At 37.4% G+C, this 72,089-nt stretch overlaps 1 protein-coding gene across 1 annotated transcript; it reads left to right on the top strand.

The window, feature by feature from the left end:
* Positions 1–51,802: 51,802 nt before the first annotated feature.
* On the top strand, positions 51,803–60,213 carry LOC135083982 (facilitated trehalose transporter Tret1-like). Its single transcript, XM_063978745.1, has 7 exons — positions 51,803–51,909; positions 52,453–52,608; positions 53,549–53,747; positions 56,094–56,284; positions 57,866–58,245; positions 58,833–58,941; positions 59,933–60,213. Exons 1-7 carry the CDS (start codon positions 51,867–51,869, stop codon positions 60,199–60,201), a joined length of 1,347 nt encoding a protein of 448 aa, XP_063834815.1. The 5' UTR covers positions 51,803–51,866; the 3' UTR covers positions 60,202–60,213.
* The last annotated feature ends 11,876 nt before the right edge of the window (positions 60,214–72,089 follow it).

The following is a 72,089-nucleotide window of genomic DNA, read 5'->3' as shown; positions in this document are numbered from 1 at the left end:
TCTCATAGATTTAGTAAAAGGCCTTAAAAGGATTGTTTAGGCCAAATCCTCTATTCTGGTAAATTATTATTATAGATGGCCATGGTAGCACGTTACAGTGGTGATGAATGATTTATGGGCCTGCCATTTGAATAAAAATACAAACAGCAATAATATTGCGGTGTCTATTACCTTACACTTGTCTATGCATGTAAAGCAATATAATCCGATGCAAGCTGTCCGGATGTCCGGTTTAACGACCGGTCCGGGAACGGCCGGACTTAAATCGGACACGTCCCTTAATGTATCGGACGCTGATTAACTCTACGTAACTAATTTTGTAATGCGAAAGTTGGATTACTGAATTAGACTGGATTAAAATTGGAAATGTAATTTTGTTGAGGTAATAATGTAGCTATGTAGGTACCTACTACGCTTGCTTTAAACCTAGTTTGCTAGACTAAAGTTCGGTCGCCGAGCACGTAGAATTTCCCTATCGCTCGCGTGTAATTATGTTGCTGTCGTGCTCGTGCTCGCACACTCACTGCGGCCGCCCGTCGCAAAGTCGCGACAGCAATATAATTACGCGCGAGAGATAAGGATGGGTAGTTTGGGGTCATTGGACGAAATTATACGTGCTCGGCGACCGGGCTTTAGTAGGTATATTGTATAATTACAGGGTGATTACGGAAAAGATAGAAGTAGTACATTTAAAGTAATGAAAATTTGTAAATAGTCGTATGAGGTCGTAGATAAAGAAAAATATACAAAATGCTAATTCGTTAACTGCACTCGACTCTTCTCAAAAGTTATTTATACAAACAAGAAAACAACTGTATGTACTGAAATGAGACATATCATAAAATATAAAGATACAGAAGACTCTGTTTGTGTTTTGTGTGTATTAAAAGTGCTAATAAATATTTATGCGACTATGAAAAGCCAAATAAAATCATAGTTACAATAACAGTACTCAATGACACTAATAATACCTACTCGTATATTTTATACACACACATACTCTTTATTTACCTAATTAATAAAAAAAGAAAACAGAGTAATCCTGCAAGGATTTTTAGGGTTCCTTACCCACAAAAACGTGATTCTAATAATAATGCTTACGCTATCTGTGCTCTGTATAGTGTATAGTCAACGAAATTATTTTGTTCACCATAAATGCAATACTAAAGGTTCAGTCAAACCAACGCGATCACACCGCGATCCGCCGTGCAGCAATGGCGATCAGACTTAAATGCATTGATCGCCATCGCTGCACGCCAGCTGATCGCGTGTGATCGCGTTGGTTTGGCTGAACCTTAAATAGTAGAGATTTTTCGCAGTAACCCTGCTCTATACAACTGCACTGTGGCTTAATACCGCACTTGCAAAAATGAATTTTACATGACATTGTACTCTGTTGGTTGATATGAACTACGAATGAGGCGTTATTTACTGAGGCAGCCTACTTTGTTCCGTCACCTTTGCTCAAGTAACCTGAGATGGGAGCAAATTGGTGCAGAATATAAATTACTGACGATGGGTACAAATTGGTGCAAAATACGTGGGTTTTTTTAAGGGTGTCATCATTTCAGCCATAGGACGTCCACTGCTAAATATAGGCCTCCCCCAATGATTTCCATGTTGTCAAGGGTGTCAATGAGACACTATGTATGTCTCCGCTACCTAGGTGTCTCTATGTATTGTATATCTTTCAGAAGGCTGAACAGCGCATATTCAGAACCGTAATAATGATAATATAATATATGTCTGATAGTGATAATGATAATAATAGGTCGACAGTGGATGTGTCTGATTGTGATAATGATAATAATTGTGATTATGATAATAATAGTGTGTGATTGTGATAATGATAATAATTATAATAATAGTCGACAGTCGATAATGATAATAGGTCGACAGTGGATCCATAGATTGTGTTTTTTGCTGTTTTAACAAAAAGTGGTAACTATAAATTACAATTCTAGATCAAAGCTTTTATAGTTTGGCAATAGGCTAGTAACATTGAGATACATTATGGCATTCTTATAATGTCTACCTACTTATATGAATAAATGTTTACTAAACATCTTTACTGGACACAATCTCGTCTAAAAATTGAACTTTATGCACTCTTATCCAAAGTTACATGCACTAATAGTAGGTAATGTATTCGTAGTTGTCTGTCAAATACACAACTACTATAGTACCTACATCTTCAATATTTTGTGTTGTCTGGATCCACGAATTTGATCTTACATAAGCTAGCCTGTATCAACATTAGTGACAGCTATCTCATGGAAAAAACCAACGGCATTCATTTTTAGGATTCCGTAAGTACCCCGAAATGCCCGATACGAAAAATCCGATGTTTTGAATATGGAGACAACTAGTTTTGTAATGTCAATGTAATGTGTATCATTTAGTACCAAATAAATATTTTTTCTTTCTTTCTTTCTTTAGTCTCTCAGACTGGTCGAACAATAAAAAATCTGTAACTGTAGGATGGTTAGAGTTTGTTAAAATTAAAAGTGAATAGGTATTTAATTTTTAGCGTTAAGAGTCGCATCTCAAACTAATTTGAAAATTATAAATAACTTGAAAAAATCGAACTGCCTAAGGCGGGAATTGAACCTTCCGCTTGCCGGGCGATTTCTCTCGTGGGTTCAATACCCGCCTTAGGCAGTTCGATTTTTTCAAGTTATTTATAATTTTCGAAAGAAGTAAATAGGTTTTTGAAATTCCTTTGGAGGAGTCAAAATTGATATGGACACAAAAATCATAGAAGTAAAAGAGTGAGGGTACGGAACCATTAGCGAGCAAATCCGACTCGCACTTTGCCGATTTTTGAGAGGTCTCACCAGCCATTGGGAAATGGCACAAAATCGAAGATTGAAATATTGCAGTCTTTCTGCCGAATGGCACTTTTTATGTGACGCGATATTGAACTCTGCGGACTAGACTGATAAAACAAGAACTTTAGTTCGATTCTAGACTTTCAGTCAATTGTACTCGACTATATTGAAAACTGGATGCTTTGTGACTCCACTCATGTAGAAAGTCTATCCAATAGAAAATATTTTATTTCTGTATGTAACGGGAATATTACATGCAAAAATCTATGGCTGTAAATACATACTTTGTGCTATTCTAACGTCTACAGCCAAAAAGAAAGATAAAGCCTGTCAACGTCTGTCATCAACAATCATGACGTTACCAAAACGGAAAATGCCTACATAAAATCCAATTTATAAGTCCGCCAGACAATCCAATCATGCTCTACGCTGTTCCCTAGCAGAAGTAGCCACCACCATGTCAAAATGCAATAAAGTGAAAAACCCTTGCAAAATTTGCCTAGGCGCAGTCACACAGAAAACTGGGTTGCAGTGTCACGGTGCTTGCGACAGCTGGGTCCACTACGGCTGCTTGAACTACACTCCTGGACGGATAAAGGACATCAAGGCTGGTATCATTAAGGTCACCTGCCCATGCCCCGACTGCAAGACTTCTATGCCCAAGGAATACCGTACGGACGAGCCCTTCAGTTGCACTAACATTGAATGCCCAGCGAATAAGCCACCTCAGTGCGGAAACCCTATCTGCCCGACGAACAAAGGTGAAAAGATGAATCAGACTTCAGGATACAAGGTCCCTAATCCTTGTCCATTAGGGAAATGCGGGACGAAGGATTGTAAACAGCATAGCACCCCAAATGTCCATAACAAACCAGCGCCGCAAACACCGTGTGCCCCTCAAAAGCAGGGTTGCCCTATGCCTGCTACGTCATCATCTGACGCATGTATCGACTTCAACAGATGCCCGTCAGGGTGTTCCTCTGCTAACGTATCTGGTGATATGCGGCAAAACAACAACAGTAACATGGAGGCCATGCCATCTATGTACACCATGGAACAGATGTGTAACACCGTTGGACTTCTCTCTAAGCAAATCAATGAGCTGATGTCGAAGATGCAGCAGGCATCTCGAGCAGCAAGTGGGAAGGGCGGATGCTGCCCCCCGCCTAACTCTAAGGGCGGTTGCACCCAAACAGGCCCTAAGGCGTTATGCCCCAAACCTTGCTTCTGCCCTGATAACCCTGGATACAGAAAATAGTACAGTTAAGAGCAATTTGGTGCAACAATAGTGTATTGTTTTGGACCATTCTCTGTAGTAATAAACTTGTAATTCAAATTGCTTGCTATTTTATTTTAGCTTGATTTATTGGTAAGAAATAAGACGTAGAGTTAACTTCTCGCATTAAATATGTAGTGCGGCCTCTCAAAATAAAGAAATATTCAAAAACAGCGATTTTGTTAAATTTAAAGTAGAGCTCGAAAACGAATGTTAAAATTCCCCTACAGCTTGTTTTTCCCAACAGACTATGTTATTTTGGGTCCATAAATTGCAGTCAGTATTCTGGTCATGACCAGAACGGTCGTCGGTCATCCATCTTTATTAACCCCTTTAAAATTGATAGATGTATGTCTGATATCGGCTGCCCATCTGGTCCATTGATCCCTCGGTGACGCGAGAGGTTTGGGAGAGGCACGTACACGTTTTATTGCTTAGAAACGTATACCCTCTGTCAGTCAAGTTAGACCGGGAGGTCATGACAGGATAGACGATATATTTTAATAATAAATTGTTGGATGTTTTACATTATCATCTAGGCACAATACTTAGCTATACTAAAGTTTTTATAGTTCTAAACCAAGTCAGGTGGCCGTTAAAAATCAATAAAAATAAAAAATAGAGAAAAAAGCAGGAATAGCTGCAAAACAAATGCCTCTTGAAGTACCTATTTGTTTAATTTAGATTAAGTGTTCCGAATGTACTTCTAAATGGAGGTCTTAGAAGATTACTGTACAGGAACGTGTTCAATAATAACCTCTCAGATCCAAGATATATTGACCCTTTATTGCTCGTAACAAAACTTCAAAGGCTTTGCCTTAATACCAAAATATATTGTAATTGACTGTAAGACATACAAACTGAGTAGAGTCCAATCATCATCATCATCATTTCAGTCACGGGACGTCCACTGCTGAACATAGGCCTCTCCCAATGATTTCCTTAATGACCGGTTGGTAGTGGCCTGCATTCAAGCGCCTTCCTGCTACCTTTATGAGGTCTTATCTGTACCTGAGTAATTAAAAAACTCAATAAAAAACTCAATAAAACTCATTTATTTCTGTAAATAGGCTTAAAAAAAGCACTTTTACACTTTTACATTAGTACCTAAGTATTTATGCTAGATAGATGTTTTTTTGTCGCCATCGCCTGGACTACAACACAATTGCTACCGGTCTTAACTTTAGGGTCTGAAGTAGGTGATTGGAAGGTGTATCAAGCATTTTATTGGGGCTAAAACGGTGCTTAAGTACCTACAAGCGACATCACGTCAGACTCTACATTAAGGTTGTAAATTCAACTCTATTACAATTAGATAAGGTACCGCTGTGTTCACCTTGATGTGGTCTGGAGGGCGATATAACCGTAGTTTTGGGGCTATGTTCCCGAATAGATAATGCCTTTTCGGGGCTATTTCTTCGGTTTTATAGCTTAAACCAACGTGCTCGAAATATAAGTATGTACCTACCTAGTATGGATAGTCACGGTGAGTTATATGTATAATATGTAGATAGAAAAGCTAAGAATTAGTTAATTCCAAAGCAAAGATTGGGGCTTTTTATTGATTGAAATTTTTAAGGATAGATATCAACCTATGGCTAAGATGGCATTGAGTTTTGAAATTAACAAGTGAAAAAGCTATAAAGTTTTTGAGGATTTTTAGGTAGGTACCTATACTAATTTTTTCGCAAAAACTACTACACGGATTTTGATGAAATTTTGCAATTTAGAAATAGTGTAGGATTCTAATGCTGAAATGAAAAAAAAAAACAAATCGGTCCAGTAATTTCGGAGCCTATTAAATACAAACAAACAACCAAACAAATCATTCTTCTTTACTACCTAGTCTAGATAACTTTCATGTGGGCAATGCCCTTTTACACACACTGTGGTTGGTACACTTACCAATAAGGTAGCCCCATCAATAACGTGCGTAATTGTGTAGTCGCCATATTTTATTCTTGCCCATCGATATGGCCAAGCATGAGGAAGATCGCCCAATTTGAGAGGCCCATGTTCTTTTAATTAGGTTCGATAGAGGAGATGGATGGAAATAGCGTTGTAACAGTATCGATATCGATGTACCAGTACAGGCGATAACACCATACATTTAGCACGTATTAGAATTACATAAAAACCAAGCGTTTTAGCTTGAGATGCTGTCGCCTGCACCTGTCCATCAAAATCACTTGTCCATTAAAATCAATAAAAAGTATTTTTCTTCTCCATCTCCTATTACACTCAAGCATGTCAAGGTTTGTTTATTTATTTATTTATACTTTTGCACAAAAAAACTGTACAGTGGCGGACTTAATGCCAGGTGGCATTCTCTGCCAGTCAACCACAGGTCGAGTTGAGAGACTAAGGCGGTGAAATAAAATAAATATTACGTTTAGTTAATATACTTACATAGGATTAGATAAAGTAAATAACATAAGAATACATAAGAATACTTTTGTGGTTCTATTCCAACAGTTTCGTAAGTTGCATTAGTATCGATGAAATAGCGATAAAATATCGATAATTCCTCGTACAACACTAGATGAAACAGGGCGACCCAAACTGGGGATAAATTTTATTTAATGGTCAATCTGGTGACCCACCCGGATGGTAAGCTATCCAGCTGACTTTAAGGATACGGGAAGTATTTATTGATGTATCTTTTAATCGATAAGTAGAGGGTTTCCCTAATTTTAATGTGCAGCACTATTCTAGTATCTCTAGCCAAAGTGACATTCATGATATAATGAAATCTATATCTATAAAAGCGAAAGATCACCGGCTCACTCACTCACCACGAAATCTCGAAAAAATTGCTTTGCTAGGAGTCTTAAATTTTGCATGGGGGTTTCTTTTAGAACGTAGGTGCTCAGTAAGACGGGATTTTACGAAACTCAACCCCTAAGGGGGTAAAACCCGTTTTACCCCTTTTACATTTTTATCCACGCGTACGAGGTCTCGGGCGGCCGCTAGTACCTACCTACTTTACATTAGTTGAGTTTGTGCCAGGAGGGTAGGTGATCTAGGTATGCCGTAAATTATAAGTACGTTTTGGCAAAACTAAGCGAATCTTTTATGGCACCTAACAAACAATAAACGTTCAAATTAATGTTATAAATAGGGTATAAATGCAAATCAGCAGACAAACCAGATTTCTTCATAAACACACTATTGTTTTTGTTTTCCGGAAATCGAACCGCCGACCTCTGAAGGATTCATGAATCTCCAGGTCAAGCAGTCGACTGTATTTGAATTTAAATCGAATTCCTACCGGAAAATACCGAAAAGCCACAATTACTTGATAAAACAATTCAAAAGGTATCGTTTATCACTTTTAAACGTGAACTTTCTACCGATTCGCAGACAAGTTTGCATTCAGATGCCGCATCATTATTACACCGATTTTTGTTAACACGGCTAATATCCATGGGAAGGAAATAAATCATTCGTTCGTTCGGTTATAGCCAAATGACGTCCAATGCTGGACGAAGGCTGTGAGGCCACAACGACCGGTCCTGCGCTGCCCATATCCGGGTGCTCCATATACATATTACCAGGTCGAAGATCCACCTAGTGATAGGCCTGCCCACGCTATGATTCCGACAGTTACGGCCCGGGGTCGGCACTCGATAACTTTACTCCCTAAACTGCTATCGTTCTACAAGCTACTCGTATGTGCCTTCACTGCCACTTTAGTTTTGCAATTCTGCGTGCTATGTCGGTAAATAGGTGGACCGACGAAAGTAGCAGAAAAGCGCTAGATGAAGGCCGCTACCAACCGGGCGATTTGAAAGTTATTGGAAAATACCAATAATGTTCAGCAGTGGACGTCCTGTGGCTAAAATAATAATGATGTCGCTAAATAAATTATTATAGTACGACCGCTTAAATGAGACCTCGCATGCGGAACGTTTAACGTTAACCACTTCACTGTGACGTCATATATCTTGAGAATTATCCAGTGAACTTTTTTGATTTTATCTCATGTCTAACGACTCCGCCCGCTTCTTAAGATATGTGACGTCACAGTGAAGTGTGAAGTGGTTAACGTTAAACGTTCCGCATGAAGGTCTCATTTAAGCGGTCGTACTATAATAATTTATTTAGCGACATCATTATTATTTTAGCTACAGGACGTCCACTGCTGAACATTATTGGTCGTACTATAGTGCCTTCTATGGCTCATCATCCTTTCTTCTGATTAATTTGGTTGCGGGTCCAATGACAGTCAATCTTTCCCCGAAACAAACTTGACCTTCACTGGTTGGGTTTTTGGCGGTCAAGCTGTAGATCCTGGCTACACAGGAGTTGTAGTGGGAACGAGAGGTGGGAATATTCCCGTTAGCATCTATGGTCAAAGTTGTCTGTGCCCAGGTAAACGCAACAATGGCTGTCAGACAGTCTTTTATCGACACGACAAATGGTAGCTTCTGACCTAAGGGCCGCTCCTGACAACAGTTGGGCCCTTTTCCCAACGCTTGTTTAAGAGTCACCTGTATACGGATAACCCTGACCGTTCAGCGTTTGTCCCTTTCACTCGCCTTCAACTTTATGTAAGAGAGAAGAGGTGAGATGTATGGTGGATGGCATGGTTTAAATTACTCCAATTGACGGATTATTTTTGTGACAATGGGATGGTTGAATCAGTATTTGGTCTGGTGATTAATGATGGTTAGGGTTATGGTGTTTTTCGACAATCTTCTCAACGAAAAAGGCCGATTAAAGTTCGGAATTGACTGTTTTTAAAGTCCTTAAGAACTAGAATATAGGTACGTAGATAATATAGTCTCGATTGCAAAGTCAAAATATTATAAATGGTAATCAGTTCGATAGATTTATGATTCAGGGGATTTCTAACATACTCGTACCTACACATAAGTATACATAAATTACGGGTTTCTAAGAAAACCTATATTAGAAAAGAGAAAGAAGGCTTTGACATTATAGTGTCATTCTCGACAATTTTTTGATTGAAACTTGAACAGGTGACCTGACGTCACGGCACCGCTTATGTTTGTTCCACGCGAAAATATGGAGGTAATTTAAATAATTAATTTTTCAGCCATTTCTTGATGGATTTCAAAAATAACTTCACCTGCTTTTTAGTTTTGGTCTATATTGTAATCCCATTTAGTGAAATCTAATGTTTTCAACATCACGAAACTTCTCCTGGCGCTTGAAATTGGCACACAAAATAAACAAAATTAGATGTCATTCATTTGTATGGAGACAGCCTGTCCAGTGTGTATTACAGGTCAGTGTGACCGACCAAGGTTTCGAGTTAACAACCTTAATATCTAGACTAGTATCAACATTATTTAGTTATCTTCTAATAACGTTGTTTTTATATTTTCACTTGATATTGGTCTCACATCACATGACGGGATTAATAATTGACCTTTCAATATCGTATACCCAAAGGCTTTGTAGGTCGTATACCTGTGGTATACTGTTGCTAATTGAACCAAAATACAGGGTTACGTTGATATTGCCATGCTGATATTATGTACTTATTAAAAAACTGAAATCTAAATCCGTAAAACTAAACAAATAGGATTTAATTTAAGGACACGTAACGTAAAAGAAGAGTTAGTTAAATAAAGTACTCATAATAACTCAAGAACGGCTGGACAGATTTTGATGATCAAAATTCAGAAAGCAAATCAATAGATAGAATAGAAAGTAAATAACTTTCAAATTATTGGAATTTTAGAGAAAAAATATGAAGAAAATTCGTTTTTGAGTAAATTAGATTTTTAACTGCAATATTTTTATATGTTCCTATTGGAACACGAATAAATTACGGATTACTAATGTTTGGACAAAAAATTACGAAATAACGTGAGCGTTTCAATTTTTGTATGTCTTTTACTATGTCCCTCTGTTTTCTCCATCATAGTATCATTAGTTAAGTAATACTAATCATAAATAATGGGGTCACTGATTCAATTCTGCAAATATTGAATAGTTGCCAAGAGTTATATTGTTTATGTGTATCGTTACAGGCGTTCACTGCTTACATTAAGTTTTATTGATCCCTAGAAGGGATGATGACAGAATGATTGATGACTTGTGCAATCATTATCGTAGTTATGTGTTTTTATCTTGTAATCGTGATTTAGCTAGAAAGAAAGAATTTCAAATAAATGATGTTTGAAACAAAATGTTAGTCGTCTCTTAGGATTGCACACGGAAAATTCTACGACAAGTGCGTTGCAATAAAAAATAACATTAAACACAATAATAATTGTGTGCGGTTTAAACGTCTTATTTAAAAAGCCCTCATTAGAAGCTTTTTGTGTTAGGTATTTCAGAGAATATTAATTATATTTCAGAGAAAAAGTTATACTAGATAACCTAATAACTCGTTTATTTATGAGCAAGTCAACGACGTAACCTATTATATTTTTTTAGATGAATACACAATTTGATCATAACAAAAAGGCAGAAGCGATATTAGATATACAGACAAATTGATACTGTGTAGGTACCTGTATGTATACAGGGTGGAAACGATAAGTGATCTCACTCGATTATTTCTAAAACAAGTTATCGTAAAACTGGTTACTTATCCTGAAAGTGCTTCACGAGCTCTCACACCCTGTATACGTGTCACTGGAGTTATTGTATAAGCTCAGTGAAAGAATCAAGTCTCAATTATGTATAGCGAGAACACATCACAAACTGTAATATTTTATTTTTGTTTTGTGTAAATTCTAATAAGTACGACTCAATTATCCTTTACACAAATAACTCGTCTCATTTATAAATAGCTACAGATAAACGGTATTATTTTACCTTTCTTTAGATATCAAGCTAAAGTATAAAAAGCAGCCTCCTAATGACAATTTCGAACTCTAATGACACTCAAAAAGCTCGTTTGGCAAGGAGATAAATAAAGAGAGAATTATCACCGGCGAGGTGAACGAGATTGTTCATAGAAGCAGAAGGTAGTTACGAGTTTGATAGGTATTATTCGTTCGCTTTAAGTTTGACGCTGGCGATGTGACTCGAAGTGAAGCGCCTACAACTTTAACAAACTATATTTAAAATATTTTTTATTTATTATTGTTATTGATGAAATTTTTATATTTGCGTAAAATAAGACATATGAAATTGCGTTTATCACTAAATAATTGCGTTTAATCGCGGTTGGGGGAGGGGACGCGCATACCACGGACCGGCAAACTTAGCGCGAACGGGTAGTAGAGAGATAATCACATTGCGTAATTGACATTACTAATGAATTAATTGTCTATTTTTAAGAACGGAACTGCGGTAAATTCAACAAGAATTAAAAAAAAATGGTTAGTGGTGTCAACTACGCTTATTGTTTGCTCACAATATCTAGAATATTGATAAAAACTGTAAAATAACCAATTAAAAGTTAGTCAACGAAATGAGTTGGCGAAAAAGTCACATTAATAAGTCTGTTATTGCCATACAAAATCTATGGTAGAGTCGCGTTTTGGCAGCTCAAAAAAGTATGACAATTGGCCCATTGAGTGGGTGTGAAAAATCCGCGATAGTTTTCTATCTTTAATCATGTCATGTGAGTCTTTAGAAGATGTCTAATGTAAAAACATTATCGATGCGTTTGTAGAATGTAGTCCTACTAATTTTTTTTTTTATGTGACAGGAGGCAAACGAGCAGACGGATCACCTGATGGTAAGTGATTACCGTCGCCCATAGACACCCGCAGACCCAGGAACGAAATGGGACCAAAAACACTCAACTTCAACTGTGCCTGAGAATCTTACCCAGGATCTCTGGTTACCGATAGTCCAATTGCCTTTCTCTCTCTTTCTCTCTTTAACCGTTGGATTAGATGGCGATAGTATTTAGCAAAAGAGACTTTGCTTAGTTTAAGACTAGATGGCGCTGTACATTTCTAATATTATTTTACCTGCGTTCTAACAGCATGTACGCTTTCTTCGTTCTCCCACAAACATCATTCATTATTTCTGCAGAACAAAGATTTTCTTCGTCTGGAAATTTATTACACCATTATTTGGTAAGTTTTTGCGACACTTCTTATAAGATGCCACCGATGTTATGTTAGATTGGTCTGGGGTCATTTGCGAAGGAATGTGAACCATAGGTTAAGGTCTTAAGGCAGTAATTTGTTGAATAGAAGACAGTTATTGTTAGTTACAATTACTTTCATGGCTGGGAATAGAAGGTAATACATTATCTAAGTTCAACGCGTCAAAAACAGGTTAGAGTCATCTGTCTCCTGTTTGTAAAAGGAAGCCTAAGTACACTTTGAACTTGCTTATATTCAAAGTCAAAGGTTTTATACCTAAAGGTCACATCAGGTGAGATACAGGTCAAGAGCTTCCTCGTTGTGGATAAAAATAGGTCCTTTTCAGGCTACTTAAGTTCCAAATAAAGGATACCATACCACTATTTCGGGACATCATATCGGCTGGCCCTAAGGAGAAGCGGCGGAAGACTCAGTCACCTTTTTCAGCCTCTAATAAAAACTATAGTCTGGTCCGTGAGCACGTAGAATTTTGTCCAATGACCCCTAGCTACCCATCCTTATCGCTCGCGCGTAATTATGTTGCTATCGCGCTCGCACACTCACTGCGGGCGCCCGTCGCACAGTCGCGACAGCAATATAATTACGCGCGAGCGTTAAGGATGGGTAGCTAGGGGTCATTGGACAAAATTCTACGTGCTCACGGAACGGGCTTTAGAACAAATAATTCTGATTAAATTTCAAGTTCTAAGACAGCTATCCCCTGGGACTATTCAACCATCACTGAGGGGGTTTCTTGAAGCCAAGCAAGATTCTGGCTTTTTTGGCGGGTGGTGGAAATGAAGGTGTAATTTGCCTCATGCACTCCAGGTTTTCAGATCGGGGTTTGAAACCAAAGTGTGATAAGATATTGAGAACAAACCTGAAGTAAATTTAAAAAATCGATCAAACAACACACATAAAAATCCAATTGTCTCAGGAATCGAACCCACGACCTTTCGTTTGCTGGGCAGTAATCCTGAAGTACAAGCAGAAGCCGGTCTTCGTAAAGAAAACGTATCTTTACCGGTTCATTCAAAACAAACAAATAACTTGATACTGTCAAAATTTTCGCTGAAACTTAGTTTCTAATTAAGTCGAAGGCTTTATCAATTTCATTTCTAATTAAAGGCTTGTAGGTCCCACTTAAAGGCTCCGGTCGAGAATCTGCTTCAAGTTTACAAAACAAAGCATTTATTTTGACCAATGACGTCAATTATGACGTCATAACTAGGTCAATCAGGTTAGCTCTAAAGGATGTGTCAGTCTGTTTTAATGCTTTAATTTCCTACTTAATTTTAAATGTGAAGTTGAAAGCTCTAAGACAGATGTGTTAGTTGAAAGCTCTAAGACAGATTGAGATCTAGAGAAAAACATAGGAGATTTTATCCCAATTTTTGAAATGCCGTGGGCAAAAGCTAGGTGTATTAGATAAAATTTTCAGTTTCAGAAAGTCTATTTTCAACCGACTTCAAAAAAGGAGGAGGTTCTCAATTCGACCCGTATGTTTTTTTTTTTTTTCTATGTTTGTTACGCGATAACTCCGCCAATTATGAACCGATTTGAACAAATCTTTTTTCTGCGTATAGGTAATACCTCAAGGGTGGTCCCATTTAAATTTAATAATAGAAAAAACAATCCCCAAGGGTGGAAAATTGGGGATGAACTTTTTTATACGCAATATCTGCGCCGATTATAAACCAATTTGAACGATTATTTTTTTGTTGAATAGGTATTATCAAAAGGGTGGTTTCATGCGAATTTGAAGAAAATATTTCACCCCCAAGGGTGGAAAATTGGGGATGAACTTTTTTATACGCAATATTTTCAATTTTTAGTTTTTTTTTGTGTTCACGCGTTTGAAGTCGGTTTTATTTTTTTAAAAAGTTAATTATTGTAGGTATACAAAGTAGAGTTACTGAGAGGGCAGTTTCATTGTACACCTAAAACCTAATTATAACTAGAATTAGTTTCATTACTATGAATGCTTGAATTCTAAGTTTTAGTTACACATAGCTTCTAAACTAGTTTGTACAAATAGAGTTTAGGGTCTAGTTCTGGAATTACCTCGATTAACTGATTTACCAAAAGCACTATGGATATTGAATCGTTATTCCCATTCATCATTAAAAATTTGTTGACCGGAATAATCGTGCCATATACAATGTTAAAACTTTTATTTAAATCTTCTACAAGCAAACGGCTATTACTGTATCCTTCAGATCAGCGCCCGAGGCTGCAATACACTATTGCTGTTTGATTAATTGCACACTTTTTACCGGAATAAAACCACAATGGACTCTTACGGAACCGACTTTCAATGTATGAAGCGGCAATATGTATTTCTACCTTTTTTAAAGTATATTCTAAGCACTATAACCTTATGCACATTAAATGTTACTCCAGAAAAAATAACGCATCGTTTGATATACAAACCGTTTTGATACGCCTCGTAGTTTAGAATTATTCAAAATTGACACTAAATCTCTTCTCCTGTAAAATTGTGTTTTGTCGATTGTGACTTTATTCCCGGCACCCATCGAAGTGCTAGGAGTCTCAAATTTTGCATGGGAGTTCCTTTTAGAACGTAGGTGCTCACTAAGACGGGATTTTGCGATACTCCAGCCCTAAGGGAGTAAAACGAGATCTACGAGTACAAAGTCGTGGGCGGCCGCTAGTGTAATTTAAGAAAACCTTTAATTTCTACTTTTATCCTTATAAACTACCTACTAATATTTAAAATGGATGGATGGATAGATATTAGCTACTCTCTCACGCCAAAACTACTATACGGATTTTGATGAACTTATCACTATAATTGTTTATTCACCAGAATAATATAATGGGCTAATTCTATGTTTAATATTCCAATTAGTCGTTCTTTCAGTCACAACTCAAATTCACATTTATTTTAATGTTGAATAATTAACTTTTAAAAAAAATAAAACCGACTTCAAATGCGTGAACACAAAAAAAAACTAAAAATTAAAAATATTGCGTATAAAAAAGTTCAACCCCAATTTTCCACCCTTGGGGGTGAAATATTTTCTTCAAATTCGCATGAAACCACCCTTTTGATAATACCTATTCAACAAAAAAATAATCGTTCAAATTGATTTATAATCGGCGGAGATATTGCGTATAAAAAAGTTCATCCCCAATTTTCCACCCTTGGGGGTTATTTTTTCTATTATTAAATTTAAATGGGACCACCCTTGAGGTATTACCTATACACCGAAAAAAGATTTGTTCAAATCGGTTCATAATTGGCGGAGTTATCGCGTAACAAACATAGAAAAAAAAAACATACGGGTCGAATTGAGAACCTCCTCCTTTTTTTTTTAAGTCGGTTGAAAATAGCTTCTTTTACATAACTTACATTCTGAATAAAGTAATTTTAGTCTATTCTAGTTGCCACAGTTTTTTATAATGTTTCAATAGAATAACTATTAAGAATATCTTAAAATAACTTACAATATGTTACGATGTTACATAAAACTAGATATTTCGCTTTCCATACTAAGTGAAATAGGGACAAACATGACGTCATTCAGTGCCAAAAATAAAATTGTCGAAACCTTACAATACGTACTATTCTGGTAGGTTCACCTTCACTAGTCATTCAATGTTTTTATCATAGTTAGATAATTTATTTTCCAGATTCTACATTACAATGGATTCGTTCGTTTCAGCCGAATGACGTCCACTGCTGGACAAAGGCCTCCCCCAAGGATTTCCATAACGACCGGTCCTACGCTGCCCGCATCCATGTTCATCCAGCGACCTTCACCAGATCGTCAGTCCACCTAGTGGGAGGCCTGCCCACACTACGTACTCCGGCCCCACTTTTGTCTCTTCCGGCCGGCTGAGACAAAAGTCTTTGACCAGTGTGTGTTGCCACTTTTCAGTGATGATATATGGATCTGAAACGTGGTCACCCAAAGAGCGATGGAGCTTCCCAAATAGGTTACAGAAGAAAAAAGTTGTCATGCAATTTATTAATGATAGTTATAATATAATGTAATGTAATATTATGTAACTTGAAGGAGCGCTAAAACTATCATTAATAAATTGCATGACAACTTTTTTCTTCTGTAACCTATATTTTGAGCAGGACGTCTGTCGTGCGTTTGCAAAATACCATTTTCCATGTTCGTCTTGCTAAATGTCCAGCTCAAAACGTTTTATTCAATGATTTGCTTGATTTGCTGAGGAGTTCTGTAGTAAATCTCTGTTTGTTCATTTTCGTGAATCTACCGAATAAACTTGTTTTGTGCTACTGAACCAGTTATTTCCAGAACGCCGCGACAACTTTGAAAACCACTTTGAATGTGAGCCCGGAATAAGTTATGCCCGAGATGGTGCTATTGTTGCAGCCGGTCGCTTTTCTGAAAATATACGGAACGAAGTCTTTGTATTAATCTATACAGGGTGTTAGGTAAATGGGTATATGAGCCGACACTAGCCCATGTTAACATGGGCATATAAATGGTATGGTGAAGTCAGAAAATTAATATCATCATTTTAATTATTTTAATTTTCATACAAATCGGATTTTATAAAATTTATTTTACCTGTTACGGTTAATGTGATAAATTGAAAATCCCAACTAATATTATAAATGCGAAAGTAACTCTGTCTGTCTGTCTGTCTGTCTGTCTGTCTGTCTGTCTGTCTGTTACGCTTTCCCGCTTAAACCTCGCAACCGATTTTGATGAAATTTGGCATAGAGATAGTTTGAGTCCCGGGAAAGAACATAGGATAGTTTTTATCCCGGTTTTTGAAACAGGGACGCGCGCGATAAAGTTTTTCTGTGACAGACAAAATTCCACGCGGGCGAAGCCGCGGGCGGAAAGCTAGTTATTAACCGGTCATTATGAATAATTACCGACAGTCGCGGTAAAAGTGATAAATTAATCACATTTAACAGTGATTATTTAATAATTCAACCTTAGTACTAACAAATTTCATAAAAGAGAACAACATCTTGTGTACGTGCTCGTGTACAGCCAAACTTTTGAACGTTTTGATATCATAATATATTAATATAATTTGGCATAATGAATTTTTAATGTTTCTTGCATGATATTACTTTTCCATGATGCCTATAACATAATGTTTTGATTTAAAGTGAAAAATAGGTTAATAGTCCAGTAGAATTAGCTTTTAAATCGGAAATAATTCCTACAAAAGATTTTATTGCTTTAATGGCTTCATTGGTTGCCCATTAAGACTCTCCTAAGTTTTCGACTTCGACGGAGTTGTGCTTAAGTGGTGGGGGGCCCCGAAAGGGGCGCTTTTTCGGTTTTCCAGTTATACCGCGTAAAGGACTTACCCTATCGAAAAGTGGTCTTCCTGATGGTTGAAGGGCATTTAATTCTGCATTAAATAAGACCAAATTCATATGTTTTGAACAAACCGTTCTCGTGCAAATGATCGGCAAAGTAGAAAATATGTGTATAATTAATGACCCTCTCCACGTCCAATGGCTCGTTACCCGCAGGCTTCCAAGTCTTGAAAAGGAGCGCCTCAACCAGTGTAACCCTATCAAGGCATACGAGCTGGATTCGCCTATCCTTGTTCGTCCCAGCCGTTCCTTAACTGCGGTTGCTGCACCTCTTCCTGGCACTCACCTGAACGACTCTGTGTTACCTACTGTGGCTGCCCCTCTTCCTTGTATCCTCCTGCACGACTACGTTGCCTAGCCGTATGCCTGGTCTAAGGTTTGACGCCAAAAATCAACAACAACAAGTTCATATTAAAACGCTGAAGAGTTTTTTGATTGTTTGTTTGAACGCGCTAATCTCAAGAATTACTAGTTTGATTGAAATAATAATTTTTGTGTTGAATAGCTCATAAATTGAGGAAGGCTATAGGGTATATACAATCTCTCTACGACTAATAGAGCCGAACCAGTAAAGAAAAATGTTGCAAGCACGGAAAATAGTATTTAAACTATTTTCACGCGTGCGAAGTTGATTTTGTGGCGTCGAACCTTGGACCAGGCATACGGCTAGGCAACGTAGTCGTGCAGGAGGCTGCAAGGAAGGGGGACAGCCACAGTAGGTAACACAGGGTCGTTCAGGAGAGTGCAAGGAAGAGGTGCACCAACCGCAGTTAAGGAACGGCTGGGACGCACAAGGATAGGCGCATCAAGCTCGTAAGCCTTGATAGGGTTACACTGGTTGAGGTGGCCCTTTTCAAGACTTGGAAGCCTGTGGGTAACAAGCCATTGGACGTGGAGAGGGTCATTAATTATACGTATATTTTCTACTTTTCCGAACTTTAGCGCGAGAACGGTTTGTCCAAAACATTTGAATTTGGTCTTATTCAATGCAGGATTAAGTGCCCTTCAATCGTCATAAAGACCACTTTTCGATAGGGTAAGTCCTTTACGCGGTATAACCGGAAAACCGAAAAAAACGCCCCTTTCGGGGGCCCCCACCACTTAAGCACAACTCCGTCGAAGTCGAAAACTTAGGAGAGTCTTAATGGGCAACCAATGAAGCCATTAAAGCAAAAAATCTTTTGTAGGAATTATTTCCGATTTAATCAATTTTTGTGTTTAATTCTACTGGCCTATAAGGTGCGGCGATTATTCATAATATTCACATTTATCACTTTGACCGTAACATACCCATTTACCTAACACCCTGTATACGTCACTTTTCGGGGACTTTTCCTGTGAAAAATTAAAAACTAGGTTTTGACATTGTATGAATTGAGACGATGCTTTTGTTGCAGCCAGTTGCTTTGCTGAAAATGTAAACGAAAAGGCTATATTGACGTACATACGTTACTTTTCAGGGTCTTTTTTCTGTCAAGAATGCAAAAACTAGTTTGAAGCCTGTTTTTCATTATTGCCATGTCCTGATTTACATGTGATTTCTGCATAAAAGTAAAGAAATATGAGGCAACTGTGGTGACTGACTACATCAACAGATAGCTCAAACTAAGCGGATTGCGCTGAAAGGCACGCAGATAGGTATTGTGGCGTCGGCTAAAACAGAATACCAAACACCCACCAAGGGGATGAACAGGGGTTCAAAGATTAACGCGAGCTTAGTTCTGGGCAAAAATTTGTATACCAAAGTGTACAATTTGAACATGTCTAAAAAAGATGTATCAGATTTTTCACATTATAATAAATCTGTAGAGAGGTCAATTCTGTACATGAAATATATTTTCAAAATAACTATCAGGGGGTGATAAATTATCGTTATTGATGCCAAAAATGCAATCAGTAAAATTTTGGTCTGTCTGTCTGTATGTTCCTTATAGAAACAAAAACTACTCTACGGATTTTAACGAAACTTGGTACAATTATTCTTCATACTCCTGGGCAGATTATAGTATACTTAGGAATTCCCCCGGGAACGGGAATTAGCGGGAAAATCCTTTTGTATGAAAAATCTAAAACGCTTAAGTTAGACGATTGAAATTTGGCATGCAGGTACCTTAGTAAACTTAAAGCTTAGTTACAACAGGATATTGCAAAATTCCCACGGGAACGGGAGTTAGCGGGAAAAAACATTTGTATGAAAAAATCTAAACCGCTTACGATAGATGAAGGGGGTAAAACGGCATCCACGCGTACGAAGTAGCGGGCGGTCGCTAGTTACAAAATACTTACCTACAGCTACGAAATTGACTGACCTGACCAAATGTCACGCACTGCTTCTTCTTAGCACTGGCCTACACTATAGTCCAGTCATTATAGTAAGTTCACCTCGGAATTCGAGATACCCAGCTGTAAGTCTGTAAATACGTGTATATTGACACCCTAAAAGTTGTCTCAAAACCTACATATGGTAGGGTGTAAGCAACTATTAAATTTCAAGGTCAACGGTCACAAAAATCGGTTTTCTGCGCTTTTTTTAGAAATATCTCATTTCCTATGGGTTTTTTGCTATTTGTATTTATTATCAATATTGTAGAATACTAAATTCTCTACAAATTTTGTTTTAAAATTTTTTTTATACGGTGAACCGTTTTCGAGATAGAGGGCGGAGAGCGCGCGGTCACTGCATCACTTCAGGTCAACTTAAGCGGTTTAGATTTTTCATACAAAAGGATTTTCCTGCTAATTCCCGTGGGAATTTCGGGAATTCCTTGTTGTAACTAAGCTTTAAGTTTACTAAGGTACCTACATGCCAAATTTCAAGCGTCTAACTTCCGTTAAGCGTTTACATTTTTCATACAAAAGGATTTTCCCGCTAATTCCTGTTCCTGTGGGAATTCCTAAGTATACTATAACCTGCCCAGGAGTATGAAGAATAATTGTACCAAGTTTCGTTAAAATCCGTCGAGTAGTTTTTGTTTCTATAAGGAACATACAGACGGACAGACAGACAGACAAAAATTTTACTGATTGCATTTTTGGCATCAGTATCGATCACTAATCACCCCCTGATAGTTATTTTGAAAATATATTTCATGTACAGAATTGACCTCTCTACAGATTTATTATAAGTACTAGCGGCCGCCCTCTATCTCGAAAACGGTTCACCGTATAAAAAATGTTTTTGAACAAAATTTGTAGAGAATTTGGTATTCTACAATATTGATAATAAATACAAATAGCAAAAAACCCATAGGAAATGAGATATTTCCAAAAAAAGCGCAAAGAAACGTTTCTTGTGACCTTTGACCTTAAAATTTAATAGTTGCTTACACCCTACCGTATGTAGGTTTTTAGACAACTTTTAGGGTGTCAATATACAAGTATTTACAGACTTACAGCTGGGTATCTCGAATTCCGAGATTCTTACATAATTTAAGCTTAAATGACTGGACTACTATTGGACAGACACCGTGAGGTTTAAATGAGACATATAAAATCGCTTTTTAAAAGCCTATTTGCAAAAAAATATTATTATGACTTTATGACTTTCTACGGAACCCAAATAAATCTAACAAAGCCGTATAAAAGTTGTTTTTAGGTCGGTGCGGTTTCACTGCAAAGCTGCAAAAGTATGAATAATGAAGTATCTTTGCACACGGTAATTATAAAGGGCTATGTTCCTTAGCCTGGTTCTTGACCTCTTTTCTTGTATTATCTTTTAATTATTCGACAAGGGGTGGATTGTGTTAATAAAGGTGATAATTTTCCTGTTAAGGAAAACATTCTTGACGGTTTTCTGGTAGAATAAAATAGGTCGTTTTGTCGCGTCCAGTCCCTGTAATTAAAAATGGTTAAACTTTTATTAAAAAGAGCATAAATCTTAACGGTATTGTATGTTTTGAACTAAGTTCATTATAGCTTGTTTTGTGGTGCAAAAATAATAAGTTATTTCAACCTAACTAAAGGTTTTTTTACCCCTATTTATTGGTACGTTTTTGGGTTTAAGCTACGCTATGGAAGACGTTTTATATTCATTACATACGTTGAAGGTCACGTGCAAATATAAAAAGTTTTGATTATTATCAAAATGATTCCTATGCTATTGTTAAAGTCAAATATGAATTCCTCATCCCAAAGTATTTCACTTATAAGAGTCATAAAGTTTGACTACGAGTAAGTATAAAGCCTAGAGACAGAACTAAAACTGAGTGAACACTAACATACTGCAATTCCAACTTTCCCATTTCACTTTTAAACTTTGGTCTTTCAAAACTTTGAAGTTGAGCTTAAGCTGTAGGGAGCAAGATTTTGAATATTTAAGAATCAAACGAACTTACCTGTGATGTTTGATATCTAATTATACGAGTGTCTTGACCGAAGATGATTACGTTTTACATGCAGCAGTACCTGGGATGATGCCGTCCTTATCACACTTTTAGAGAATATTTATTTAAAAATATAAGTTTTAAATATAATAAAGTACGTGTTTTGACACCTCAGCACCGTAGTAGGTACATTCCGCGGTCCGCCATATTTCTTGTCATTATTTTAGAGCAAATTTTTTCGATCGGTTAAGGGTAATTATTCTCGGGTGAGGTGGGACTGTAATCATCTTCGGTCAAGACACTCGTATAATTAGATATCAAACATCACAGGTAAGTTCGTTTGATTCTTAATTATACTTCGTATCTCTCCCGAAGATGATTACGTTTTACATGCAGATGTTTAGAGCATCGAAAAAATTACAACCGTAGAAACTATTAACTTGTTCAAGGTATTTTAGTTAATAAACAAAACATTGTTTACTTTTGTAATAATTAATGATGGTTTTGAAACGAACAGTTAGCAAAATCACAATCACACAAAAAGTTAAATTAAGTAAGTTTCTAGTCTAATATTTAAGAAATGCCTACTTGACAGGATTCGGTCCACCAGCTTGCAAGCGTTACGAATGACTTACAAATTTTAAATTATTTATTATTATTATTAAATTAACGCCAGCCCGGTGGGCGCAGACGTAGCCCGAATGGCGGGTATTATGAGCGCTATAAAAATCGATATTATCAAATTTGAAGTTCTACTGAGTTACCACTTTTTAAGTGGTTTTTGGTAACTGACAAAAAGATTATCATCTGTGCGTATACCAATAGTCCTGTCAATGTAAAATTTAAGTGTTGAGGCAGTGCAAGGTTTTCCATAATGTACGGTAATATATAGGTACAATAATAAATGGTTGATAAAATTAATCGAGACCGGTTTTAATGTTTTCATCAATTTCATACCTACTTTAAATTATATTTAGTCTGGATACAATGAAATATTATTAGTAATATTATTAGATAAACTCGGAGTATTCATTATCTGTGCAGAAACCAGAACTAGAAGAGTTATACACTTAACTGTAAATTTTTTCAGGGAAATGATAATTTAATACCAAGTAGTGTCATATTTAGGCGGTCTGAGGCGAAACACGCTTTTGATAAAACTTTTGATACAGTCATTAGTAGCAATATAATAATAACAGTATAGATAAAGTCAAACGGTAACCATTGAGAGTACTGTACTGTAACTAACACCAGAATAATTGAATTTGTCCGTTGAGTATTCCAATAAATGAGCTGAATTTGAATTACAACCATGATTTCAGACCTGAAGTATATTGTATGTACTATGTGAGAAAGATGTCATTAACATATCCAGAGAATTAGTAGGTGCGCCCCGCGTCAACAGCGATTGCCTGATAAGTTGCCGACCATCAGGGTTAAATCCGCATGGAGAAGATGATCAACTCTGAAGGGCGAACACAACAGATTTTTGTTAGGTTCGAAAAGTATGACTTTTGAAACGAGGAGCTTTGACCACAATAGGTACCACGGTAGTATAGGTCAGAATGATACTACTACAATGCCCTTAGCGCCATTATTTTTTGTTTTGTATAAAACTTTTTAGAGTTACATTAAATGTGAAAGTATCAATAACTTCGGAAATAGGGTCTAACTCCCAAGATGCATTCGTAGAACATTGGTGATTTTGAATAGTAAATGTACTTGCAAATAAGACGAATTCTGAAATACCAAAATGCAATTTCTGTAAATGCGTAGTCTGCTAAATTCATAGTACGTGTCTATATTTGATTGACGAGATTCGAAATCTGTGACCACGTTTTCACACCCAACCACACAAATTCCATAACTCTCGAGCAATATTATTTAAATTTGTGTGCTGTATACTACCCCTTTTCTTTATTAGGCAATAACCGTTGTATTGTCTATTCTTAATAAGTAGGTGAGATGCAAATGTTTCAAGATCATAGAGTGTTCAAATCATAGAGATCAAATTCCAGGGTATTTAAATGTAAAAGTAACTGTAACTGGGACCAATTTCCGATGGCTGTTACACGTTGCGCGATTGCGGTTGAGGTTGACCAGTGGTTGAGGCATCGAAACAAATCATTTGATTGCACGGTACATGATGTGCTGTGTCAATGTAATCTCTCCAGTCTCCACTATGCTAAATTATCCTGTTTTCGCCTCCGAGATTTATTTTACCGTGTAGTAGTACCCCTGTACGACAAGCCAATCCGCACACAATATTCAGCGTAGTAGTAGTAAAAAACAAAAGAGCGGGCAACCCCACCCCTACCACGCTGTGGGCTCGGTGTCCGAGCGGTCTCATTCCTTTGTGCGCACGCGCAACGACCGCACGCAGTATAAGAAAAATGCTTAAGTGACGTCACCAGGACGTTTTTTACCGACAAAAAACGTAATTATTTTAAGTTGTGCAGTGTAGTGACGAGAATTAGAACAAGGTTGGTTGTAACAACTATTTTGTGCAAGTGCTCGTACATTTTTATTATAAGCGTTGTGACACGACGCGTAACTTTGACCCATTTATAGCTCCAAGTTAACGCGCGATGTTAACCAGTAGCCATTTTTTGCTCCGAGGTAATGCGAGATGTTACCCAGTAGCCATTCTTTTGCTCCGAGGTAATGCGAGATGTTACCCAGTAGCCATTTTTTTCTCCGAGGTAATGCGAGATGTTACCCAGTAGCCATTTTCTGCTCTAGCGAGTTAATACGAGATATTAACCAGCAACCACTTTATATTCGGTCATTTTTGCGGGTCATTTTTTAACCAGTAGCGTTAATACGAGATATTAACCAGCAGCCACTTTGTTCGGTTATTTTTTAACCAGTAGCCGTTTTTTGCTCTAGCGAGTAAAAACGAGATATTAACTACCGAGATAGCCAGGTATTGTAATATTATTCACTCTTACGAGTTAAGTATCTTCTTTTCGGCCATTTTTAAAAGCCGTAAAAACAGAACATAATGAGCTCATACAGAAAAATGTTGCGTTTGTACGAAACTACCCACATTAAGAGCTTGCCTTCTTGGCCTTGCACCTTATGAACCATCAACCGTCTTGGAGCATGATGACCCGGCGCCGCGGACGCACTCGCCCCAGTCGAGCCTCCGCCTACTTTTATAACGACCGATGACCCTGTGGCCATACACATTGTTCAATGCTACAAAGGGTAACTGAATAATTTTGTTGTTTCGTATTTTTATACATTACACCAATCGATATTGGTCTAAATACAAAGGCTAGTAAGAAAGAAATAAGTATCAGATCAAAATTCAAAGTGCATTTATGTAGATTCATTGCTATTATAAGGTCAGAATAAAAGATCCTAAATAAACCTTAGGCCGGTTTGTTGACCGAACCGAGTCGAAGTGGAAATAAATGCCTACTTTATATATGAAGTATGACAATATGTCGTTTTTTCTATGCAACGACTCATATTAACTGACATTGTGATTGTGAGTACTTATCAGTCTCACATTTTTTTGTTGGAAACTTACAAAGATCTTTCTACATTTCCGGTCGGTCGACCAATTACATCGACGGTCGACAACTATAACTCATTATAATCCTCTAAAACGGGAAAAGAGGTATTTATTTGATATGACAACTAATCCAGGCTGCTGCACTGAATATATAATTTAAGCTTTAGCCGTTCGCATAACTGTGTGAATCGAGGCTTTATACAGAGGCCGTACCGACAAGCTACGCCCTGCTGTATGGTATGATGGGCTAAGACCTATCACCCGCCCGCGGCGCGGCGCAACCACGCCGCCTTCCACAAGCGCAGGCGCCTTTATTTACGCCGCAGCGCCGCGCCGCCGCCGCCGCATGCCCAGCGCTGCCAGAGCACCGCGGGAAGCGCCATCAAAGACCGACCAGAACACCAAGGTAACCCGCGTCCCTAGACGACGCGCCATCTATGTACAGGTATGTGCTGGCCGCTTAAAATATTGTTATTTTAAATGCAATGTACCTAATATCCGGTTACAGAATTTATTGTACCGAGATACCTATTCGATTCCCGATTCGAACCCAGATGATTTTTTTTCATAATCATCATAACCATGCGAGTAAACATAATTAATTATACATAACAAATAATTATACACGTTGGCGCAGAGACGTTGATATTAAGAATATTCTTAATCGCATCCGTCGACACGAGTACATTCTGAGATTACCCACTTGTTAAAAAAAAAAAAAAAAATGTTCCTAGATGGTGGACTTAGATAGCGTTTATATTATAAGATGCTAAACAAAGTTTATGTGGTTTAAGCACTTCAAAAGGGATGATATTTTAACCGCAATTAAACTTTTAACAAAAGATTCATTTATGGTTTAAAGAAACTTATTAATATAAAATATGTTTATTACATAAACACGATAGCCACTGAAAAGCAAATAGAATTATGGTCTTATTTTAACGGATGTTTGTTTTTGTATCTGAACAAACAGGCAACATTTTTGTTTGTCTCTTTGCGGCCTTTCTTTAGCCCTGATACTTTTACAAAGTTTATTTTTTTATTCATGACGTCTCACCAGCTTGTATCTATAAATAATAGATAAAATCTAAGAGCTTCCTTAAACTGTATCGGTATCGGTACATAAGATGACGTCATTTTTTTTCTTGTATTGGAAAAACATTGTTATGTAGGTTTGTACCTACTAATTGTAAGGTTTTTATTATTTTATTCAAAGATTTAATTTAAAATATTACTTTTCTTTACGTATTGCATTATATTATCAGTTAAAATTATTTAAATCAATTATTTCAATGAATTAATAGCACTCAATTGATTTACCGAGTAATTCAATTGACTGTTGAAACTTCCTGTACCGGTTTACTTAAGGCGAAACGACTCGACAGGTTGGTCATTCTGTGCAAGAGAGCGGCAGTGAACAGTCGTGTCTTCAAGCCTTGTACTTGATAATAAAAGTGAAATAAAGTGTTGAAGTGCTATTCTGAAGACTTTTATTGGTGAAACTCTTACAAGTCAGAAGCGGGATAACCAACGTATTTTAATATTATCTAAAGTTTTGTGTTTCAAGAATTATTGATTAAATAGAATATAGAATTAAATTGAATATATAACCACATGCCTTTTATCTTTCCGAGGTTCAATGGAACGAACAAGTTATGATCAAAACCGCTACTCCCATCGACTGGAGACTCCGCCGCGAAGTCAGAGCCCTGTACTTCAAGTGCCGATGATCGAACGAGGTCAGAAGCGAAAATTGTCTCCTCGGTGCGAGCCTTCGAAGAGAAGCCGGCCTCGCAGCCGGACACGCAGCCGGCCTCGCAGCCGGACACGCAGCCGGCCTCGCAGCCGGACACGCAGTCGGCCTCGCAGCCGGATACGCAGCCAGCCTCGCAGCCGGCCTCGCAGCCGGATACGCAGCCGGCCTCGCAGCCGGCCTCGCAGCCGGCCTCACAGCCGGACCCGCAGCCGGCACTGCAGCAGCGGTCACCGCCGCAGCAGAAGCCTTCGCCAGAGGGAAAAGGAGTTGGAGCAAGAGCGACGTCATGCAGGCAGCGAGCGAAGCGGGCGTCCCGCGGGCAGCGAGCGACGTGAGCGTCACGGGGACAGCGAGCAACGTCGGGGACACATCGACGGCGAGAGGCGCTACGAGTCTCGGCACCATCAGCAGCACGAACGATCAAGGTCATGTAGCCCTTTATTTTCCTCTAAAGATGTTATTAAGATTATTCAATCGTTTAAAGATAGTTCTGCGTCGCAACCGACCGAACATGGTGCACATTCTTATAGCAAACTTGATCATAAAAATATCTTACCAGAATTTGACCCATCTGTTAAAAGTCAACGCATGGAGGTGTGGCTCAGAAAGGTGAACGAATGTGCATCTGTCTACGGTTGGGACGAGAGAACTACTATACACTTCTCAATGCAAAAACTGCAAGGACTGGCCAAAACTTGGTACCAGAGTTTGAACACTATTCTTTTTACGTGGCCTGAATGGCAAGAAAAACTGATTAAGGCATTCCCTAGCGAACAAAATTATGGCCAGTCCTTGGAGGATATGCTAAAACGTAGGAGTAGATTTAATGAGCCAATAGAAAATTATTTTTATGAAAAGCTCGCATTAATTAATCAATGTGACATCACGGGGAAACGTGCTGTCGACTGTATCATTCATGGGCTCAGCGACAAAACTACCAAATCGAGTGCGATTGCCTTAAGATGTTCAGAACCTGATCAGCTTTTACAATTTTTACTGAGTAATAACGAGCACAGTCATCAAACATCTTTCAAAAATAAACATTTTAATGAGTCGATAAATTCTAATGATAATAGTCAACAAATTCGATCAAACGCACGACAAAACCTACATAGCACGGCTTTGTTTTGCTATAATTGTAAGGAAAGGGGACACCCCTATATAAAATGTACTAAACCCTTGATCAAATGCGAATTTTGCAACAAAGTAGGACACAAAACTGAGAATTGCCGATCAAAACAGGACGGGCAGACTACGAAGGCTACCACTGTACAAAAAACAATGAGAATTTCTAATTCAAATTTAAATGACAAATTCATTAAGAAAGTTTTAATTAATGAAGTACCATTGGAAGCCTTCGTAGACTTTGGGAGTGAAGTCACATTGATTAGAAAGTCTAGTGCTATCGAATTAGGAATTTCACATGACGGGGTGCCTACGATAATGAAAGGTTTTGGTAATGGACTCGTGCAGTCCTTAGGCTCAGCTTTGTTAAACTTAAACGTTGATGGAGTTGCCGCGACGGTTACATGCAAGGTGGTTGACGATCATTTGCTTGATAAGCCCATGCTAATAGGTCAAACTTACTCCGAACAACCCCACATTATAGTTTACAAAGATTCCACTACTTTGAAATTTTTTGACGTTGGTGCGGAAATAGCTTCTAATAGTTACGAAGATGAGGAACGGCAATCAATAAGGATCAGAATGATAGCAAAATGTAAATTATATGGTACAGCTAGTGTTAAAGCAGCTACAGAATATGTTTATACCGGTAACATTTTAGTAGAAACAAAAATCGTAGGAAAGCCGAATGAACAATACATTGTGTTTGGTGGCATTTACAAAGTACAGAATGGTTTATTGAACGTGACGGTAGCACCGTGTACAATTCCATGTTTGGTCCAGGAGAATTTTGTTTTCTCTCGCGCAGAGAAAGTAGAAGTAGTTAAAAGATTGGTTGTAACGACTTCACCAGGACTGAGCAATCCTGAAGAGTCCGATTTTAGTAAGATTGACGAGCACCAAATAAAATTGGGACCGTCAATATCTGAAACAGACAAGTCTCGACTATTAGAAATTTTACGGCGCTATGAGCGCTGCTTTGCTTTCAATCTAAATGAATTAGGTTGTACTGATGCTACTCAGATGAAAATAGAATTAAATAGCGATCGACCGGTAGTTTACAGGCCGTACAGACTTTCTCATCATGAACGGGAAAAAGTACGTACCATGGTGAGCGATATGTTAGGAGCAGGTGTCATTAGGGAATCCGTTTCAAATTATGCCAGTCCAATAATCCTGATTCGAAAAAAGGACGGGATGCTGCGTATGTGCATAGATTATCGGATGCTAAATTCCATAACGGTGAAGGAAAGGTATCCGATGCCAATAATTGAGGATGAGGTGTGTCGGCTAGCTGGGCAGGAATGGTTCATCACCCTGGATCTGATGTCAGGCTACTACCAGGTGCCAATAGCTGAGGAGTGTAAATATTTGACGGCGTTTGTTACTCCGGACGGCCAATACGAGTTTAATCGCATGCCGTTCGGATTAGCAAACGCACCGGCGGTATTTCAGAGGATGATGAACCATGTCCTAGGGGCGGCGCGTTTTGATAAAGCTACCGTGTATATTGATGACGTATTAGTATACGGTAAAGATCCAAATGAAGCCCTTTCAAGGCTCGAGGAGATATTACAGCTTTTGGATGATGCAAATCTAAAACTGAATTTGGCAAAGTGTAGCTTTCTGCAAAATAAAATAGAGTACTTAGGATATGAAATAAGTTCTGCTGGAATGAGGCCTGGTGAAGCGAAAATCCGGTGTGTATCGGATTTTCCACCACCTGACAACGTTCATAAAGTACGTCAATTTCTAGGGCTTGTTAGTTATTTCCGAAAATTTATTAGAGGATTTGCTGAACTAGCTGCTCCACTCACCAAACTACTAAAAAAGGACACAAAATGGGAGTGGACAGAGTCTCAAGAACGAGCATTTTCCGACCTTAAATCGAGACTAGTGACTAGACCAGTCCTTGCGATTTATGATCATTCAGCAATCACAGAGCTCCACACCGACGCTAGCCGACTAGGAATCGGGGGAATTCTCCTTCAGCGTGCACCCGATAGTGATGAGCCCCTAAAACCTGTTGCGTACTATAGTAGGCAAACTACCCCAGAGGAGAAAAATTTTCACTCGTACGAGCTTGAAACTTTGGCCGTGGTGTGTGCTTTAAAGAAATTTAGAGTATATCTTCTCGGGAAAGAATTTAAGATCGTCACGGACTGTAGTGCCCTACGCTCAACGTTCTTGAAACGCGACCTCATACCTCGCGTAGCACGGTGGTGGCTTGCGCTACAAGAATTTAACTGCACCGTAGAATATAGAGTAGGCGCGAAAATGGCTCACGCGGACGCACTCTCTAGAAACCCGGTTGTAGACTCTGAGATTAATGACACGGAACAGTTACCTACTATTTTGGCTATTAGCGATGAAGACTGGCTTCTCACTTTACAATTAGGTGACACAGAACTTTTAAGAATTCGGAACATTTTAAATAATGATTTGGATACGAAGGGGCTTGAATATATTAAAGAAAATTATCTGATCAAGGATAATAAACTGTTTAGGTACTTTGATGGGGATAAAAATAATATAAGATGGGTGGTTCCTAAAGGTGCTAGGTGGCAGGTATGTCGAATGAACCACGACAATATAGGACATGTAGGTACAGAAAAGACATTAGACCGGATTAAGAAGTATTACTGGTTCCCAAAAATGTCACGGTTCATAAAAAAGTACGTGACTGCCTGTGTTGATTGTACTTATGCAAAAAAAACTAGTAACAAGCATGAAGGGTTGCTTCATCCTATTGCCAAGGTTGAAGTGCCCTTTCATACTCTGCATACAGACCATTTGGGCCCGTTTGTGAGATCTAAAAAGGGAAATACCCACATACTCGTGACAGTAGACTCCTTTACCAAATTTGTCTTTATTAAACCGGTGAAAAATACTAATACACAGAATGTAATTAAAGTGTTAGGAGACATATTCGATACTTTTAGGAACCCTGACCGTCTGGTTAGTGATCGAGGAAGTTGTTTTACTTCGCACGCTTTCAAAAGGTTTTGTTCAGATAGAGGCCTTAGGCACGTACTAAACTCAGTGGCGAGTCCAAGATCCAATGGACAAGTAGAACGATATAATCGTACTATCTTGGACTCGTTAACTGCACAAAATCTCAGAGATGACGAGAGGAATTGGGATTGTAAGATAGGAAGGATACAGTGGGGTCTCAATAATACCTTGCAGAAGACGATAGGCAGGACCCCCGCTGAAGTAATGTTTGGAACTTTGATGAACAGTGAAAGTAATCCAGCATTCAATGAAATAGCAGACCTGACCCGTCAGTCGTGCGATTTATCAGCGATTCGTGAGGAAGTAAAGAGTAGGATTGATCTCGAACAAAATAAACAAAAGCAGGCTTATGATAAGGGACGAAAACCGGCTAGAGTTTATACAAACGGTGAGTTAGTTAAAATAGCGAAATCAGCATTTCAAAATGACGGCAAGAGCACCAAACTTTTGCCTTGTTACGAAGGGCCGTTTAAAGTAGTGAAAATATTGGGAAATGATCGTTATAAAGTGGCACCCATACCTGGTTTCGAAGGCATGAAAAATAAGCGTAGTACTACCGTGGCCGCAGATCGTATGCGACCATGGATACATATAGCCTCACTGGAGTTGGATAATGATAGCGATGAGACCCTAAAGGGTAATGGCAACTAGGATAAAATGATGTTGGATGAGCACTAGAGATGATACATTAGATTTACATAGTTGAATAAAGTAATAATTGTAAAAAGCTGATTAGATGGATAAATAAATAAATTGATAGATGTTTATTATGATTTTGCTGCAAAGATGGTTGTTACATTGTTTCAGGTCAGTCACGAGACCACGTGAGCGAGCGGGTTCGTGGCTCGACCTTGTCAAGTATGGTTTTTAAAGAGTGAGATGGACAGTGAGTGATTTACTCTGGATTGATGAGAGCCAAGCGCGAGACACGTGAGCGAGCGGGTTCGTGGCTTGGCCTGGTTTAATCTTGTGAAATGAGGGTTTTCAATGATTATCTGATAGTTAAGTTATATCGAGGTAAATAGACTACTACTAAAAACTTTTGTTGTATTATATTCATAAATTATGTACTTATTTACTTGATTAACGCTATGATTATTGAGATTTGAGATTTTTGAGATATGAGATGTCAAAAATAAATGAATAGTTAAATTTAAAATATGTGATGTTAATTTGCATGCATTTAGTGTAACTGAAATAATTGTATAAAGGATTAATCAAGATCACTAGGTAGGCTTTCGCGAAAAGAATTTAACCCGCCGAGATGTTTCTTGCTTGTTCTTTTACTCGAGACGGGCCGGTTATGGTTGGAACAAGCATAAACTTAAGTTAAGTCAGAAGATAGACAAATGTGATCTATTATTTGTATGCACTAATGACACAACTTGCCGAGTGTAAGGTTTCCAACAGAGGCGTGTATGGGGACATACACGTTGTCAGGACGGTCGAGTGTAAGGTTTTTATTATTTTATTCAAAGATTTAATTTAAAATATTACTTTTCTTTACGTATTGCATTATATTATCAGTTAAAATTATTTAAATCAATTATTTCAATGAATTAATAGCACTCAATTGATTTACCGAGTAATTCAATTGACTGTTGAAACTTCCTGTACCGGTTTACTTAAGGCGAAACGACTCGACAGGTTGGTCATTCTGTGCAAGAGAGCGGCAGTGAACAGTCGTGTCTTCAAGCCTTGTACTTGATAATAAAAGTGAAATAAAGTGTTGAAGTGCTATTCTGAAGACTTTTATTGGTGAAACTCTTACATAATCAATGTATGATTAATGCTAATAATACTATTGATAGTCTTACAAAGTAAGGCTTCATCATCATTATTATTATTTATTTACTAAAAAAAAAAAAAAAAAAAAAAAAAAGGTCAGTTTTAACTTCATGTACTGTTTTAAAATTGGTTCGTATAAATTATTTATGTATAACGTTAGAATTCTCATAAGAAGAGATGCGACATCATGAAATACATTGAATCATTTCTTATCTTGCTAAATCTTTTAGACAAGCAAAGTATCTTATTATGCGTTAAAGCGATAATAACTATGCCTTTATAAATATAACACAATAATAATTACATTGTAATCAATGTAATAGAAAATTATGCTCGTGCTTTGTCCTCGAGATTAGAAATAAGAACTATGTAGTATCACGTACGGTGATGCCAGTTTACGCACTGTTAGTTGAGGATATATTTTTTTTTTTTTTTTTTTTTTTTTTTTTTTTTTGTGGGTATCTCACTTTACATCTTATTTGACATTGGTATCCGTCGTCAGTCACGATTCAGTGCTCTGCCAGTTCGCACTTCTTCTACTTAAATACGTACCCAGTGTTAAAAATAGTGTTTTTGTGTCGTCAAAATGCCGAACGAAAAACGTCAAATGAGGATAAGGAACATTTGCTGAAGAAAATAAATAAATTGGAGCAGAAGATATGGGGTGCTGAACGTCGTTCAAGCGGTTCAACAGAAGATCATCGTTACACATTACCATAATGCGAACAACCATCCCGGGTTGTCTCTTTATGCCAGTTGTGTTTTTTGTCTGAGGGTTTGCGGTTTAACGTTTGAGTTCTACTCCTACCCCTAATTCAGACAATTGGAAAAATCGCAAGTTCATCGCCTTCAACCAAAAGAAGAAGAAGAAGAACATCATCATTACACATTACCATAATGCGAACAACCATCCCGGGTTGTCTCTTTATGCCAGTTGTGTTTTTTGTCTGAGGGTTTGCGGTTTAACGTTTGAGTTCTACTCCTACCCCTAATTCAGACAATTGGGAAAAATCGCAAGTTCATCGCCTTCAACCAAAAGAAGAAGAAGAAGAACATCATCATTACACATTACCATAATGCGAACAACCATCCCGGGTTGTCTCTTTATGCCAGTTGTGTTTTTTGTCTGAGGGTTTGCGGTTTAACGTTTGAGTTCTACTCCTACCCCTAATTCAGACAATTGGAAAAATCGCAAGTTCATCGCCTTCAACCAAAAGAAGAAGAAGAAGAACATCATCATTACACATACTACCATAGTGCGGGCAACCATCCCGGGTTGTCTCCTTATGCCAGTTGTGTTTTTTGTCTGAGGGGTTGCGGTTTAACGTTTGAGTTCTACTCCTACCTCTAATTCAGACAATTAGAAAAAACGCAAGTTCATCGCCTTCAACCAAACGAAGAAGAAGACAGATGCAGTAAGTTCTATCCATTATTACACATACTACCATGGTGCGGGCAACCATACCGGGTTGTCTTCTTATGCTAGTTGTGTTTTTTGTCTGAGGGTTTGCGGTTTAACGTTCGAGTTCTACTCCTACCTCTAATTCAGACGAATACGGTAAATTATTTTTATTATAATATTATCATTACACATACTACCATATTGCGGGCAACCATACCAGGTTGTCACGTTATGCTAGTTGTGGTTTTTTGTCTGACGATTTGCGTTTTAACGTTTGAGTTATTACCTACCTCTAATTCAGACGAATACAGTAAATTCTATTTACTTAATACAATATTATCATTACACATACTACCATATTGCGGGCAACCATATCAGGTTGTCACGTTATGCTAGTTGTGGTTTTTGTCTGACGATTTGCGTTTTAACGTTTGAGTTATTACCTACCTCTAATTCAGACGAATACAGTAAATTATATTTACTTAATACAATATTATCATTACACATACTACCATATTGCGGGCAACCGTACACGGGTTGTCACGTTATTTAATTTGTGTGGTTATTTTTGTCTGACAGTTTGCGATATTAATATATACTTGCCTCCAAATCAGACGTTCGTAATGTAATGATTTATCTATATCTAAGGGTTTGCGGCACTAAAAACTTTGCATTAATAACCTACTTCTAAATCAGATGTTCGAAGTTAATTATTTTTTTAAATAATAATTACCCATACTACCATACTGCGGAGCTGTGTGATTTTTATAATATGATGGTTTGCGGTATTATCAACAATACCTACCCTCTAAATCAGACGCAGAATCCTAAAAATATTACGATACTTACTGTATTGCGGGCAACTACAACGGGTTGTAATTTTACTGTCTTACCTACTTAATTCTTCAAGTCAAGTAAGTTCAAGTCTAAGTTTTTCGGTGATAACAATTTGGCGATATTTAATTTTAAATTGATATGAACGTTAATATTACTAGGCATGCAGATAATTCGTGTTAAGTTGTTACCTACCCGCTACATATTTTAGCAGGCAGTCAAAAGGGCTGTTCCATACTGGTAAAAGTACATATCACATTAAAAAAAAATAAAAAATAAATGCAATAATGCATACCTACTTGTTTAAAAATTGGGAGTTGTCTTAATAAGACATAATTTGATGGGTTTATATCCACACTACCGGGTGGTGATATGATACACGCCAAATCATTAGCAGGTGAAAAACCATTAGTGGCTATCGAAACATTGGACTCAGAACCCTTAGCCTCGAACCCTGCCGCCGCCGACGCTGCTGCTCTCGTTGACATCTGCGCCGCTTCCGCTGCTGCTGAAACTAGAAATCAATTAGATTCGACACCTGCAACGCTGTTGGTCTGAAACAGCTGCGCCCCTTCATGATGAGATTGTAATATTGGTGATGATCCTGTGTAGGACAAGCCTCAACACAATTACCTTAATATGAATTTCTTATCGATGCCAATCGCATTTTCTCGACTGTCTACTAAGAATTCCTTATCAGAAAAAACGTAATTCTACTTAGACTCATTAAAGATAAGATCAATTATTACCTACTTTGGGGCCAGCTGGCGCTGTGTGAAATTGTTAAAAGACTCATCTATTTATTTATTTATTACAAACACCGAAGATTGACGCCATGTCTTTTGATAAAAACTTTCCAAAACACGAAAAACTGCCTAGCGAACTTCAAAGTTTGGGGCTGATCTGGAATTGAATCCCAAAATCAAATCAGCAACCTTGAAGGGACTTCCCCGAAAGGCAGACAACCGATGAAAACAGAGGACTTGACCTCCTGACTTTCAAAACAGTCATCACGTGTCATGCTCGTGAGCGCACCAGCCGCATCCAGCTCAGAACCGCAACAGTTGAATCTCGTAAAATATGTCGGTTGGCTTTTAAATTTTTACCATCAGTGGTCACTAGTAATAAGTGACTCTGTTGTACTAGGATAGAGTTATGTGATTTCAATCTCACAACCAATAATAAATGTCAGTATAAATCACATAATACATGATTATATTCGGACATAGAAAAATTGCAATTATATCAGGCTATTCATAAACTTATATTAAGTGTCATGAAATATAGTACTCCGATGTCTCAACTACGGGATGGGGGGCGGCGTGTTACGGGGAAACTTCTGGGGACCCATGGTCCAACATCTATTTTATTTTATTAATATTATCTAATATTAAAAACATAATATAAGAATTAATCTGCAAAGATTCCAAACATTGACCTTTCTTGGCCTAAAAGTATTTACTAAGGATCTTCAAAATTTTCAGTTTCTCAGAATGAAATTCAGTTTTGTACACCGCATAGGTGGCGTGCAGTTTCCCCCCACTTAACACAAATAAAAATAATTGTGGCAATGATGCGAAACTAGAAAAATCATTATAATCATCAATACACAATGATGTGTCCTATCTAATGATCTATCTTATCTAGATAATAGCATGGTAGATACCGAATCTTGAAGAGTCCATTCAATATTAGTATGGACTCGACATTACCAAATTCACCATTTTATTATTTTTGCATTTGGAGAACGTGGCATCGTTAATTTTGCTAAATTCGTTATCGTTATATACCCTAAATTAGATAGGTACCCTGATGCATACGCAATTAAAATTTTAAGACAACAAGGTCAAGCTTATTTCTGCGGTTTCCTTCCTTTTTTGTATTACACATACATTGCAAAAATCACATGTGATCAAGCGACGGGTATACTAGCAGTACCCTTATAATGTAGTCTAGCTTTGTTTCTTTAATTGGATAAAAATAAAAACGCTACATGTGTCTAAATGTCTCATATAAAACGAAGATTACATCTTCATCTATCTATGGATATTATATCTTCATCATTGTCTGATGATCAAGCAGTACAATAATTGTTCAAGGAAATTGTTTTACTTTTACCATAACTATCATTCATTGAGGTATTAGATTCCACTATTTTAATAAAAAAATGTGAATTTCGATAGCTGTAATAAGCTTGTCTTTTAATTTGGCTGTCATATTGGAAACATAATCAGATATTATATGGTTTCCAAAAAATTTAAAATATTGAGAAATTAGCCATTTTACTGTCATTTGTTAGTGTAATTATTACACACATTGTTCAAACCTTCCTTATAAGCATTCAAATATTATGCATACAAATATTCAATTTAATCACGACATCGCGCCCAAGTTCACAACAATCAATCTTGGTATTGTTTTGTCAATTTATGTCATGTACAAGCATTTTGTGCAAAGTGCTGCTTACGAAATTGTTTACCGCTCTAACACCGAGCACTTAGTTTAGTCACAAGTTTAGTTCAATTAACATTGCAGGCTTGTGATATTGACACCTTGATATTCACCACTCACAGCACGAGGCATGCTGCCTCGTCTAGAGCACATACATTAGGAATTAATCTTGATTATCAGAATTACCCCCGGTTGGAGCGTTATTTCAAATAGCTACTTTGGGCAAATTCTTTAATAGAATTACTATTGCGTCCAGAAATAACAATCAACATTTAATTGCCAGAAGAACCTAATACTGACAATTGATTTGGGAAACAATAATTAACTTTCCCACTTACATTATGGTTAATATAACAGCTAATTATACTTGCCTTTAATTACTTACCCTTAATAATAATTATCAATTATACGAAAGTATTCACTCGGGTAACTACGACAGTTATGTCACACTTAATAGTAATTATAAAACAAGCATTGTATTCTTACTAATGATTTATTATTTTTGCAAAGTAATAAACAGCTTTGTTTTTATTATCATTTCACATCAGTTCTCTCAAAATCTACATAGTTCTTATTTCTAATCTCGAGGACAAAGCACGAGCATAATTAATGATTAAACGAACTTAAAAAGTGAAGTTCTATCATAATTATGCGAGGGCTTTGTCCGAAGAGATTAGAAACCCTCCCACCCGTCTTTAACAATAATATATGTATATTATTAAAAACACAAACCCCCATATTAGTGAAATGATAAAAAATACAAATTACTACTCCAAACTAACTGACGACGGATACCAATGTCAAATAAGATGTAAAGTGAGATACCCACAAAAAAAAAAAAAAAAAAAAAAAAAAAAAAAATATATCCTCAACTAACAGTGCGTAAACTGGCATCACCGTACGTGATACTACATAGTTCTTATTTCTAATCTCTTCGGACAAAGCCCTCGCATAATTATGATAGAACTTCACTTTTTAAGTTCGTTTAATCATTAATTATTGACGCATCAAAAAAGAAATCGGGCCGCTTGTAATAACAACCGGACTAGTGGACTTTGGTCAGTCAAAGAACGAATCAACCACATAAAATAAACTATGTATTATGTAGGTACCTACCAGTACTACCACTACTTGTAACCTTTAGTTTAGATTAAGGACATTTTTTAATAATACCAAAAAAAAAATAATGCGATATTATTTTACGAATCGATAACGCTGCCACAAACTCATAATAATGAATGAGTCTTTCTTCCCTTTCTATGAAGTATAAATTGAGAATTAGTATTTTGTTATTTTTTCTTAACATGATTATAAAAATTCAATCATCACAGTCATAATACTGAAGCTGACTGAATCAAGGTGTCTGAATAAAGACACGGAGTAGGAGCTTGGTTTAATATTGTCTCAGAAAATGTTAGACGCTTTGGTTTCAGTACATGTGTTTGAGCTAGTGCTTTGAATATGCTTTTAGTGTTAAATGTTAATTTCCTTTGTGGTAAACTAGATGGCACTGTTCTTACTTAGCTCACGATATCAAAGTATTTTTTCCGGCTTATAAGTACTTCAGTCTGATTTTTTAATAAACTGTCTATGCTCTGGAACTGGCGTTTGTTCTTTGCCTAACTCGGCATACCCTCGGACAGGGTCCTTACGAGACGGAGCATTTTTGAAGAAAGCAAACTACGAGGTGTGTCGAAGTTGGTGCATTTGGTTTTGGACAGTGGCGCTGCTGGCTGGATACAGACGAAGACCGATGAAGTTTTAAAAAGAAAAACAGTAGTGACAGTACTGACATTTGGTGAAGTGACAGAAAACTGAACGTGTTGATACATTGAAATGGAAATTTGGTGTGGTAGTGAAAATGTGGAAAATATTGAAGTGCAAGTTAAAACTGTAAGTACTTTGGAAGTTAAGTGTTTAGGACTTAGAATAGTTTCGCAAAAAGTGGAACTACGGGGAACCTATGCCCGATTTCAGAGCGAAATTGTGAGTTCTAACACTTAGAAGAAATTCAATCGGCAATTTGGGGACTTAGAATATTTGCGAAAATTGATGCAGAACTCAGAGTAATGAATGACTTGAAAAGTCAGATAGAAAAAGGAAGAATAAACTTCAAGAAATCACCCTAGGATCGGATTACTGAAACATTCGACACAGCGAGACTGGAGGCTTTGGAGGCGTTGATGAACAAGTTCATGGAACGGCATGAATCGATTATAGCGTCATATGAGAAGACGGACTTGGATGAAATTACTTATATCGAGGACGATGTGTTTGGAGTCGGCTGTGAAATGTACTTAGTATATAAAAGTGAATTAAAAACTACACTTATATCCTTGAATCCTGTAAGTACCGATTGTTCAGATTCGCCTTATTTTAATTCGAAAATCAGAGATAACAATGTCAATCTGCCTAAAATATGTAGGTATTCCGGGTTTTAATGGTAATTATTCTGATTTATTTATTTCCTTGGTTCACAACAATCCAACTCTTGAGGATGTCCAACGTTTGCATTATTTGAAAACACAATTAACAGGCGAAGCTGAACAATTGATTAAACATATATCTATAACTACTCTAAATTATAAAAAATGCTGGGATTTGTTACAAAAAAGATAATAATATGATAACAAAAGGTTTATGTCTAATTGCATTCTTAAACGATTGTTTAGTCAACGCACTATGAATTATGAGTCTGCACAAGTTTTAAAAAAGCTGGTAGATACCACTTCAGATTGTATTCATGAACTGTCAAATTTAGGAACTAATTCGGAATCCTGGGACATTGTCATTATTAATGTCAGTTTGAAGCTGGACGCTGAATGTAGAAAACAGTGGGGATTGCACGTAAATAATTGCGGTAAAGAGTTACCATCGTATTGTCTATTCAAAGAGTTTTTGGAAGCCCGGTTTCGCGCATTGGAATTTTTAGAACCTAATCAAATGAAAGATAATATTTATCCACACTGTAATGATAACCACAGGTTATATTTCTGTAGTCAATTTGCCAAAGAGGATGTATCAACTCGTTATGAAATAGTAAAGTCACTGGGTCTTTGTTTTAATTGTCTTGGGAAAGGTCACCTTGGAAAGTCGTGTCAAATTCTCACTAAATGCCGCATTTGTACAGGTAAGCATCACACGCTTCTTCATGGTAGACCAACTTCACTAACGCCAGCAGTAGCCACTGAATTGTCTGATGATGAATCAGAAATCGAGCAAAGTCAGCCAGAATCGTCTTGTGAGACGAATGAGACCGCGAATATTGTAAGCCATTTTGTGACAGGAAAGGTTTCTAACCAGACCTTATTAGCCACAGCTTTCATCAAAGCTGAGTCCAAAACTGGCTATCCTCTGATATTGAGAGCGTTGCTTGATCAAGGGTCGCAAGCATCGTTCATATCAGAAGCAGCCGTACAGTTGTTACGGCTGAGGAAAATTGCAGCTAAGAGCAGCATATCTGGATTGGGTGGTGGACATAGCGGCTTAACCTCGAGGTATGAGGTTATGGTAAATATTCGGTCGCTCAATGACCCCACATTCAAGGTGCAGGTTAGGGCACACGTACTTAACACAGTTACGTCAATTTTACCGCAAAAAAGTTTGTACTACCTAACTGGCACGTATTAGGTAGGATCAATTTAGCTGACCCGAAATACAATTCGCCAAACAAAATAGATGGTTTGTTAGGTTCCTATGTTTATGGTACTATTCTGAAAGAAGGTTTAATCAAGAGCCCTTCAGGTCTAATTATTGCGCAGGATACGTACCTGGGATGGGTATTATCGGGTCAGGTGGGCGGGAATGACGAGGAGCAGAATTGCGATAATGTTATTTTGAATTTACATGTCAAACTGGAAGAAGATGAACTATTGAAAGGGTTTTGAAGCTTGAATCGAAACCCGTCTTAGTAAAGAAGAGCGTAACACCTGAAGAGCAAGTATGTGAGATTTACTACCAGAAATCCACAAGAAGAGATAGTTCCGGTCGTTATACTGTAGAGTTGCCTTTTCGTACAAATATGTCACAAGAGTATGATGAAAAGCGATCTGTAGCTGTTCAAAGACTATTGTCATGTCTTTAGAAACGGCGGAGCAAAAACCCAGAAAGTAAAAAAGGTTATTCTGAGGTATTGCAAGAGTTTGCTTCATATGGAAGAAGTCACGGAGGAGACGAATACAGTTCAGAAAGGGGTGCGGTTGCCACATCAATCGGTTATTCTAATGGACAGAAGAACTACTAAAACAAGAGTAGTTATCAACGCGTCCGATAGTGGTGCAAACGGACTATCATTGAATGTCACATTGATGGTGGGTTCAACATTACAACTGGAGTTACGGCATACAACTATGCGATGGCGACTACATTCTCTCTGTCTCACGGTTGACATCTTTAAAATATATAGATAAGTCAAGATTGTAGAAAACGACGTTGACTATCAAAGGATAGTAGTATGAAGAGAAAACGAAGGTGATCAAATTCAAGATTATCGACTGTTAGCTGGAATATTTGGGACGCCCTGCGATTCATACTTAGCCGCTGTTGACTGTTTCTGATGTTAGTTGTGGTAATCTGCAGGGGTTCAAATGAATGGAGGACTAGATCCACAGATTTGAAGCTAGGAGAATTAGGAGATATTGTCATAGTACGAGAGGATAATTTAACTCCCGCGAAATGGTTTTACGGGCGGGGGTAAGACTTCATTCATGACAATCTTACGCTAGTTGTAACATCGCGTTATAAAGATTCTAGTATTCAGCTTCCAGCTTCAAACCTTTGTTCGTTATCGACTACTGATGTTTTGAGAGAATGAAACTTTTGACTTTCTTTTAGAATACTATTTATTTATGTTTTGTAAATTTTTATTATTATATTATATTGAGACTATTGAGAGCTCAGCTAAAGGTTTGTGACAAAGCAGTTTAAAATTGATTTGTTTCGAACGGTTGAGTACTTTTTGGAGCTGTTCGATGTACTTGGGTTTTGGGATCTAGTGTTGTTTATGGTATTCTTAAGCAATGTAGGTCAGAGTTAAAGATGGCTTTATGATTGTTATTACTTATTTAGGAAGGACTAATAAGTCCTTGGTGGGCGGTATGTTTGAGCTAGTGCTTTGAATATGCTTTTAGTGTTAAATGTTAATTTCCTTTGTGGTAAACTAGATGGCACTGTTCTTACTTAGCTCACGATATCAAAGTATTTTTTCCGGCTTATAAGTACTTCAGTCTGATTTTTTAATAAACTGTCTATGCTCTGGAACTGGCGTTTGTTCTTTGCCTAACTCGGCATACCCTCGGACAACATGACATAAACCTATTTTTTGTTTCTTGAGCTTTGTTTGATATTTAGTCATAATTCATAATATTTTATCGTCTGGCGTAGAGATTTCTACACGATTAACATGAATTAGAATGGCGAACATTTTTTTTTAGACGTTAATACGTTTTTTCACTAAAAAATAAATAAAAAAAAAAAAAAAAATAGAATGCTGGGGCAACAGGTACATCAGTAGTACCATAATTATTGCCCATTTAAGCTTACCTTTCCTTGGCAGTGAGTTTTGTATTTGGCAGTCGTGGATAAAAAAAAAACGTACCAGACTCCGCTATACACTCCGCAAATAATAAATAAATATCCTTCCTTCGACATTTTACACTACGCTCCTAGTCCCAAACTGAGCAAAGCTATGGGTCTTAGACAACGGATATAAACATACTTAAATACCGTTTTATATACATAAGTACATATTATACATAGTAACACCTAGACCCATCACAGAAATTAAAATGTATCAATTCAATTTCTGCCCGGCCGGGGATCGAACCCGGGACCTCTCGGCATAGTAGTCCGTTTCAAATGACTGACAAATAAATATTTTTACAATGCTCAATTACATCATTGTACCTACCTTACTCTATTTTCTTAGCATATTCTAAAGTCGGGTGCATCCTATAATAACATTAAATAACCACCGCTTAGCAATATCGTTAGCGAAATCATATAATTTATTGAAATATATAATTATTTAAATAAATATAATAATTTATAGGTCAGGTTTCAAGAATCAAAAGATTGCTATTAAAAGGTGCTATTAAATAGAAACCAAACTTTTTCCTCGCAACAGTGTTACTTGGAATACTGGTCAAACTGTATCCAAATAAATTAATAAGTTTTAATTAACCACATTATTTATTTATTTAATTAAAATGCAAGTGAGCTTATATTTTACAACAATCAGCTGTTAGCCTTGCAGTCACTGCGATCGATTCGGTGTTAACCACTACCGTCGTCAAGCTCAGTTCTGAGATGAAACTGGATAAATACATAATAGGAAACGAGTGTCGACACGAGGGTGTTCGGCCCACACAGCACGCGACACGCGGCAGTATTGCCTGCGGTTTGCGCCGCTGTCAACGTTGACACAATTAGCCAGTGTGCTGGATAGACAGGATGCTCTGTCAACTGTCTTGGCAACTTTTTACAATCAGTAGTCGTACTTAACAGTTAATAGAAGTACAAATAAATGTATATAATAATACTCTATAATGAACAAAATCTTGTTGAGACCGTGATACTTGTTATTGTTATGAATAAGTGATGCAATACGATTATAATACAAAAATATTGCTTTATTATGTATTTAGTACATTGACATTTACTCTCTTAACCACTTAACATGGACATTGATCCATGCTCTAAACATCTACACGGTAAAATAAATCTCGGAGGCGAAAACAGGATAATTATATGATCAAACGAACTTACCAAGTGAAGTTCGATCTGAATTATCCTGTTTTCGCCGAAGAGATTTAAGGTCCCTCCCAACCCGAAGATTTCTATATCTTCTTCCCTGGAGGTAAACGTCAATGTCATCTCTTCTCTAAATATAATGAGACCGCTCGGACACCGAGCCCACAGCGTGGTAGGGGTGGGGTTGCCCGCTCTTTTGTTTTTTACTACTACTACGCTGAATATTGTGTGCGGATTGGCTTGTCGTACAGGGGTACTACTACACGGTAAAATAAATCTCTTCGGCGAAAACAGGATAATTCAGATCGAACTTCACTTGGTAAGTTCGTTTGATCATATAATTATGTTTTAAATACTTGGCAGATGCATTATAATGTTTATTGTAGTTATTTGAGTAATTGAGTGCCAAGATGTTTTTCCCGGTAACTTCGTGTACATCCAGCCGTAATTTTAACGGCGGGGCACGCAACCCCAAGAATGAAGCAAATTACTCGAATGATATTTTTTGTAGTTTTTAGCATTACTAGTGTATTGCACTTTTGTTAAGTTAAATTCATTTCTATCGTATTAAATGTAAATTTTAGAAATGTAGGTAACATTATTATTTTTATTGGATAAAAATTATTTTGTCCTCCTACCCTAGTTGCTCTTATAAATCTCCCGTTGTTTGAATATTATTTCAGCATTCTGACCGTTCCAATACATACAAATTGGTACAGGTATTGGTACAGATAGATGGCCGAGTGATTGCAAAATGTGTAAAACTGGTTTTAATAATTTTGTAAAGACAAAAGGCACCGTGCGGATGTAAGACAAAAACGATCGATCACGAAGAAATTCAAACAACTGAATATTAAAGTGCTTGGAGTTCCATGACAAACGAAGCCAAATTCATCCATTTTCTGCAATTGGTAATAAAAGATAGGAGTCTTTCAAATCTAAGGTTTCCACATAATAAAATATATTGTTATCTAATGAATAATGTAAAGTCAGTGGTAGTATTGCATTTTAAAATAGTTAATAAATTAATTAATTTATTTAATTCCTTTAAATTTAGAATAAAATCTATGTCTGCAATTTGGTTTTTGTACAGTTGTCGAATATACCTACTACTCCCCTCAGGTGTAGTATGTGACCTACATTGGGGTACTCCAACTTGGCATGGATAAGTATAACATGGAATTTTATAACCCTGATCCAGGACAAAATAGTAGTATCATTTAATTTTGTTATGTTAGGTAAGCCATTTATTTTAGTAGTATTTAAGTCTACCAGCTACTAGCACCTTGGTGCCTATCTGCTGAAGAAAATTATCATCTCCGATTCGGTTGATGATAGTTGGGTCTCGGGCTAGCCGGAGACGGCCCCGCGGCGCAGGCGGCGGCGGCGGCGGAGCCGGCGGCTGCTGGGCTGGCCGGGGTTCCCTCGCTGCTCAGCGGCTGCCGCTCACAATACCCCCCTTGCGTTTAAAGTCTGATGAGTTGTAGACGTGCTGGGCTGGTATTACTGAATTATATTAGTCATAGATCATTTCGAGTGGTCTGATAAATCTGAACCAAACAAGAGATTCGTTTTAATTTCTTTTATGATATCTCTTTTTTTGCTTGCTAATGGAATTTGTGATAGCGTATCTTCTTGACATTGGTTCTCTAATGAGTGTCACAAAGTAACCGCCAGCATCGCTCAAGGTTTTATAATTCCTTACGGAATATAATTCCATTTGTGACATAGCTAGGTCATCAAATCATATTGAAGGCTCGGTTAAATCAGTCGCAATAAGGATGCGTACAGCAAACAGAAGCAGAATCAGATGTTCAGTTGTATTGCTGCCTTTGTTGAAGTAATTATTATGCGCAATTTTTAGAAAGTAAATAATGTTTCATCAAGTCCTTTTTATTTGTAGGTAGGTAATCCATTAATCAATATTTTCCAACCTGTTGCTAGATCCTTGTGAAAATCTTTGTCTTGAAAAATACCCGGTATTTTCGTCTTATGTAGGTAATTATTGTATGCTCTTTTAGTGATACTTCACAATGAAGATTTTTGTATTTGATAGGGTAACAAATTATAAAATACCCCATGTATATTGTATATTATATTTATAATTATGTTATACTATTTTACGACGTGTTGATACGTCTACCCACGTTATAAGATAATACGTTAGGAAAATAATCAAAGCAAAATGCAATCAGTTTAAAAATGTCTTATCCACACACGATATACGCCGGGATAATTATTACGCTCAAAGGCAATAAAGCATCCAGACACGATATACGTCGGAATGTTTAATGTATTTTGTAAAACACGATTTTTGTACATGTAGTTTAGTATCCACACACGATATACGCCGGGATAAGCAATAAAGCATCCACACACGATATACGTCGGGATGTTTATGTATTTTATATAACACGATTTTTGTACGTGTAGTTTAGTATACACACACGATTAAGTCGGGACACAAAGTATTACCACGGAGGGTAGTTAAAAGTATTCATTTTTTTTAAAATATAAATTATTCACATTATTTCATAACAATTTCAAAATACACGATTCACAACTTACCAGAATGTTACCAGACACGATATACGTCGGAATGTTTAATGTATTTTGTAAAACACGATTTTTGTACGTGTAGTTTAGTATCCACACACGATATACGCCGGGATAAGCAATAAACCATCCACACACGATATACGTCGGGATGTTTATGTATTTTATATAACACGATTTTTGTACGTGTAGTTTAGTATCCACACACGATTAAGTCGGGACACAAAGTATTACCACGGAGGGTAGTTAAAAGTATTCATTTTTTAAAAAATAGAAATTATTCACATTATTTCATAACAATTTCAAAATACACGATTCACAACTTACCAGAATGTTACCAGACACGATATACGTCGGAATGTTTAATGTATTTTGTAAAACACGATTTTTGTACGTGTAGTTTAGTATCCACACACGATATACGCCGGGATAAGCAATAAACCATCCACACACGATATACGTCGGGATGTTTATGTATTTTATATAACACGATTTTTGTACGTGTAGTTTAGTATCCACACACGATTAAGTCGGGACACAAAGTATTACCACGGAGGGTAGTTAAAAGTATTCATTTTTAAAAAAATAGAAATTATTCACATTATTTCATAACAATTTCAAAATACACGATTCACAACTTACCAGAATGTTTTAAATATGTATGTAGGTATGTCTGCAAATCTGCAGTGACTGCACGATGGAGACAACGATGTTTTTTCTGGTTCATCATCATCAGATAAAACTATAATTTGTCGTTGTCTATGTACATACGAGGTTTCTTAACAAACTTTTCACCATATCACTATTATCACCATTACTTCCGTACCGCGCGGGAATAACTTGACATGTCATTTTTGCGTACTTTTCAGGGGAGCGATTTTAAAGTTTAGAGTTCTCTGGTAAATCGGAATTAATGATAATTGATATTTTTATGATTGAAATAAGCTAATTTGATGCGTATCTTTCGATTGGCGTAAGAATTTGATTAAATTATCTTCTTAATCTATTAAAAAAAAGACTTGTCAAGTTGTGTACCGACGACTTGTCAAGTTATTCACCAAAGAAAAACAAACATTTAAGGTGTAAAAATTGGATTTAAGTTAATTATTTTGAAGGAAGTTTAAGTAAAAAAACAAAACATAAAAATAGAACATATTTTTATCACTTTTGCAATGAAATAGTAACAAATTTATTAGAAAAATCAAATATAATCGCAGATTATGATTGCTTTTGATGAGATAATTGTACGTTTACTTAAAATTTAAAAAAAAGACAAATAAAAGAACAAAAGCCATGCTTCATAACAAGCACAATTAATTTTAATTATTTTAGGCTTACCATTAAGCTTAAAATAATTAAAATTAACTGGATATATTTTTGCGTAAGGTCGACACGCCCTTTCGCGTCCACCGTCCAGTTCACGTCCAAATGATGGATCACTCTAGAACGTAAGCTATTGCTATGATTCCCTGAATGTATGACAGGTAAACCCACATTAAAAAAATCTTATAGCATGCTACCGTTTTTGCCAAAAATAAATCCCACGTGAGCAGGTGCGCGTTTCAAGGTAAGTTTTTAATATATTTAGGTCTAGTTTGGGATTTACCGCAGTCTCTAAGCCTTAACCATGAACCATACAATACGGATAATGATATCGGTGATTGTACTTTATTAAATGACACTTAAAATAAGGTGGATGCGAATTTACTACAGTGAAATTTCCACTTTGCGTCAGAAGTGATCGCGGTCTGGTTTAACTGGGTCTAAGATATTAAAATATACAAAACAATGCATGTTGTATATTATTTAAAACGTTACTTACATGACTTATCGAACACAAAGATTTTTTTCAATACTTAGGCCTTTTCCTGGACGCTAATACACGCTCCAAATGTAGCTTAGGTACCCTTTGTGATAGCCAATTTGCGTCCACATTATCACGACAATTTTTTAAATACAGACGTTGTAAATAATATTAAAAAGCAAACTGTGCCTAGAGAGGAGACCATATATTGCGAATTGAGCCATACTATTGAAATTTAAAAAAATGAAATAAACTAAAATATAAATGTATGTTTATAATTATTAAGTGTGATACCTAAATATTTTGAATACCAATTAGTAAGATTTTATCTATATTTTTTTATTTCCATGCTGTTATTAATTATTAGTGATTTTGAATGCATTTTTTCTATAATATTAATATTACAAAGATATTAAAACTTCTAATGGTTTAGAGCAAGTTTAATACTATACTTATAAAGACTAAAGGGAGCATAATGACAACAATTTTTCGTTCAAAATGATTACGAAAAATTGTATATTATGTTTATTCCTCAAATCTACCAACTCACTAAATGGACAAGATCTGGCGTATCGACCCTACTTACCTCATCATTATTCCTAATTAATGTCATTGACGTCAATAGACTATAAAAAATATCCGGAACTTAAAGTTGACCTAAAAGTTTATTATTAGATTTTTTACTTATTATATATTCGGTTGTCAAACGAAATCTTAGTCTGTTATGAAAAAACATTAGTAGATAGTACCTACCTATTGACTCAACTTATCCTTCTACTTTCAACTTGCTATTTAAACGTTAATTTAGTTTTAAACTATTGAAAATAGTAATAAAAGTAATAATTAACGCTTAAATATATTAAAAATATATTTTCAGGGGTTGCTAAGTAAAAAATATTTAAAGACACTCGAAATCCTGACAATGTTATATTATTTTAAAAACTGCTAATGACACATATAAAAATATGATTATACGAATGTAATAGCTGGATAACTCCAAATATCCAAACTCTTGACAGTGTGCATAACTAGACAACTGCACATATCATGGATATGTTTAGTACTCAGAGGGGATCATAACTTGATAACTGTTTTTGTCAAATTAAAAACGAAAATCCATAAATGTATAAGTCGAGATATTAACAAATACATGTTCTGACATACATTGATAAATCGAAATATAAATGTTTGTACGAATAATATTAATTGGATATATCGTTATGTCAAATATTTATTGCCTAAATTAGAGATATTTACTTATGAACAAGAGCTGTATTTCAAGTATTTTTGGGTATTTCGAGTTGAGTTTTTTATACCAGAAGGGTATAAGGTAGAGGAAACGTTTAAGCTAATAAAAAAAAAAAAGTGCAGGTCGAGATGTCAAGTTATTCCCGCGCGGTACGGACTTGATCGTTTCCTTTATCCCATTTTCACGCTAAGTTATTTTTCTTGAAAAAGTACGTGTGAGTCGGACGAACACCAACACAAGTAATGACAAGAAATATGGCGGACCGCGGAATGTACTACGGTGCTGAGGTGTCAAAACACGTACTTTATTATATTTAAAACTTATATTTTTAAATAAATATTATCTAAAAGTGTGATAAGGACGGCATCATCCCAGGTACTGCTGCATGTAAAACGTAATCATCTTCGGGAGAGATACGAAGTATAATCGTTATTATGTTAGTAAGTACTACTCACTAGTAGTTAAGTATTGTTGCACAAACGTGCTTAAGTGAAGCAGCAAATCGAACTCACAGCGTTTAATAGAGCTCTGTGATTGGTTCGTGTGTCACCCTGTGCGTCCACGCGCACAAGACCTCATTGTAATGTTTGTGAATACGGGCGTTAGTATGCAAATATGTATTTACTTATACTAATTCAACAAGGGTTCTGCTTGTGACTATTTTTCGTTTCAATTAAAGAACGTCCACTGCTAAAGCCTGGTCCGTGAGCACGTAGAATTTTGTCCAATGACCCCAAGCTACCCATCCTTATCGCTCGCGCGTAATTATATTGCTGTCGCGACTGTGCGACGGGCGCCCGCAGTGAGTGTGCGAGCGCCACAGCAACATAATTACCCGCGAGCGATAAGGATGGGTAGCTTGGGGTCATTGGACAAAATTCTACGTGCTCACGGACCAGGTTTTAGACAAAAAAAAGTCTCCCCCAAGGATTTCCACAGCGACCGGTCCTGCGCTGTCCGAATTCTGGTGTTTAATTTCTCGCGACCTTCCTTAAGAGATCGAGTGAGAGGCCTACATATACTAGAGTAAATACAAATGAGTAGGTCATGTTCATAGAAACGCACCGAGCGCGGTTTGTATGTGAGCGCGCCAATACGTATGCGGCGCGCACGCACACACTGACAAAATTTAGCGTGGATTAGCGGGGTGTTTTACTCTGCCTATACTACGTCTTCTGGTCCGTATTCATGGCGTAAAAAACAGTTACCCCATACTTTTTGTTCCATAATTCACATGGAATGATGGAGATCAGTCAGTTTAGGACAGCTTGTAATGTTTAGTCGTATGTTCACTTACATAAAAGCGTTTGATTAGAGCACATAATACGAAGTTAGCTAGGACTTTTTGCGTAGAAAAGGACATAATCACCATTACGTGCTATCGCTTGAAGATACAGATGCAACTCAGAGATACTATATTATAGGTATGTATTACTTTAAAAGTTGAAACGCGACACGTGAAATTAAACTTCGTAGTATTAAAAACTAGTTTTAGCTCACAGCTTCACCCACGAGAAATACAATTTATCGGTATAAATTATAGCACAAATTATGTTATTCTGAAGTATAAACAATAAAACTGCAAAGTTTTATCTTTCTTTCATTACTTTTTGTGTGATAGAGTAACAAACATACTTACATCCTCACAAACTTTCGCATATATAATATTAACGGTTTAGGGCTACTATCTTATCAAAAAATCATAAAATATCATAAATTACAACTAAACAAGAGCGATAATTATTTTATCTTCGATATGCTAAAGAAAGATTATTCAATTATATCAAAATATTAGTTTTGTGATTTGCTGAAGATGCCGGACTATTTGTGGAAACAACTGGGAATATCATTATGCGGTACGTTTTTATTCAATTAATAAAAAATAATTTTCTTCCTTGATAGAGTAAGGACCTCATTTACCATCTCTCAGTGAAGTGCCCAGTAGGCTAGGTTTAGCAAAAAGTGCATGAGTGCAAGCAAATCAATGAAGCCACTATAGCCGAACGGTCTGGTGTCGGACAGGTCCATTCGTGATCCGAAGAACGCGGGTGCGCACCTCAACTATTTGTGGTGAACCCACTCGTAACACAAGCATATTTAGCTTACCACGAGGGGTTAACGGGATAGATAGAGTCGAGCTTCTGCAGTGGAGACTAAATGACTTGTTGATGTTAACAAATTAAAAGAGGGTCGTACTTCTGCAGTAGACTAACTGACCTGATGATAATGTAATTAGAGAGGGTCATGCTCCTGAATTGAGGCATAATGACTCAATGATGACATTAGAGGCAGTTAAACTCTTGCAATGACTTAATGACCTGGTGATGATGAAATTAAAGAGGGTCGTGCTTCTACAGTGGAAACTAAAATGACCTGATGATGAATTATTTACATTTCAGTGTACGTAGGCCAGATTCTAGTCGGCTACTGTATGGGCTGGACTGCCCCCGTCATCGTGAAGCTGCAGAACCCCGAGGAGACACCCTTGTCGGGGCCCATCTCTGATGCACAAGCCTCGTGGGTGGCGTCGGTGATCTACATTGGTACCATTACTGGTAAGTTGCAAGAAGTTAACTTCGTTTAACTTGGTGTGAATAGTGTTACTCGTTGGGAAAAAAATCTCATCAAGTCACACTGTTGCTCGTCGTATCAAGCATACTAAAACTACCCATCTCAATCTTATATTTTTTATTTCCGGCATCAAATAAATCGCACTTCCCGCACTTTTCAAACGTATTCATCCCCACTTCCCATTAACATTAGTACCATTTGAAAGCCTAGTTATAAACTTCATTTCATTAAAGGAAAGGTTTTTATCCCAAAAATGAGTTTTTAGAAGGATCCAGAGTCTCTTCTTAGAGCGACAGGTAGTTACGCTTGAGCCAAATTTTATGGCTATAAAACTGTTAAATTGGAGTTAATCGCTATCCATCTGTTATTAAGGACACGTAAGATCATTCTTTAGTTTTGTAACCACAAAAATTGGTCTAATTGGTCCCAGAGGTAAGCCCCAAGTGATGCCTTTTTTCAAGTCACATTTATGATACCTGTTAATTGTTTATAAAAAAATATGTATTTTTCTTTAAGTTTCTTTACTGGGCTTTCCAATAACACCAATATTGTTGTCGAGGCACCATGATTGTGTCAGAAGAAAATCTTTAAAGTTCGCGTCGCGGGAGGTGCGGTTTATTTGATGTTGAGTGTACTTACCGTACCTAGTTTATTGCGTTATCTTTATTTTAAACTAGCTTTCCGCCCGCGGCTTCGCCCGCGTGGAATTTTGTCTGTCACAGAAAAACTTTATCGCGCGCGTCCCTGTTTCAAAAACCGGGATAAAAACTATCCTATGTTCTTTCCCGGGACTCAAACTATCTCTATGCCAAATTTCATCAAAATCGGTTGCGAGGTTTAAGCGGGAAAGCGTAACAGACAGACAGACAGACAGACAGACAGACAGAGTTACTTTCGCATTTATAATATTAGTTGGGATTCCAGGGCCTTACGTCTCCGGGTACTTATCAAACAAGAGAGGGAGGAAGCTGGCTCTCTTCTTAGGAGGGTTTATGACCCTGATATCCTTCATCGTCCTGGCCACAGCCGTCAATATGACCATGCTGCTCGCTGGGAGGATCTTCGTCGGCTTCGGAGCGGGGATCATGTTTGTCACCAACTTTGTGTATTTGGGGGAAATTGCGTGAGTACCTACTCGTACACGGGACTCTTCCCACCTCTCGTTCCCACCGCTGCAACTCCTGTGTAGTCACGCCAATATAAACCTAACTAGTGTAGTGAAGGCCAAAGCGCTAAACGAGATTGGTTACCTCCCACAGTGGGAGGTCTCTTAATCATAAAAAGCTCATAACTCTCTCATAAAACCTCATTTATTTCTGTAAATAGGCTTAAAAAAAGCACTTTTACAATTCCCAGTATTAACCCTACCACTGCTTCAGGACAATAAATGGGCCAGTGCTGAGAAGAAGCAGCGCAAGAAACTCAGTCACTATTGTCAGCCTCTTTTTCAAAGGTTTACAGGCTTTAAAAATACATAGTTATAAATATTTATCTGGGCTAGACAGTTACGCATCATACGTTATCGTTGGAGATATTATTATTCCCAATTTCAGTTAAAAATTCATATGCTAACTAATGAAAGGGTAGGCAGACGGCGAAACCACAATTATATTGCTACTGTGTCTGAACAAGGGATATTTTATCGTTGTTTTACTACGGAACCCTCAAAGTTAATTATTTATGTACAATACAAACCCGTAAACTTTGAAAGCTTGGTAATTAGAGTGGGAATAATTACATTAAAATTTTACAGCCGATCATTTCCGATGGTCGAGGGACCCAGTCGCTATGTGACGATTTAAATCGGAGTGACTACACTCCAACGGGCAATAATTTTTAGATCTTTATGTCCCTTTTATTCGTAGCGAGATTCTTCCATGAGAGATAAGGACAGATAGACTTGCCAATACGGGGACCGCGTTATAGAGTAGGCTCGTAGTAACGAAATAATACATAAACCGTCTTAAGAAATAAACCTACAGTCACAAAATGGTTCTCGGAAACACTTTAAATGTTTTAAGATCGTTTAATCACTTTGATATCAAATAATGAGAGAGCCCTCAATTCTTAGGATTTAAATTCAGTGGAGCAAAACAGAGTAATTAATTAAATACACATTAAAATTTGTAGACATTCGTAGAAGTGGAGTGGAATAATGTCATTGCGATTTCCGATCCCTGGTAGCTGGTACTCGAGAACTTTTGCCCCAATGAATGGTCATCGTTTTTACAAGCTATGTGCCCCACCTATTGCCACTTATTAAGTTTATTAATTCTTCAAAATACGTTTGTATACCTCTCTCTTTATACTTGAGATGAAAATCTAGAGCCAGTTAAATTATCCAATGAAAATTGTATTAAATTTATTTTTTTACTTTTTTCTTTAATTTCTCCTATATGGTATGTTGATGGTTATAAATACGTACCCAAATGAACCTCGTACTTATTTTTGCAGTCATTGACTTTCTTCAATCGTCATGCCAAGGGACGTATAGTTCTCAGTGTATCCAAGGCTTTATAATATTTCCTTAATATAATATTTCCTTATAAATATTATGAACCTGAGTTCATTCCCTCACACCTTGCGTTTCATGTTATCGAACCCCGAGTTGCAAAACAAAAGTTCACGCCAAAAATAAAGTGATGCTGAATTATCGATACTTTTATCGATTTGATCTTGAATATCAGAATAACTAGAACGTCATCGTTATTGGTACCATCGCGGCATCGCGGCGGTTACATAGCTGTTTTTTTGATATTAGATAAAAAAAACAATTTTAATAGACACAGATTCTGCGGTTTATGTTTAGAGTAAGATTTCACGACACGGTCCTTAATAAGGTTAGATTTTCTGATAGGGCGTACAAAATACATTGTTTGTTTCTACATTGTGTCAGCGCAATGTCAGATGCAAGAACAGTAGTAGATAAAGATAATGCGAAATAAACTCACGTCCAAGATCGCAAGAAGATCGAAAATATTAAATCTACTTAGATGAAATGTAATGATTTAAATTTAGTCTGGCTTATTGTTTACGATCTGAAAGTCAAAGTCGGACTATTGACAGTGAATTTATCGAGCGGCGTCACAACACTAAACAAAGTTAGCCTGGAGACAGGATTCGTTGCCCTTTCATTGGGGAACGACCTGATGTCATATTTCCTTGTTTTTCCCGTCTGATTCTACTAATTCTACCCGGTCGGCATAATGATTAAGGGAAGATTTTCATATCTTGTCGTATTATAGGCACTTAGTTTTTTTTATCTTTATTTGGGACAACAAACAATTAGTTTCTAAAATAAAGCTTCAAATACAATAGGATAAGTACGCGTTGCAGTATGGAGTTTCATACAAAGAATATTATCCGCCTCGAGTTGATACGGTTACGATCCCTTTCCGGGCTAATAAATGTGCTACCTCCTTATGTATCATTTACTTATCTATAGAAGCAATTTGTCTTTCTATTTCAGATCCACAAACATCAGAGGCTTACTGCTAACGGGAACAGCGATCTTCACCACTTTTGGCACTCTCCTGGTCTACTCCACTGGTCCATACATTTCTTTCGCTGCCACCTCTTACATAGGCGTCGCTCTAACTGTGCTATACATAGTCGGAATTTGTTTAATTCCTGAAACACCAAATTTCTACGTTATGAAAGGTTGGTATGTAACTTAGAGCAATAGACCAATGAGGGCTATCGTTTTAGCGCTCACCAGTTGGTGTCACTGTAGGTAGAGTAAGGTCACTGTCACGCTCACCAGTTGGCGTCATTGTAGGTAGAGTAAGGTCACTGTCATTTGCTAGTGGCGAAGACAGTGTCCCACGCTGCGTTTTCCGGTACGCGGCCTCCACTCCAGAACCTTGCTGCCCCATCGGCTATCAGTTCTGCGTACTATGTGCCCTGCCCATTGTCACTTCAGCTAATCCGTCGGGCTATGTCAGCGACTTCAGTTCGTTTACGGATCGACGACATCATAAAGGTAGCAGGAAAGTGCTGGACGCAGGCCGCTACCGACCGGGTAACATGGAAAGCATTGGGGGAGGCCTATGTTCAGCAGTGGACGTCTTATGGCTGAGATGATGATGATGATGATGAAGACAGTGTCACCAACCAGTGAGCGCTGAAGCGGTAGGAGGACTATCGCACTTGCACTCACCAAGATGGCGTCGAGTCATGTCAGTCGCCAGTGGTGCCAACTGTGAAGTATAAAATTATAGCCCTCATTAATCTCGTAATTTAATCACTCAGATGATTAAAATAAGGTATACGTTTCATTAGACTACAAATTAAGTAGGTATTTTAAAATAATCATTTACTGAAGGTTACAGCATTCATTAAAGATTCAAGAATTTATAATTAGTTAATAACAGATTTTACAAAGCAATTTTTAAAATACTTTGCTTGGTCTGTCAATTAATTGGCCTTTCAGAAAATAGCAAAAGTCAACTAAAATGTTATTAATTATTTCTCATACAGAAAACCCTTTGGATCCTCTACAAGGAGTCTACAGGGAATACCTCAATCATTCTTAATTTGTAGTAGTTGACGGGGATACGGGAAGTAAAGTGAATTTACACTGACTTGTACGACGCTTATCCCTCCGTGTTTGATGATTTAAAGTTTTTTCATAAGTCTTTTTTTTTGTAAGAACTTTGGTAAAGTCAAGGAATTTAATACCCACCCATTTGTTTGCTTTCAAACCATTAATTGAAGTTGAAGTACACATACCTACTATAATGATAGCTCAGTGTATCATTTTCCCGTAGAATATACTCCCAAGCCGCTTTCGGCTACGGTAACTGCGACAAAATTCCTTTAGTCCGCAATAAGAGGGCTACGCTGGGCTGCCCTATCATGTGCCCTCACATGGCTACAGTAGCCAATATTGTTGGTAAACGTGCGCGAACAATGTCGACACGTTAGGACACCGCTGATGTAGTTGTAGGTGATAGCCGCTGCTGGTCTGGCTTTAAGAGCATCGCGCTTCGAGTCAAGATCAGATTTCCGCTGCTCTTCGAATATTATTTGCCCGTAGAATATTCAACCTTGAATGAGTCAAAATAAATTCCTTGAATAAACCCTCCTTCCCTTGAAAATTAAAATGACCTCGAATGCAACACATTTGGCTTTGGGTTTTTCAAACAAAAAACGTTCACTCCTGGATTAAACCCTTCCTCGAAAGACATCGAATAGGTAATATAAAAATTTCAAAACTTAAAACAATCTTTAAAATTTCAGGACAAGAAAAACTAGCGCAAGACACCCTGATATTCCTAGGCAGACACAACGAAGTTAGCAACGTGCTGTCAACTAAAAATGAAGACGAGGAATCCTTAGCCAATGAACTGAAAGAGTTATTAACCATCAAAGGAAACCGCAAAGCCCTCTCCATAACTCTAACCCTGAACATATTACAGCAAATGAGTGGAGTGGTGGTTGTCATCCTTTTTGCGACGAGAATCTTTGAGTTGGCTGGTTCGACGATACAGCCGAATCTAGCCACTATTATCATTGGAGTAACGCAGTTAGTTGCTAGTATAATTTGCTCCGGTTTTGTTGAGAGAGTCGGCAGAAAGGTGCTACTGCTATGGTCTACTGCAGCGTGTTTCTTGACTCTGGTAAGTTTCGTCATACTACTCATTTAAGAGGTTCATGGCCGTTTTCACCATCAATCCCTAATTTTTAAGTGACCCCTATGGTAACACATAACAGGAATTTTTTATGACCCCTATCACTTAAAAATTAGGGATTGATAGTGAACACGGGCATAACTTAACTTTAAATAACATAATTTTGTCAAAAATAGTTTTGTAATTATTTCTCCTGAGCAATTTCTTGTCCAGTTAATTAATAACTACTAATAAAAGATAACCTAGCTTTTACTGGTTGTGTATTTTTGACGGTCAAGCTGTCAGTCAAACCTGGCTAGTCAGGATTTGCCTTAAATCAACTAGTGTCTCATTTTTGCTCTCATTCACTGATCTGATTGGTATTTTTTGTGGTCAAGCAGTGGATCCTGGCTGTACAGGAGTTGCAGTGTTTGAACTAGTGCGAATAGTCCTATTTTTTGTTGTTGCTGACTCTGGACTCTAAGACTTATTGTCGCCTTAATAAACGTCACTGGTTGTTGTTTTTATATCTTTCGAGACTGTTAACCTATCAATAACATGAATAAAGTGTATTAAAAGTTGTTTTTCTCTTTCAGTCAGTATTAGGGACATACTTCTATCTGGACCACCTTCAGATTGACGTCGAGGTCATAGGATGGTTGCCGCTCGTCTGTCTGGTCATATTCTTTCTGGCCTTTGATCTGGGTAAGCAATTTTACTGTCATGTATTCACAAGTTACAAAAATTTGAAAAATCGTAATGGCGAAGCTATTGAAGTAATTTTGACATTGATGTAGCCATTAAAACCTACTTAAAAGCGTATTGGTCATTTAGTACAAAATAAAAGTTTATTCTTTCTTTCTTTCATTGTAGGTATAAATCTTGTGAAATGGCTCCTAAAGGTCAACCTGGCCTTATCAAATTTAATCCATTTCATTGCATTCAGGTCAAGTGATCTTTTTACAGCCCAAAGGGCCGCAGAATTAGATATTAATTTTTACTTGATTGACGCGTTCTTGTCTTCTTGTTAAGTAAAAGCTGGTAAAAGGGTCTTGTTGATAGACAGACCGGACAACAAAATGATCCTATACATACGTCATGTACCTTTTTCTTTTGAGGTATAAAAATAGACTAACTATAATTTTCAATATACACTTGAGCTGTCTACTTAAAGTCAGCAGGAACTTAAATGGATAAAAATCTTTGTTTGCATTAGATAAAAAAAATTATCTGTTAATATGATCGTTAATATTGTTTCATGATAATAATGACTAATTCACGAGCCAGAACGTGTCCAATGATTATTTTGTTGATATTAGCATTGATAATAATTTACGTGAACTTAGCACGCGTATTATGTCACAGTTGAATCAGCAGTTAAGTACCCAAGTGGCTATCCTGTTTCATCATCAAAATCGCTAATTCAAGAAAAAACTCTCCACGAATTGTTGAATATTTTTGTCTCATATCCTACCTACCTTTTGAACAGTGGTGGGGTCCTATTCTGTCGTCGTTTCAGCCGAAAGACGTTACTGCTGGACAAAGGTCTCCCCCAAGGATTTCCACGTAGACTGATCCTGCGCCGCTCGCATCCAGGCACCTCCCGTGACTCGTAACGCGTAGTTGATAGGAATTAGACTAATTGTTAATTATACTATTATTTTTAACTATAGTAAACAAGGGCTTCTTTTCCCAGGTTTCGGCATAATCCCCGGCACGTTCACCGGCGAAATGTTCCGCAGTAACGTCCGCAGCACCGGTTCGGCCATCACCATCACTATCGCCTGGCTATTCGGCTTCGGCCTTTCGTCCGCGTTCGGCTACATGATCGGGGCTATCGGCGGCCATTTTACCTTCTGGATCTTTGCTGCGGCGTGTCTGATCGCGTTTGTGTATACGATATTCTTTGTGCCCGAAACGAGGGGCAAGTCTTTGGTGGAGATACAGGAGATGTTGAACAGATGATCTTTTGGTTAGGATGTAAAGTAGTTTTGTAAATAATTTATTTGTCTCTTTATTTACTTTATGTATTACTTTTGATAATATTTTTAATACTTCATCTCCTATATACAGTGTGTCCGGGCATGTAGTGATCAAACTTTAAGGGCGTAATCTATGGACAATTTTATCGATGAAAATACTTCAAATTTGGGGCTTGACCCATTTCTCGCAAAATTACGAGGATTTAAGTTTTTAATTTTTAGTTTTCACCTCTTCCTTCAAAAACAAGTGAAAACGTGGGTAACTTAACATTAATAAGTAAATATTTTATATCATGCGATAGCCAATAAAATTATCTATTAGTAGAAGTAGAAAACGGACACAAGTTTCATACATTTTAAGGGAGTAAGAATGGATTTAATTAGAAAAAAACATTACTTTTTTCACTTCTTTTTCAGTTATTTTCCAACACAAGAAAAACCAGGTCCTTAAGGTATGTTTTATTTGCATTGTATTATTAGTATTTGAGCTATTCTACAAAACGAATGTAAATTTATTAGTCTACGTCTATTAGTTTCGACGTAATTGTTGAACAAAGATACCCCTTCCCAGCGGTTTCCATAGTAATCGGAATAGGTTGTGTGATTCTTTCAGGCAGTGCATTTTCGCATGTCGCGTTCGCTAAGGAAACCGCTGGGAAGGGGTATCTTTCTTCAACAATTACGTCGAAACTAATAGACGTAGACTAATAAAATTACATTCGTTTTGTAGAATAGCTCAAATACTAATAATACAATGCAAATAAAACATACGTTAACGACCTGGTTTTTCTTGTGTTGGAAAATAACTGAAAAAGAAGTGAAAAAAGTCATGTTTTTTTCTAATTAAATCCATTCTTACTCCCTTAATATGTATGAAACTATCGCATGATATAAAATATTTACTTATTAATGTTAAGTTACCCACGTTTTCACTTGTTTTTGAAGTAAGAGGTGAAAACGAAAAATTAAAAACTTAAATCCTCGTAATTTTGCGAAAAATGGGTCAAGCCCCAAATTTAAAGTATTTTCATCGATAAAATTGTCCATAGATTACGCCCTTAAAGTTTGATCACTACAAGCCCGGACACATTGTATATCTATGGAAGCAAAAGGTCACTGTCTCACTCGCTCATCACGAAATCTAAGAAACTACAAGTGCTAGGAGTCTCAAATTTTGTATGGCGTTCCTTTTAGAACGTAGAAGGTGCTCACTAAGACGGGATTGTACAAAACTACAAACCTCCACCCTTTAGGGGGTAAAACGAGACCCACGCGTACGAAGTCGCGGGAGGCCGCTAGTATTTAATAAAAGTTAATGCTTGTTACAAACTGGTCATCAGAAAGGCTTCCTTTATTATTTAAGTTTAGAAGTAAGATTGATTGTTCCTGACTTATTTAAATTTTTATTTATTTATCTGACCAAGTCGAGCAAAAAAGCGGCACGGCCGTACCATCCTTTTCTCGAAGCAATTCAGGCCATTTTCGACTGCCTGTAACTTCGTTGTGGATAAAACTAGAAGGCTGAATTTTCATTAGCTATGCAGGCATTGTAAAGACACGGTATATTTCAAATTTCATTCAATTTGAACCAGTAGTTTAAGAATTATAACGGGTCAAAGTTACTTAATTTTGTCACTCACTGACTCACTGACTGACTCACCGATCATCAAAATTCTAAGGCACTTCTAGCAGACCTAGAAGCTTCAAATTTGGAATATAAGTAGTGTTTGGTGTATGAATCAAGGAAAAACTAAAATATTTGGGGGCACGGTAGTGCAACCGCCAAGTCGAGTAAAATTTTTCAACTTCGGTCCAGTTTTCTAGATACATAACTGCTGTCTACAAAATACAAAAAGAAATGAGATTTGGGGGCACGGTAGTGCAACCGCCAAGTCGAGTAAAATTTTTCAATTTCGGTCCAGTTTTCTAGATACATAACTGCTGTCTACAAAATACAAAAAGAAATGAGATCCCATCAAAAACAATACTTGTCAAAAAAACCAAGTCTCGCAGCTCAGTTGTTCTACGGTAAAAAGTTGTGAGATCCATGTAATACCAAGTCCAGGCCAGGAAATCTTTAACGTTTTACATAAATTATTGACTTGGCCATCGCACTAAATAATTTAATTTACACGTGTTTTCATGCGATGGCCAAGTCAATATATTTATGTAAAACGTTAAAGATTTCCTGGCCTGGACTTGGTATTACAAATGGATCTCACAACTTTTTACCGTAGAACAACTGAGTTGCGAGACTTGGTTTTTTTGACAAGTATTGTTTTTGATGGGATTTATTTGATTTTATAGGCAATTGCCACTTTACTCTTGTGAAATAAAGTCATAAATAATATCATCTCCCAGTTTTAATTAGATTTGATATCCTCATATTCCTCATATACTTCCATGTAACCGCCTCTGTGGTCTAGTGGTACGCAGAGGTCCCGGGTTCGATTCCCAGTGGGGGCAGATTTTTCTGTTCGGTTTGGTTGGTGGTAGGGCTTGTTCTAAGTCCACCTGACTAGCTACCACCATCTTACCTAAGTCTGTCGCCATAACAACAATGTTAACAGCATTGTTGTGTTCTGTTCCGGCAGTTACAGGTAAGATAGCCAGTTCCTCCGTGGTTGAGGATTCCGGGTGAAGCTCGCTTCCACCTTCGGCCTGATCGTTACTTACCATCAGGTGAGATACAGGCCAAGAGCTTCCTCGTTGTGGATAAAAAAAAATACAGATGCACTGTCATATTTTATGCTGACCTAATCATGATGATGAGTAATGAATAATTACATCACACCAGGAACTTTATCTTTGATTTATCTCAATGCCGACCTTTTATCCATAGCTAAGCGATAAGATTACTCGATTCAAAATTCCGATTAATCGCAACTCAGTATTTACTTTTGGTTCCTATAAACGACTTTGATTTGTTTATATTTGCATTAATACATTTATATTGATTTACCTTTATTTTTTGGTGAATTTAATATATTACCTTATCCCGGTTCATCAATTTTGCTACTAAAAACAATGTCAGATACAGAGAGGGTAGATGCAAAATTACCATATCTCTTGAACGAGGAAATGTGGCTTAGGCTGGGTACACAATATAGGGTAGTCAGTCCAAACAAGACCGCGATTCTAAGCCCGGTCTCTGAACACGTAGAATTTTGTCCATTGACCCCAAGCTACCCATCCTTATCGCTCGCGCGTAATTATGTTGCTGTTGCGCTCGCACACTCACTGTCGCCCTGTGCCCCTGTCGCACAGTCGCAACAGCAATATAATTACTCGCGAGCGATAAGGATGGGTACTTGGGGTCATTGGACTAAATTCTACATGCTCAGAGACCCGACTATATCTTGATTTACTTTAACTACTTACTCTTTAAAGAATGCTATTCTTCCGTCGGTGGACCGAAGGTGAAGGTAGCGGGAAGCAGCTGGATGCGGGCAGCACGACCGGTCGTTGGGAAATATTTGGGGAGGCCTTTGTCCAGCAGTGGATGTTATTTATCTATGCATTGAACGAACTAAAAAGGTCCACAGACACGAATACCGCCAAAATTGCGTATCATGCTTACGCGCACTCGCAGCTGCGCTACGGTATTGCTTTGTGGGGCAACAGCACAGACGCGCCAAAACTTTTGGTTCTACAAAAAAAAAATATAAGGATACTTGCTAATATAGGGCCTATGGAAAGCTGTAAACCATATTTTAGAGAATATAAAATATTAACTGTCCCATCTCTTTATATATTGGAAATATGCAAAATAGTTAGGCAAAATGGGGAAATATTTGATAAGACAGACGAAAAGTACACTGGGACTATGACACTGAGAAAGAGAAACAAGCTTGTGTTGCCAGATAGTAAATTAGAATTACATGGATCGGGACCATACTCCATGGCAATAAGGCTATAATATAATACCCTTCCTAAATATTTAAGACAGATAGATAATTATGATAAATTTGTGGCGTCCTTAAATGTTTTTCTATGTGATAAGTGTTTTTACAAAATTGATGAATATTATACTAGGCTGCAATAAATTTAAAATTGAATAAATATATTATTAAATGAAATATAATTAAATAACATAATTAATAATTGTTACTACTGATCTAAAATTGTAACTTCTTCTTTTATTTTGTAAAATGTATACTTAATGCTTGCTATGCCCTTGCAGGGTGCATGTGATGCGCTGCCCTACCATTCACCAACTATCAAACCACATGTAATGCAATGCAATAAATGATTTGATTTGATTTGATTTGGACGTAACTTTACAATGGCTGAACTGTAAAAACATAAAATTAGATCCATTGAAAAACAGAATTGTTTTTACTTGGAAGCAGATTACGTAATAAAATGACAGACTGAAATTGACGCGGGCGAAACCGCAGGCAAAAGCTAAATGCTTAAGCTAATCTGTGTGTAACTAGCTCAAACCATGACCGCATCTCGTGTGCTCACTGCTCATATCATACCCAGCGGGAATCTAAATAATTAAACGTCGATTGTATGCACAGTTATTAATTCTTATGGTCGTTCCTGCTATCATTAACAGAGGCAGTAGGATCAGTCGGGTCCCGTACCCGACGGCGAAACACTCGCGGCAGAACTTTACTGACCTAGCAGAGCTTAATATTTATTTACATTAAAATTTTATTTGTTCATCAAGACATTTAGTAGGTAAGGTGGGGCACAATGTTACACGGGGTACAATGTTACAATGCATATTTCTCCGTCCTTTTCTATTAGTTGTATGATGTTCAGCGGCTCAGTTCAGCAGCTCTTATGAGCTTGACAAACGTGTATACCAACATCATACAATTAATAGAAAGGGACGGAGAAATATGCATTGTAATATTGTACCCCGTGTAACATTGTGCCCCACCTTACCCTAACATTTAAATTTTATGAAAATAACATGTGATTTCGTACATAGTAAAGTAACCGAGTCAAAATATGTTTTTGTTTTTTTATTATTATTAACAATTTAATTTATATAATTATACATTTCATATAAATCAAAATGAAGCTCTTCTAGGTCGTCAAAATTACTCTTTCGGCTGGAAGTGTTTCGCTTCAGTAGCCTTTCGCTCCAGCGTACCACCATGAGTGTTTTTCTCTAAAACGTACTTCGCTAAATCGACCTTCGCCACTACGTACGGGACCCGGCGCTCTTTATTTGATAAAAAGTATTCTTGATGTAACAAGCGGCAAGCATAGTGTTGGATGTCCTCAATTGCCCTACAACGTGGAGTGACGTCATGCGAAAAGTCGCGTGCAGAAGCTGGACGTGACAAGCCAAAGACAGCGTAAAAAAATATAGAAATAGAAATAGAAAATATTTATTTGTCTCAAAACAAGTTCTTCTTTTTAGTCGGTACACTCTTATCAGAGTGGTCGTGGTCATCATTGTGAATCACGATGAGTGATGTTCCTCGCAATACGGCGCCATTCCTCGCGGACTGCAGCTTTCCGGGCACTTTCGCTAACCGAATACTTAAGCTAAGTTGTACCACCTAATTTTGACCGTAACTTTGACGATAACCGGTGGTTTTGGTATGGAATTTGACACTTTTTTGAAGTTTGTCAAAAATAAAGTAAGATGGTGCAACTCAGCCTTAGTTGCGGCCTTGATCTGGTCCGTCAAAACAGGTTTTAACAGGTTAAAAATAAGGCAAGCAGTAAAGCCAACAATAGAAAGCTTCTTCCATGCTAAGTAATAGTATTTAAATCAAAGATGCAATGGCTAAATAATGTAATAATAAATAATAATAATAATTGTTAATCCCTAAGTCGCTGTTTACGAGGGTCATATTTTATTATTATAATGACGATGGAAAATTTCTAACAGTCAATCTGGCACTCACAATAAAATGAGTGGGCTTACTCAAGCTGAGTTTATTGTGACTCCATTGGATGGATATCATTTGAACAAAGGCATTAAGAAGATTGCATTCACAGACAAGGAAGAATTAGATTTTAGATTGGAAATGTCAGGCTTAGACACACTTTGACTATTTTGAATATGCATCTTAATAAATTCTCTCTATCAAAAGTGTTTGATACCCAAACGAGAGACAAAATTTTAAAAAATATTTGAAAATTATTGTTGCCTACATTAAAACGATATAAATATTGTCCCTTATTGACATTGATACTACAAAATTCTGTGTGGATTGTAATTATTTATTGCCCCACTTTGCATACGTTTTTTCTTCCATCCCATTTTCCATTTGTTGTCAAAACTAAAATACAGATTTTTTGAAAAATATCTCCCAATGCACAAATTTTAATAGTTTCAACTACTTAGTACCATAATCCGATAATTGGTTATCTTGGATTAAATTGTGAAGACATTGTCATCCCAATAACTTAAGCTATTGGCTTTAAGCTTAACCCTTTAATCCTGTTTCTTCTCGTTCTCGAAATAATATTTTCTACAGAGTGCAGTCAAAATAATCCATCTTATAAGCCACAACGTGTCTCGGAATAATGAAGGAGAAAATTAGAAAATGCAAACAAAATTAAGGTTTAAATGACTAATCCCACCTTTTGTTCCCACCCCTGAAAATCTTGTGGAATCTACAGCTTGACCTCTTAATAAACAACCAGTGAAGGTCAAGTTTGTCCCAGGGGAAAGTTCAACTATCATTGAAAACTCATGTTGCTCAGAATAAAATAAGTAGAGAAAGGAAGAGCAACTATAAGTTAAGGATAAGAATCGATATTTTTTCCTTTCCCTTTATTTATTTAAACGGGAGGGTTCTTTGAGACGTGAAACGTGAGCAGGACTTCAGATTATGCCTCAGTGGCCTAATTCACGTATTTTGACAGTCAAGATCTCGCTGACGTTCAGAAGTCGTCCCATTGAAAAACAGTTCTATAGTTCCAAAATACTGAACTGTCCTATGCATGACATTGACAGTGGGGCGCCACCGTCAATACCGGATCACTGGTTCCGATTTTTGCCATGCTGGAAATCATATAGTTGAACGATGGTAGCGCCCCCCTGTCATTGAGTTTGGCGGGACAGTTCAGCGTGGGTCATCTATAAATCCGTATTCACAAGGGTCATTTTGATAGAACAATTAATCGATAGGATCGCAACTCAGTGTTTTGTTGTCGTTGAAGTTTTGTTACGTGAATAATGCTACAGATTTGTATGCTCTGTCACGTCATAATATGTCAATGTCAATTCTCCCGTGTCACTCCCATACTAACTGAATTAAGCGCAAGACCTATACATACATACATTATGCTTAGTATTCTCCAAACTTCAAAATATGCTCACAGTACAATCAATTGTCACATTTTTCACTCTTTTTCGACAATTCTTTCCATCAAATAAATCTGGATACTACGCTCTCTCGATAAAGCAGATCTAAAATAACTCTTCGAATCCACGCCAGTTATTCTAGGTTAAACCTCTATATCCAGCGATCGGACCGAGGGACCTATGTCGACTTTTTTATAGAATAATGGTGTTTTGGCTCTATCATATTAGTTTAGTCGGTAAATGGTAGTTCTTGAAATGGGTTTGAGACATGGACTGTTCACTGTATGTCTCGTAAAGCTATTCAACTCAAATACTCAGTTAGGTAGTTGTTGCATTGTTATGTTTCTATCATAATCATCATCGGGTCGTCTCACTCTTTCTTGCCTATTTCGTTCGTTCGTTTCAGCCGAAAGACGTCCACTGCTGAACAAAGGCCTCCCCCAAGGATTTCCACAAAGACCGGTCCTGCGCCGCTCGCACCTCCCGTGACCTTCACCAGATCGTCGGTCCACCTAGTGGGTGACCTGCCCACGCCACGTCTTCCGGTTCGTGGTCGCCACTCAAGAACTTTCTTGCCCCAGCGGCCATTAGCTCTACGAGCTATGTGCCCTTGCCTATTTACCAGAGTTTTAATTTATTTGATGTTTCAAAAGTTATATGTAGAGGATTTGGCGTACCCTCCCCACGCCAAATGGGTTCTGGGGGCTTGTGCGAGTTTGCATTGAACGTCGTCGCTAGCGAGTGCGTCAAAGAATTTATGAAAATTTTAGTTCTTGAAAGTATCCGCTAGGGACGCTGTACAATCTGTAATTTTTTTACGCAGTCGCATATTAATCCCTTAGCTTTAGTTGCCTAATGCCCGTTTTCACAATAAATCACAAATTTTTAAGTGACCCCTATGAAAACAAAATTCATATTATTTGTTAACATTGGAGTCACTTTAATTTACTATATCCATGGGAATAGTGGGACTATGACCTTTAAAGCGAATGTTTTAAATTCTTTACTTCAATAGCGATTCCAATTGCGATTTAATCGCTATAACAGTTGCTATTAGGTCTCCAAACTTCGAATGTGATACTTCGAATAACGATCCACGTTTAGTTCGAAACCGAGGACGGATTTACGGTTTTCAGTTTCGAACTCAAAACTAATGGTATGTTAAAGTAATGCAGTTGCTCAGAATATAGTTTGGAAATTGACTTCCAAATGCTTCTACATTTCAAAAGCTTAAAATAAAGTTAACCTTAAAATATCTTCAAACTAAGAAATAAGCATAATTAATTTAATAGCCACGATAGCCGAACGGTCTAGGGTCGGACTGGCCGACTCGAGATCGGAGGAACGCGGGTTCGAATCCCACCGCCCGCTCGACTATTCTGGTGAGCCCACTCGTAACACAAGCTTATTTTTGTGCTTAGGCGCTTTTTTGGTCACTGTGGCGCGAATAGTCAAGTTACATGCCTGATTTTTTGTTATTATTAGATGAATACTAGGCCTAGCTGATTCAGAAGTATTTACATCCATAACACGAATATAAACTAAAAATCCTGTATGTTGTAAAAAAAATCATAACTCGAAAACTACCAAAAGTCGCGGTGATTCGAGTAGCCCTAGTGATGCTCTATAACTGGGCTTCTGCTTGACACTACTTTTTGGGACACCCTGTATATAAAAAAATTAAACTTTTGCTTTCCATTTCAACTAAAATCGAGAAACACGGGTCTCAACGCGACATTTTTTATATGTTACATTATGTACTCACGGCTTGACTATTCGGCTGCTATGCTGTAGCCGTGGTCAGTCTCAGGTGGTCAAGTCAAGAAGCCAGTCTGCTTGTGACCACGGCTACAGCGTAGCAACCGAAACGTCAAGACGTGAGTACATAATGGACAAACTTATATAAAAAACTAGCTGACCCGGCGAACTTTGTTCCGCCTTAATGGCAATAAATAAGCAGACTTTTTTTTTATTTCGAACGGGATAAAAAGTATCCTATGTCCTTCTCCTGGCTCTAAACTACCTCCCTGACAATTTTCAGCTAAATCGGTTCAGCCGTTCTTGAGTTATAAGTGGTGTAACTAACGCGACTTTCTTTTATTATATGACGCGTTGAGACCCGTGTTTCTCTATTTTAGTTGTTTAAAAAAACTCGAAGCTGTTTCTTGGTTAATCCACATTATTTACAGTAGTTTTATTTTATCCACCATCTGGACTAGTATGCAAATGGACATCGCTGATAATATTCCAGTTTTACTATAGTAAACCTTGTTGTTTACGTGATAGGGCTTATTTAGTGGATGGGCAGACTCAGGTAACTTTATACAATGCAATAGAGGTCATGTTTGCGAAGCCTTTATTTTATCTTGCGACTAAACTAGACGCGTAAGGCTTGTTGTCCAGTAATATTGGGGGGTTAGAGTATCAAGTTAAATCCGTGCTACTCTATGGGTGTGAAACGTGGAAGGTCACCAAGGTCATCTCGCACCAGCTGCAGGTCTTCGTCAACCGCTGCCTTCGCCGAATTCTCGGCATATACTGGCCTGAGAAAATCTCCAACGTCGAGCTATTGGAACGCTGCCACGAAATTCCGATCGACCAGCAGATCAAGCGCCGCAAGTGGAACTGGATTGGCCACACTCTCCGAAGGGATCCCGATCACATCCCCAAGCAGGCTCTGGATTGGAACCCCCAAGGAAAACGCAAACGTGGTCGCCCCAAGCAAACTTGGCGGCGCACTGTGGCAGACGAGGCGAAGAAGATCGGCAAGACTTGGAGCGAGATCAAACACATAGCTCAAGACCGAACGCGATGGAGGACTGTTGTGGACGCCTTCTGCCCCATCTAGGGGACAAGGACCATAAGTCAAGTAAGTCAAGAGTATCAAGTAATTATTGGAAGTTTATTTGTGCGTTCGTTTCAGCCAAATGAAGTCCACAGCTGGACAAAGGCCAAGGATTTTCACAACGGCCTTCAATCAAGTAATATAACTTAGATAAAGGTACTTACATTAGTCGAAATATTGAAATTCACTCAATATTTCGATCTGGAAATTGAATATAAGTTTTTAGCGTCGTTCTTCCGAACGAACATGTCCATCCAAACATTCGTAATAAAAAAATGCACGTGCTATAAATTGTTTCGCTTCCAGTTGGCATAAACCGGAAATTCTTCATTTAACTTTATGTAGGTACTTCGATAAAGCATCGCTGACACTGGAAGGCGGGCTTTAAAACACTAGGTAACTACTGAAGCTACTTTAGCTGATTCCAAGCTACGACAAACGAAATGGAGCCTTTTAAAAGGCCACCGCCGGAAAACTACTCAGTGTAATTTAATCTTCCCAAAAAGAAAATTTTTGTAAAGAAAAAACGAAAATTTGTTTTATTTTCATGCAAGACAAGGAAGATAATATTTGGTTTTGTACATCAGGCATTACACAACTGAAAACTCGATTTAATTTAAACTTAAGTACACTTGATATTTTTTTAAGCCTGTGATTTAAGAAAATTGTGTTGTGACCCAATATGAATTTCTGACGGTCGATAGAGCAGCAAGGTTCTGGAGGAAGCCATGTACCGGAAAACGCAGCGTGGGACGTCCAGTCGCAGTTCGTCGCTTGCCTTGCCTCTAACTGACGTAACTGACATTTTGCAAAATTTTCAGGCGATAGACAGATCGATTCGTCTTGCGAAATTGATTAAGATGGTGTAGATAACTCAGTTTCGAAAAAAAATTTCAGATGCGTCAGTTAGAGAGGCAAGCGATGAGTTGTGATTACAAGGTGGACAAACGACCTCATAAAGGTAGCGAAAGACGCTGAATGCAGGCCGCTACCCACTGGTCTATATGGAAATCATTAGGTGAGGCCTATGTTCAGCAGTGGACGTCCTGTGGCTGAAATGATGATGATGACCCAATAATTGGACCAGTTATTCTTATTACTTTATTGTACTATCACACGAAACATACTTAAAAAGAAACACCGAATAGAAATGGCACTATTGCGATCTCTATCACAAATAAAATGTTCTGTGATAATACCACATGTTTAACTGCCCAATCTAAGTCAACATGCGTTTGTCAGCCAATCCACGGACGGACAGATTTATTATCGGATCGAACCCCAAAACATGAATTATAGACGCCCATAAAAAACCTTTTCAGGGTTCTGTAGGGATGGATGGAAACCATAAAGCTTCCCTTTTGTCAATAATGCAATCGCGAAGGTACTATAAGGCTGTGGCCACATCATGACGTCAAAAGGAGGGGTTCTCAATTTGGCCAAATATTTTATTATCTAGGTATGTAAGTATGTTCCTCAATATTCGATGACGCTTGGACTGATTTGAAAAATTATTTATTTGTTTGAAAGGGTCTAAAAATAAATGTGTTTGTTTGGAATCCTGAAAATACTCATTTGTAATATTGACTTTTTCAATTTATGCGTCGTTATGTTCAAGAATTGTCAATCAATTTTGTTGATTCTTTATTTTTCTGAAAGATCAAGGTTTTTACATAGTATTACCATAGTCATAACAATAACGACTAGTTTTTTATGTTATTGTCCATGGCACTTGGCAGGC

This window comes from Ostrinia nubilalis, chromosome 24 (genome assembly GCF_963855985.1).
Source record: "Ostrinia nubilalis chromosome 24, ilOstNubi1.1, whole genome shotgun sequence".
NCBI classification, from domain to species: domain Eukaryota; kingdom Metazoa; phylum Arthropoda; class Insecta; order Lepidoptera; family Crambidae; genus Ostrinia; species Ostrinia nubilalis.
This window is presented reverse-complemented; position numbering and strand designations above follow the sequence as displayed.

Excerpts from the sequence above, each read along its gene's own strand:
- LOC135083982 (XM_063978745.1), top strand. The coding sequence starts at position 51,867 with ATGCCGGACTATTTGTGGAAACAACTGGGAATATCATTATGCG. Across the intron at positions 52,609-53,548 it reads CTACATTGGTACCATTACTG|GGCCTTACGTCTCCGGGTAC; the intron begins GTAAGTTGCAAG and ends TTGGGATTCCAG. Across the intron at positions 53,748-56,093 it reads GTGTATTTGGGGGAAATTGC|ATCCACAAACATCAGAGGCT; the intron begins GTGAGTACCTAC and ends TTTCTATTTCAG.